The 72,089-nt window shown below is 34.5% G+C and overlaps 1 protein-coding gene, 1 long non-coding RNA gene and 2 pseudogenes across 2 annotated transcripts; 2 read left to right on the forward strand and 2 right to left on the reverse strand.

Moving 5' to 3' along the window:
- Positions 1 to 823: 823 nt before the first annotated feature.
- Positions 824 to 30,102, reverse strand: LOC125656879 (uncharacterized). The gene is made up of 14 exons (XM_056144014.1): positions 27,948 to 30,102; positions 27,424 to 27,603; positions 24,859 to 24,963; positions 24,704 to 24,770; positions 24,379 to 24,611; positions 17,712 to 17,732; positions 17,075 to 17,134; positions 13,263 to 13,283; positions 10,557 to 10,616; positions 9,471 to 9,515; positions 6,070 to 6,114; positions 3,273 to 3,362; positions 2,064 to 2,312; positions 824 to 1,498 (listed from the first exon to the last, which is right to left on the reverse strand). The coding sequence occupies exons 2-14, from the start codon at positions 27,599 to 27,601 to the stop codon at positions 885 to 887; spliced, it is 1,788 nt and encodes a 595-aa protein (XP_055999989.1). The 5' UTR covers positions 27,602 to 27,603; positions 27,948 to 30,102; the 3' UTR covers positions 824 to 884.
- A 1,986-nt stretch (positions 30,103 to 32,088) lies between these two features.
- Positions 32,089 to 38,383, reverse strand: LOC130048642 (uncharacterized; annotated as a pseudogene).
- Positions 38,384 to 39,275: 892 nt separating this feature from the next.
- On the forward strand, positions 39,276 to 48,056 carry LOC125667181 (uncharacterized). The gene is made up of 4 exons (XR_008796863.1): positions 39,276 to 39,364; positions 42,283 to 42,478; positions 45,115 to 45,222; positions 45,762 to 48,056. It is a non-coding gene; the product is annotated as an uncharacterized LOC125667181 (long non-coding RNA).
- A 3,624-nt stretch (positions 48,057 to 51,680) lies between these two features.
- Positions 51,681 to 53,899, forward strand: LOC130048643 (uncharacterized; annotated as a pseudogene).
- Positions 53,900 to 72,089: the final 18,190 nt, after the last annotated feature.

Raw genomic sequence — 72,089 nt, forward strand, 5'->3', positions numbered from 1 at the left:
TTAAGAATATAAATATGCTGATCTTTAAAAAAATATACAAGAGGTAAAAAATAAACAAACACCTTTTCCAGGTTTTCGAAATGCAAGATCGTAGTTTAATTATGTGGATCCCATAATTTTCTTGAGAAATATTTTGCAAATCAAAATCTTTACAATTTATCAATAAAATACTATAGGGTTATTGAACTTATATTGGTGAATATTGGCACGAGTTGGCCGTGAAAATAACCAACGAGTGCCAATATTCACCTATATAAGTTCAATAACCCTTTTATCATATAGCTAAAGTATTTAGTTGTTAAATCATATCCCTTTGCACTCAAACTCCTCCAAAATAGATGGAAATTCATCAATAATGGCATCTAAGGTGACGGTGTGCAATAACAGCATGCATTTCTTAACTGTTCAATATTCAACCCGTCATTAATGCATGAAGCAAACTGATTTTGTAAATGGGGACATCATAGTTTATGTACAGTAAAACATTTTGCTTAAGTAAATATCAAATACCGGTTCTGTCAGATTCGGAGGACCGTCTTCTGCCATTTTGGCTTGTTTACGTCGTTACGCTAACGTCAATATTGAACGCTCATACTCGGAATGTTCCGGGCGCATACAATTTAAGCAATGCAAAGTTAGCGTTCAATAAATTCTCAGGATATTGAACGCTAACATTCTCTAGATTTTATGCAGATTTTATAATAGACTATTTATTAGCTATATAATAATGTTTATTATTGAATGTCTATAACTTTTTTTCTGAAAAAAAATATGGATTTACTCAACATTCACCGATAGGTTCAAATAACGTCACCTCAGAATACATATTACGGATATTGAACGCGGATTTCTTTCAGCTTTGTAAATTATATCAATGTGTTTTATTAACATGAAGATGAATTTTCACTCAAGGATAAAAGTTTCATACCCTGGTAATCCCAGTCCCTGTCTGTGAGATCCTTTTTCTGATGAGGGTTGGTTGGTTTTTCGGTCAATTTCTTAGACATATCCGTCACTAGGATATAAAAACTCCTTGGACTTAAGAAAATGTGATGACAAGCGTAATAAGCATCTTGACCAGCAAAGTCCAACAAACTTATCGTCTTTATCGGTTTATCACTGACACTAGGTAGGATACTACCTATGTCCTGTCTCAGACTTTGTTGATTTTCATCCGTTTTATTCTTAACACTGTCTGTAATCTGATCTTTTATGGGATGCTTAACAGGATTTTTTCCAGTGTTGGAAGATTTTTGCTCAACTTTACTAAAAATATCATTCGGCTTTTCAGAGGAAGGACCAGGCAAATCATATTTCTTTTCGTGTTTTTGCGCCGAAGATTCTGTATAATTCATTGCTGGTGGGATAATTGTACCCGGGTTTTCTTCATCAGCTTTTGGAATTGAGTGTTCAGCGTTCAACGAAGTCTTTTCAACTTCACTCCCAGATTTTTCCAGAATTATTTGCAAACGTTGTTCATTTTTCTTATCCTTGTTCACTGAAATGGAATTTTGATCTTAAAATCCAAAAGAACAATTAATTGAATTTGGACATGCAGTTGTCAGCTGGAAAGCATGTTCACTACAAATCCTAATGGCTAGCGAGAAAGAAACATAAGTAAACAGGTCATGGGGTAACAGTATAAAATTCAATCTAGGATTATAACTTGCAGGATTCATAATTTTGTCTAAATGTATCAGAATATTTGTTGATGGTTTTTAATTAATATGTTTTGGGGCGATTACAGAAATCAGAATGCATGTCGAAATGATTGCTAAATGATATTATTTTGGTTGCATATAGTAATAAATCAAAACAATGCTACGAAAATGGTAAGCCATTTAAGATCCATCAACAATCACCCATCTCACATTTATGTGCGCCATTACATAACTTTACAATTTCTGAAATTATTTGATTATGTATATTCGTAATTGGATTACGAAGCAAAGGTAACGTGTTTAAAACATTAAGAAATATATCTTTGATAAGAAAAAACTCAATGTTAAGACAATCCCCATCAGTTTGAGCAAATGGTCCTATTTGAGACACATCCTCCTTACCTGTCAAACTAGTTCCGTCTTCATTCACAATAAAAATATTTGTATGAACTTCTAATCCTCTTGTGGATTCTGGTGGTTGAGATACATCTTCTCCCTTCAATTTCTTCACCAGAGTTGTCTTTCCTGCCTCGAAGCAACCTACCACCATTCCACGGCCGCAGTATACCTTTGTACTCCCTTTTTTGTAGTTTCTGATAAAGGATTGAATGTCTGCGTTTGGCATTCCAAGAACTTCTACAGGGACTTTCACTACACAATTTTCAAAAGTAAATTGTAATGCTTTCCACGTCATGTGTAAATAGATGCATTTATTTGTAGATTGAAAATCAAATTGACAAATGGATTGTTTAATGTATGCATAGTGCTATTCAAATCACTTTCTTAATCTTAGAACATCATCTGGAACCTTCACTTTCAAGTAATTAATACAAAAAAAATCCTTTTAAATATTATCACATTTATAGACACTTTTTCATTTATATACGTCAATAGAGTTCAAGCACTGATTAAAACATTGAAGTTGTTAAAGGGACTGATTCACGATTTTACCCAAAATTTTGTTTTCCACTTTTAATGACCAAATTCTACTGTCTAATGTGTTTGAAAGATTTCAAATGAAAATTAAGGTTATACATCATCACATAAACTCATTTTAGAGAGTTTATTATCTGTTTTGTAAACAAAGATTGCGGTATGCTATTGTTTAGGAAATTTTCAAAAAAAAAAAATGGATATCCATCTAAGATTATAATATCTTTCACATTTCAAGCATTTTGGGAGTAAAATGTGTCATCCAAAAATTAAAATTTGTGATTATGCAAAATTAAGATGAATTATATTACAAAATCAATATTTCACTTGTTTGTTTACATAAAAAGACTCGAGTCTTTATTTACATAACACAGATTTAAGGCTAAAATATTGCTTTCATTCTTGCATTCAGAAGCTCAAAATGTTGGCTTTCAACATTAAGTGAGCTATATTTTTAATGTTTAACATCAAAAATGAAAAATATGTTGATCAAAAATCGTGAACCAGTCCCTTTAATAGGCAAAACTGTGCTGAAGGTAGAAACTCGCACAATTTCGAATAGAATAGCTATTCAACAAAGACTTCTTTTTGACAACAACAGGGTGATTAGGCGACATATTGCTTGGGTACCTATTGTCATTTAATAAAGCATAGAATCATGTCTCATCGCATACTTACACCTCTGTGCTATTCCCTTGTGATACTTCTCATGTTCTGGGGACATATTTAATAGGAAATCAATTCCTTGCTTCTTGATGTCATTCTCTACTGTAAATCAAGACACTGATCGTTAGATGAGATGGTGATAACGAACATTGATCAATCCCATAACTTCTATAAGGAATGTAAAACTAAATGTTGCACAAACACGGACACTGCATACACCACAGGTGGAATCATATACCTATGTGGAATAAGTAAGCATAGCCTGTTAATCGGTCATACCCACCGTGAGCCCTATATCTTGAAAAGGTAAACAGAGTAATCCGTAGTCACAATCAGTGTTTAAAGAACGGTCTAACAATACATGTAAGTGTAATACACGTCAGACAACATGTTGTCCAATGCCAGGTTGTAATGGTATACTAGATCGTTAGAACGACCATAGAATTTGCAAAATGCTGACTTTAAACGAGACTTGAAATCCCTACAACCCCAACTTGTTTGTCGGTAGCCTTTCTCGATTTAAAACTTTATCACACGCAGAACAGGCATTTGCAAATTGAATCAGTTGAAAGACATCAACGACATATGCTAAACTTATTACACGAGATTTTTTTTCCACATCTGCCTCGTACTTATATATTTATTGTACGTAGATAATAACAGTAAACAAACAACTCAACTCTCTGAGAAACGGGCTGATTTCAGCTTCTTCATCGTCAACTTCCCTTATCTAATTAGCAATATTCCATTATTACCTGCTAATGGTGTTTACCTCTGTCAAATGATTCGATGTGCAAGAGCTTGTTCTATGTACAATCAGTTTTTAAATCAAGGCAAAATGATTAACCCTTAGATGAAAAGGTAAAGATAATGAACAGTGATTAATCTCGTACCGCATGTAAGAAATACAAAATTAAAAGGTCTATTGGATACACTCGAACTCGTAAGCATCCTTGATTGAGCCCTATATTTTTATTAGACAGACTGAGTAATATGCAGTCAAAATCAATGTGTAACGGACAACCTGACAATCCGTATGAGACACGTCAGACAGCATTCGAGTTAAGGCCACTTTGGATTTCCTAAAAATGAGCATTATAACGACCATAGAATTTGCAAAATGTTGACTTCAATCAAATTTGTTGAAGCCTCAGTAACAACAAGTAATTGATCAGTGTGTTGCGTCCTTTAAAATTGATCACACACTGATCATGTTCTCATGTATCGAATCAGTTGAGAGACATAAACACCATAAAAAGGTAATAATGGGATATTCCCACGTATATACGGAGAGTTGACAATAGAGAATCTTAAGTCATCCACTTTGTCATATCGTTGAGTTGTCAATTTACCATTTACATATATTCCCAATACAATATCCAAATATGAACCCCATGGGGAATAGGGGTAGAATAGGTCATCAACACACATTGCTTGTCGTAAGAGGCAACTAAATAGGTGGTTCCTCGAATGCGACGAAAAAGGCCGAGGCCCCGTGTCACTGCATGTGTGGCACAATAAAGACACCCTGCTCAAATGCAGTAAACGCTGAGCATAGGCATAAATTATGAAGCCCTTCACCGGCAGTGGTGAATTCTCCATGAGTGAAAAATCCTGGAGAAGGACGTCAAACAGTATTCAACTAATCTATTTCGAGTTAATTTGAAATGAAAAAGTCTATACAATTAAATGTTGAGTTTAAGGGTCACATCAATATTTTTCTTCTGATTTAGAAGCTAAATTGTGAACAAATTCTGTCTGATAACAGTAAAATATGTTCTAGCTCGGCTACTAAAGGATTATAATTCGTGATCACGAAAATTCGCCGTTGATCGGTTACACCCACCGTGTGCTCACGAAGTACTCTGTTGTCAAAATCAGACGGCCAAAAATTGGTATGAAACACATGAAACACCATTTGAGTTAAACTCTGTAACATTGATTTCTTTGCAGTAAATTAATCAGTTGAGAGACAGAAAGATGTAGCCGATAATAGAATATGATGCTACTGAAATATGAGAAGTCGAAAATGAGAAAGAAAAAATCATCTCATTTGTCATAAAGATGCGTTAATAGATTTCCGTTAACATATATGACAAATAAAGCTTTGGAAGTATGCAGACTAGTGCTACAGATTTTCAGTTTTAATACAGAGTATATTACTAGAATTTGACCGAAATGCTAAACACGATTTTTAAAAAAAATTGTTTTGTACAACAACCTGCAAAACGTAATAGATTACGCACAAGTTGCTGGTTGGATTCCTATACAGGTTTGGACAGTTTGGGTTATTTTTCCTCTTGATTATAAATGTCATTAAATTTGACTTTTTTCATTTTATGTTATTCATGACGTATATACAATATGCTAAAAGTCATTCAATTAACATTGACCCTATATGAACAGTGAATATAACGAACAGGGATAAATCTCATAACTCCTATAAGAAATACAAAATAGAGAGTTGGGCAAACACGGACCCCTGTATATACCAGAGATGGGATCAGGTGTCTTGATGGAGTACGCATCCCCTGTTGACCGGTCACACCCGTTGTGTGATCTCTATATTTTGATCATGTATATGGAGTTTTCAGTAGTCAAAGTCAGTGTGACAAGAACGGCCTAACAATCGGTATGAAACAAGTCAGATATTTGACCCAATGATAGGTTGTGTTGGCAAACTAGATTGTTACAAAGACCATAGAATTTGAAAAATGTATATGACTGACATAAATTAATGACATTATAGTAATACCTGATTATTAAGAAAACGAATGAGTATAAAGATTATCTTGACCATTAATGTTACCTTCATCAGGGACACTTTCCTTTCTATCGTCAGGTTTCTGTGACTCTGAAAATATGAAGAGGTGATAACGAACAGTGATCAATCTCATAACCCCTATAAGGAATTTGAATTAAGCGTTCGCCATTTTCTGACTATGAATATAGGAGATGTAGGACAATACACCCAAGAAGACTAAGCATCCCATGTCAATCGTTTACAGCGACCGTTAGCCCTGTTTTGATAAGGTAAACGGAGTAACCCGTAGTCAAAATCAGTGTATAAAGAACGGTCTAACCTTAGGTATGAAACACGTCAGACAGCATTTTCCCCAATGATAGGTGGCTTTGGTAAACCACTTTGGTATAACTACCATAGAATTTGCGAAATGACTAGTAACACCGAGTTGTAAGTCAGTGGCTTGTCACGATTTCAAAATTGATTATACATAGAACCAGCTCTTGTGTATTGATTCAGTTGAGAGACATAAACGTCATACACAGGTGATAATGGAATACTACTACATACATATGGGAAATTGACGATGGAGAAGCTGAAATAATCCCGTTTGTCAAAAAGAGAAATCTAGACAAAGTTGTGCTCGATATAAACGAAGGCTTTAAAACCAGTCATACGATGATTACCAATAGCGATTTAACAAAAACAGACAAACCCGAATCAAACGACGGCATAACTCTTAATGTTAACGAACTTTTCAGTAAAATAAAATGTCAAACCTTTAAGTTAAGATATAAATGAACATCTTAGGGCACTGCAAAATGCATAATTCAAACTTTGATGTTTTGCTAAATCATCGGGGGCCATCGGTGTTGCAAACCACGCCTATTATCTACGTTTACACTACGTCAAATGCCGTGGCTGTATGATAAAACAAATCCTCATTAATATTTTGTTCATTAGTTAACCAATCGGTGAGCTTCCATTTTTTTTTTCTCTTGGAAAGAAAATCATTCTGAGGTCATTGCGTCCTCGTACCGGAATAATCCTAGGATTGCTGATTGAGAACAAACCGGACACTTCTTGGGTGATGTAACTAATAGACGCATCTTTGTTGACTTCACCGGTGTAATAAATTTACCATGCGGTATGCGTAACCACGCCACTCTCCTTAGATAATTGTCTAATCAACTCTAGTTTTTCAGATTTCAACACATTCACTTTACCCCGAATTTCCTCATGAAATTTGAGAATACGGCTAAGTTTATTAACACAGAATTTACGAGCGTAGCTACTGTTGTTAATTTAATTTAATAAATACTTATAAACTGTACTTGTTTCTGTAAACAAGGATCGATAGCGTTTTCTGTCTGTCATTTCTTGTAAACAAACACTGCGCGTTTTAGTGGTGGAATATCAGAAATCTGTTATTGTAGCTGTGATTGGTAAAAAAAAATATTGCGTCATTTTATAAAGATTATTGAAAATCGATGGTTTTGCTGATCATGCATTCGCAGTTTGAGGTAGGGTAGGTACTACCGGACTCAGTAACCGTGGCTAACGACGATGCAGGGGCCATATGCCACAGCTAAAGTTGGGAGGTCCTTTCAATATAAGAAAACAATATGCATCTACAATATAGTTGTGTGCATGTATAGCATTCAAGTTGATTACTTCAACATAGTTACCATGGATGTACAAATGTGTTGTATGTATTTCATGCATTGATATATTTGACGGCTAATTTTCTGTTCATCAGGCAGTGCAATCTTTTTTGTATTCCTTTGTCATTCGTTTCTTTGATTTTGGATTTTACGCATCATAATTCTTCTCTGATGGTACAATTTGGTCGAATAAATATTCAATGCTACACGTAAAATATTACCCCCTCCCCAATAAAATTTACCACTAATGGGTCCAATAGCTGATAGAGGGGTATTACCAAAAAAATGTTTGTACGATTCAGAATCTAGAAGTAAACTGCAAATGATTGTTTTATTATGAAGCGGAATCTTTGTAACATGGGTATGAAAAACACCTACATGTAAGTGCAAATAAATAGTTTCTTAAAGAAATTCTAAATTTGAACTATCTATCTAAACATATCTGCTAAATTAAACATTTGATCCTCTGTATCCATTATGCAAACAAATTGTGTTAACATATAAGGGAAAATCATTAGAATGTATTTTTAAAAATTCAATCCTTTCTTTACTTGTCAAAAGACTGCACCATCGTTTTCCCCTAAAGCCTTTCACTCGCATATATAATCAGTAATTAAAAAAGCGTCGTGGAGCTAGTGTAGACACATTTATTTTTTAGGTCACGCCATCAAGTTATACGTACAATGTACATGGATTGTACGTGAACTGGACACGCTTATGACATGTCAAACTAGAACATTATATTGGGTATCGTAAAACTTTGCCAAGATATCAACCCTAGAAATAAAAGATGTGACCAGGTATTTCGAGATAAAAGGAGTTTTAAAAAAGGTGTTTACTGTATTATATAAGTTTGTGTCAAAGTTAATTGTTTTACTAGTATAATTATACCATATAATTTATTATGGGGAAATTGATTAATATACCAGCGTAATGGCCTGTACCTGCATTCACTGATTGGTACGTATAAGCAGAATACTACTAAATAGGTAAAGTATTGAAGAGGACAATTTAACGATTTAAAAAAGTAGACTTGTACAAATAACAACCCCCACTCATATTTTGATTGAATCAGTGGTAGGCTAGGTGAAGACATTTTTTTTAAAATTTAGATATAGATATAAAGTGATGGTAATTATGCTAACTTAGAGGCATTTTTATTTAGATTGATCACTGTTCGTCACCTTCACCATGCATTGATATTGCGTGCCATGAACAGAAATTCCCATGTGCAGCATCGCGGATAAGATATCATCTTAGTCAAGGCGAAGTATATCTATTGATTGGACAAACGTATTTTTAGTCGAGGGCTTGTATCGATCGATCGGACTAACGTGAACTCTGTATACATGTAGCTTGTTTTTGACTTTAATGCAAATTGTGAATTAATACTAGCTGCATTATTGCCCGACTGCACTAGCAATGAACTTCATATGATTAACGATACTTTTTCCCACTTATCTCGTTAATCTCCGGATTTGATAGAAACTCTAACTTTTACTAGCCTTCCCATTGTAATTTTCAAGCGCTTTTAAACAACAAAAATCCTTTGGAACACTTTTTCTGATGATTTTTAGTTTTTACCCTTCTCAAAATCTTTTCAGCCCATGCATTTGATGCTTGCACCGTTTCTCATGAGGTGTGTACACTATTATACTGAAATTCAGTCTATCAACTATAGACTCATGAGATTATAGTTGTACCTGGTTTTAAAAAAATGATTGAATATAAAGATTATCCTGACCATGAATATGAAGCCATAAAATAATGCATATCTATGAAAATAAAAATACACAATTTTACCTTCATCGGGGACACTATCTTCTTTATCTTCAGGTTTCTTTGACTCTTAAAACATAAAGTAATATCAATTGTTGTTTATAATGAATGATCCTACCTTGCACAAATATATTCCTGTACTAATTTCTCTAAAATTGGAATTATGTTGTATTTAGTGCCGTTGAATTTCCATTGTATAATTGTTTGTATTTTTGAGAAAACAATCTCAAAACGAATTTCAACATTATTGTGGTCATTTGATTCAGTAGCATGTGGAGCGTTTACCGAACAAATGATGATCACGTACAGTGATCAATCATCAATCTAAAAAATCCAAACATTGAGAAGTGGGCAAACACTGACCTCTAATTATATTAGATGTGGATTCAAGTGCATAAGGGGAGTAAAAATCACTTGCTGACCAGCGAAATCCGAATAATCCGTAGGTAAAATCAATATGTAAAAACTGTCTAACAAATAAATGATTGCTGTTTTACGCCGTTTTTTGGTAATATTTCAGCCATTTCACGAAGGGAGGCCTTACAATAGTTATGTTTGACTACCGTAGGTAAAATATGATTATCGTCCAACAATAATCATGCTTTACTTACCATTAGCACGAATGCTATAGACATGAAAAAAAGTCATTCTTTCCACGCTGATTTTGACAACGAATTACTTAATTTACCTAATAAAGACATAAAACTATCACGAGTATGTCTGTTCCAAATGAATAACTTTGTCCTCCTAGTCAGCTTATCCCACCTATGTCAGTAGAACGGCAGTGTTTCCCCTGTGCTCAATTTTATATGCTTGCACCTCCTGGGAGCCTTGTCGAACCTATAATATTTCCTGAGGTCCTCTCATCCTCTTGGTTTTTATTCTCTGCGAGATTTATCCCTGTTTGCTTTATTCACATGTTCATCATTTTAACGACCGTAAATTTATGAAAATTCTTATTTCAGTCGAGATTGTTGAAAACATCTACATTTTTATCAGTTGCCTGTTTTCGTTTAGAAATCAACAATCTACATAATAGGCTCCGTATCGAGTCAGTTACGTGTAGATATTGCTAGAAACTGTCGTAAATATTTCAGAATGACACCTTACCAGCAGGAGGGTTACTGTTTTCTTCATATCCATCTCTCTGTTCGCCGATTGATGTAAGTGCTAAAACAAACAAAGACAGCTCGCTTGTTCACTATTTCTATTCAAACACAATTAAAACAGAACGAATCTTATACCAATCTATATGACATAGAAAAACGACAAAAGAATAATATTGACAATGTGTGAAAACAGGAAATCATTCTTCTACACCTATGCGCCCTACATTTGTACATAGACTGACTATATCCCATGTCAAGCATTACTCGTGATATAAAAAACCCAATACATTGGCTGTGATTCATGTTAATTTGCAATAGAGCTCATTATGCTACACTTTCCTGCTATGCTTGAAATGTGTTAGATTTCCTATTTTGTCCATTGGTTATGCTTCTGTATTGTGTGTATCGTAGAAAAGGAGTGCAACATTCTGCACTGATCCCATTACAAACCAGTGCTGTTTGTTTTTATGTAAAGAGAACGACTCATACTACATTTTCACTCCAGATGACATACACGTTGCGCCATCCCATGATGTAACACGTATATCAGGTACATAGAAAACTACAGGTAAGATATAATCCCACGAATCTTCTGTTCTACACGAACCTTTGAAATAATATCTGAATAGGATACTACTTACGTTGGGATTCTTTGTTGTTTCCTGGAAATAATGAAAGACATATTAGATAGTAATCAGGTTTAGTGGTCTCATCCGAAGGCCCGCCTCTTACGACAAGCAAGGAATACTGACGACCCATTATAACCCAGAAATAGTGAAGTTCAGACTTACATAAAAGTACATTTTGAAAACATCTCTGTTTAAATCTGTAGATTTGTTTTAAATTAATCTCTTATTATTACCTCTCCTATGAATAAACAAGTGAACATAACGAAGTCATCAATCTTATAAACTCTTTAATAATTACATTAAGAGATAGCTAGATAATGATGCCTGGAAGCAGCAGAGATGGAATCAGATGCCTAGGAGGAGTAAGCATCCCCTGTTGACTGGTCATACCTGTCTGGAACGCTGTGTCTTACATGTAATCAGGTGAACGGAGTAATCCGTTGTCACCTTTTCTTATTTTCAGCAATGCAAACTCTGTCAAATTGAGTCGCTATCATAGCCCATATGTGGTAATGTATGACTGGTGAAACTCAGCTTTTTAGTAAAAAAAAAAAAAAAACACTCTTAGTTTTGAAAATCCACTTTTAGTTTTTAGTTTTGTCATCAAACAAAACCATAAAAACTTCTGATATGAGAATATATAAAGTTATTATATTGTGATAAACCTATATTTGCAATTGAAGATATCGTCTAAATGGCACATTGAACGTATTACCGTATTTAGGCGGTTTTAGGCGGAACACAAATTTAATGGATATCAGTTGATTTGTTGTATATTGCTCAACGTCCCGTTTGAGAATCTTTCATTCATATGTAGACCTCAAAATTGCTGATAAAGGGCTGCACATTTTTTTAGGCCTATGCTCTGCGCTTACTGCCTATGAGCAGGGAGGACTCTATTGTGCTACACCTGCTGTGACACGGGGCCTCGGTTTTTGCAGTCTCATTTCGCCTCATACGACAAGTAAGTGATACGGATGACCTATTCTAACCCGGATCCCCACTGGATTCATGATTATAGTGTTATACTACACACAGTTTCCCCATAAGTTACACGTAAATCGATAAATTAAATGTGAATACTTGATCTATTCAGTATAATTTTCGATGTCTTTAACTTTGCTCATTGTATGACATGAATGTTTACTATGTAATGTTAGTATGTTTACATCATGCATTTGTGTGTGTTTCATTTCTTACGTTAATGAAAGGATACACCTGAACAGATCATCATCAGTCACGTATTCATCATTTTTACGACCGTAAATTTATGAAAACTCTGATTTCAGTCAAGACTGTAGAAAACACTGTAATATCTACATTTTTGTCTGTAGTCTGTTTCCATTTAGAAATTATCAATCCACATAACACGCCCCGTATCGAGTCACTTACGTTTAGAAATTGCTAGAAATTGTCTAAAATATTTTAGAAATGACACCTTACCAGCAGTAGGGTTACCATTTTCTTCATATCCATCTCTCTGTTCGTCGATTGATATAAGTGCTAAAACAAACAAAGACAGTTTCCTTGTTTACTAATTCTATTCAAACACAATTAAAATAGAATAATTCTTATACCAACATATATGACATAGAGAAACGACAAAAACAATAATAATGACGTTGCGTGTAGATATTGAACAGGAAATTTATGCATCTACATTTGTTCATAGACTGACTATATCCAATGTCAAGCATTACTCATGATATATATAAACCAATACATTGGATGTAATTCATATTGATTTCCAATAGCGTCCATTATGCTACACTTTCCTTCTATGTTTAGAAATGTGTTGGATTTCCTATTTTGTCCACTGGTTATGATTCTGTATTGCGTGTATCGTAGTAGAGGAGTGCAGAATTCTTCACTGATCCCATTACAAACCAGTTATGTTTGTTTTTATGTAGAGAGAACGACTCATATTACGTTTTCACCACAGATGACATACACATTGCGTCATCCTATAATGCAACCCGTCTATCGGGTACATAGAAAACTACAGGTAAGATATAACCCTATGGATGTTCTGTTCTACACAAACTTTTGAAATAATATCTGAATAGGATACTACTTACGTTGGGATTCTACGTCGTTTCCTAGAAATAATGAAAAACATATTAGATAGTTATCAGGTTTAGTGGTCTCATCCGAAGGGCCGCCTCATTCGATCGCTTTTACGACAAGAAGGTAATACTCACGACCCATTATAACCAGGAAATTAGGAAAAAACGTCTTAGCAATTTCAGATTAACATATAATTACATTTTGAAAATATTGCCGTTTAAATCTCTTTTTAATATCTTATGTTACTTCTATAAATGAAGAAGTGAACATAACTTAGTGATAAATCTCATCAACTCTTTAATTAATGCATTAAGAGATAGCTAAATAATAATCCCCTGAAATAGCAGAGATGGAATCAGATAGATATATGGGAGGCATATTTCTGCCCTTGTATGCAAGGTGTTTTTCTAGAATTTACGGTAATTTTCAAACAATTTTAAGAGGCTTGGAAATATCTTATTGATTGTTTAAGGCTATAGACTAATTATAAATGTATGTAAGAAATGTTCTTAGATCAACTTACCCAGAAACCACATAAAAGACACGAACAGCATGTGTTTTAAGATAAGAAAATTGGTGTAAGTAATATACAGTCAACAACACATTTTTATGCCAAAACACACGCATATATATGTAGTGTATTTATTAATGTAAACTTTATTTAAAAATCAACCGAATTGTAAATATCAATGACTCCTTATCTTTTTTTACAAGTTTGTTTTAGTCATTGTTAGAATAATGATATTTGTACGAATTTCGTATCATGCAACAAAAATATGTATTGACGAACCGTTAATTACTGTCGGTTCTGCACTGATGTCGATATATCGCCACGCATACACATTGTTTGCAACTTATAGATGACGTAACATTGGTGAATGAAATGCACCTCAGATGTTCGCATTTAATAAAACATAGCGTTTGGTCAGAGAGGGAAGGACAATTAATGTCCGATTATAAAAATTCATTGTGTATGGGATATCTACATTAGGGTGTCTTATGGCGTTTTATAGTATTATAAGTATCGGTAACACGTGTAGCGCACTGTATGTCGTATAAATTACAGTAATCATATCAGAGATATGGTGAACCAAGTTTACATAGCTTTAGGCATTTCTACTGCAAACCTTTTCACTGATATTTAACATTTTAAAAACAAATATGTGTACCAAAGTAGTGGAATATCACCATTTGACATATGTAGATAATTTTTATTGTTTACAAATCAGAGTTATTTGCCTTTCTCCGATATGTACACGATTTAACACATGAAGATACTAGGATAGTTTAATATTGGCAATTTTACCGCAAGTGAGTCTCCATACTTTTGAAAGTCCTAAATATCAGAATGCGTGAGTTTTATTTTGTATGTACAAAGTAGAACATCAATATGTGTTTTTGTTTTTTAGTAATGTTAACAAACTATGAAAATTAATTGAAACATGTTTTTTTTTAAATGTTTTTCTCATTTTACGACATTCATGATGCCGGTACGATTTCAAACAAATGCAAGCTCGAAGATACGAGCACTGTACGATGTCGTATTTAGTCTATTCTAAAGGAAACCACAAATATACATGGGCGATTCGTTAGAAGTAAAAGGGCAGTTATAGATCAGACTGCATCCGAAATTCTCACAAGTGAGTGGCAGACAAAGAAATATACAGACAAGCAGGCTCGACCACTCACATAGTGACATAGCACATGTAGGTCTACAGTACTGTACAGTGTGTCAGACGAGAGGGGGAATGGAAAAATGTTAGCGATGTAGTACCGAATCAGAGGATGCTGATGTAGTATTGAATGAATTGGGAAGTTTTTCCATATGCAAGACATTTTTTTATGAAAATGAAATCTACAAACTAAGTAAATCTGTACCTAACTTGATATGCGATCTTCCCAAACCCGCCTAGTCGATCATTATGAGCGAATCTCGCTCCTAACGGTCAATGTATTATTATCGAAGCATCATTTTGACTAAAATTGTAATCTATATCATTGTTTTTAAAAATCGCAAAAGTATATCGCGAATTTAATTAATTAAAAAAATTCAAAGGGAAAATGGGGGGTCTCCCATCTAGAGAATTGTGGTGTGCCGTTCTTGTACACATTAGTTAATACAAAGGATAATTTTGTTGACTAAATATACATTATATAGATCTGTTTCTATTGAACTGATAGATCAATAACTTTTTCTAATTAGTTCTGGAAAATTAAATTGTTTTATCGAAAATTCATTTTAATCATTCCTTCAAAGTTTAATTGTCAAAAAAGTTTTAATATTGATAAAAATTGTTTCTTATAGGGTAATGAAAATGCACATAATAAAAAGAACCATGATTAAAATTTCAGCATATATTTTATAAACAGTAATTTATGCCGAATCAAAAATTCATATATAACATTTTGGATAAGAAATTCTTTTAAAGTAACAGTTTGTTGATCAAGGCATCGAAAATAATCCTTCTCGAGACAAAAATTGGAGTTAAATAGTTGAAGATGGTGCATTAACAGTCTGGTGGTACACCTAATAGTATCTTCTGTTCTGTTATTTAAAATAATTTACAGTGTTGATAGAAATTGATTTCAAATGCTTGCTTTTTAGCTGCATCCATTTGGTAACCACAGTGAGATGAAAGAGTCATAGTGTCATCATATGAGGAACCATACCAGGAAGTGCACATTTCTTCCTCATGGCCACATGGAAGTTGCCTGTTAAAACTGGTTTCTGGATAATATCTCAAGTAATTTGTATTCTACTACAACCAGATTTGGACAGATGGATACGCATAAAGAACGAAAATTATCTCTCAATTTTGGGGTAATATGGTAAAAGATGAAGGTCACAGTGCATGAAAATTAGAAAATGCTGATGCGGGGGCATATGTTTTCCACATTCTTTAATTATAAATATGTTAGTATTGTATATCTGTATAGATTTTTCATGTTTTCTGACTATTTATCATATAATGAAATAAATATATAGAATTTCTCAATATGAATTAGAGAATATACATTTTTTTAGAATGTATGCCAGTGTTAGAAGGGGGTTGGGGACACAAAATGGTTCAAATCTTTGTTTCAATGTACACTACCCCACATTTTTTAATATCTAAATTACGGGAAAATATGATTAAAATCTACATTAGTAATTTCAGAAAAAGTTTGATATACAGATAATCTCCCTAAGTTGAATTTTTTTTATGAAATAGGTCTTTAACTTTGTATGAAATTTTCTCCAATTATGTTAATTGATCTAGGATTTTTTGTAGAATTGGTGATATATTTTTTAATAAAAGTGATGGAAATAATAAATTATGCTTAATTTTCATAAAATAAAAGAAAGCCAAGATTATTCTGTCCTTACTATTTGTTTTATAATGTGTTTCTTTTGAAAATTGATGATTTTCAAGAAAAAAAAATAGTCTCAGCAAAGGGGCAACTTTGAGGAGCTGTAATTTGTTTTTAAGTCCGCACTAACATACTCTTTTTTATGTTTTAAATGTCTTTCTGATCAAGATGTATCAGTTAAGATGGTTTATCCAAAAAGATTGATACTTCTGAAAAAACTCAAACCAGGAGAGAACACCCTTAATGAAAACATAAACCTGAACAGATCTTCATCATTCACGTATTCATCAATTATACGACCGTAAATTTATGAAAACTCTAATTTCAGTCGAGACTGTTAAAAACTCTGGAACATCTACATTTTTGGCTGTAGTCTATTTCCGTTTAGAAATGATAAATCCACATACCACGTTTCGTATCGCGTGACTTAAGTGTCGAAATTGTCGAAAATATTGTAGAAATGACACCTTACCAGCAGGAGGGTTACTATTTTCTTCATATCCAGCTCTCCGTTCGTCGATTGATGTAAGTGCTAAAACAAACAAAGACAGCTCACTTATTCACTAATTCTATTCACACACAATTAAAACAGAACGAATCTTATATTAATATATATGACATAGAAAACGACAAAAAATGATATTGACGTTGTGTGTAAATAGTGAAAACAGGAAATCGTTCTTCTACATCTATGCGTCTACATTTGTACATAGACTGACTATATCCAATGTCAATCATTACTCGTGATATAAAAAACCAATACATTGGCTGTAGTTCATGTTGATTTGCAATAGAGATCATTATGCTACACTTTCCTGTTATGTTTGAAATGTGTTGGATTTCCTATTTTGTCCACTGGTTATGATTCTGTATTGCGTGTATCGTAGAAGAGGGGCACAACATTCTGCACTGATCTCATTACAAACCAGTGATGTTTGTTTTTATGCAGAGATAACGACTCATACTACGTTTTCACCACAGATCAAATACATTTTGCTCCATCCTATGATGCAACCCGTCTATTAGAAAACTACAGGTAAGATATAACTCTATTGATCTTTTGTTCCACACAAACCTTTCAAATAATATCTGAATAGGATACTACTTACGTTGGGATTCTTCGTCGTTTCCTAAAAAATAATGAAAAACATATTAGATAATTATCAGGTTTAGTGGTCTCATCCGAAGGACCGCCTCTTACGTCAAGCAAGGAATACTGACGACCTGTTGTAACCCGGAAATAGTGAAAAAAACGCCCAGCAAGTTCAAACTTACATAGTTATTTTGGATTTCAAACATTTCGGTTGAGCATCACTGAAGAGACATTATTTGTCGAAATGCGCATCTGGTGCATCAAAATTGGTACCGTATAAGTTTTACATAGAATTACATTTTTGAAAATATTACTGTTTAAATCTGTATATATTTTTAAATATCTTATATTACTTCTCCTATAAATGAACAAGTGAACATATCGCAGTGATAAATCTCACCATCTCTTTAATAAATACATCAAGAGATAGCTAAATAATAATCCCTTGAAATAGCAGAGATGGAATCAAATAGCAGGCATATTTCTGCCCTTGTATGCAAGGTATTTTTATATAATTTATATCTGCATGCAATATAACTATGTTGACATGCAAGAAAAATAATGTTCAAGAGGACTGTCTTTAAATGTTTTCTGTAACAAAATATTAAATCATTTTGAAATATTGTAATTTCAATCAAACATTTTTAAGTGGCTTTTAAAGATCTTATTGATTGTTTAAGGCTACAGATCAAATATATTTTAGAAATGTTCTTAAATCAACTTACCCAGAAACCACATAAAAGACGCAAACAACATATATTTTAAGATAAGAAAATTGATTTAAGCAATATACAGTCAACAACAAACTTTTGTGTAAAAACAAACACATATATATGTAGTGCATTTATTAATGAAAATCTATTTAAAAATCAATCGAACTGTAAATATCAATGACTTCTTATCTTTTTTAACAAGTTTGTTTTAGTCATTGTTAGAATAATGATATTTGTACGAATTTCGTATCATGTAATAAAAATGTGTATTCAAGAACCGTTCATTTCCTTTGGGTCTGCACCAATGTTGATGTATCGTCACGCATACACATTGTTTGCAATTTATAGATGACGCAGGATTGGTGAACGACATGCACCTCAGATTCTTTCGCATTTAATAAAAACATAGCGGTTGATCAAGACGGAAGGAGAATTGATGTCCGATCATAGAAATTCCTTGTGTATGCGATATTACCTACACTAGGGTGTTCTAGGGCGTTTTATAATAGTACAAGTATGCTTTACACATGAAGTACACTGTATGTCGTATGAGTTAATCATGCAAGGGATTTGGTGAACCAAGTTTACGTAGCTTTATACATTTATTCGGTAAACTTTTTGACTGATATTTAACATTTCAAGAACAAATATGTGAACAAAATATTGAAATATCACCATATCGCATATGTAGATATTGTTTACTTGTTTACATATTATAGTTATGTCCCTTTGTTCAATGTGTACACGATTTAACACATGACCATAATTGGCACGTGATTTTATGATATTCTTATTAGCTAGTCACATGTATACATGTTTCGTTTTCCTTTCAATCACTGTAAAATATGAGTATTTGATATATCGTTTTATGCAAAAAAAAAAAAAATTCCTGATTTATACAAGCAATGTACACAAATGGTAATTTAGTAAAAGAAAAAAATATAAGAAATGAACAGCACTTTTGAGCTGTTCATGGTCAATATGATTAACAGAATTTGCCTCAAATCCAAATCCGTTCAAATTGACCATGCACAGCTCAAAAGTGCAGTTCATTTCTTAGATGATATTCTTCTTGGCTAGTCACACATACATGCTACCTTTATTTTCCCTTCAATCCCTGTACAATATGAGTATTTGATAGGCGGTATTTGATTGGTGGTATTTGATTGGTGGTACATGTATTTGATTGGTGGTATTAGATAGGTGGTATTTGATAGGCGGTATTTGATTGGTGGTATTTGATTGGTGGTATTTGACACCGCCATCAGTTTTTTCCTACGTTTGTAGTGTAAAGTTCTTCCAATCTATTAAGTCATAACTAGTTTGTACATTTCTATGTTGTAAAATACTCTTTTATGATAATACAATTTCTGCTGTGTGTTCATATGTTTATACAATTTCGAATTATATTGTTGTATGTAGTTTTAGGTACATTTTAGTAGTTATGTGATCTTTTATACATGACTGGTTGTTGATCAAAGTCTACTTCATCTGTAAATTATATTTTCAACATCATTGTAATATTTTGTTGTGTTTAGCTGAGAAGGAGACATAAATTATGATATAACACACAATTTCCTCTCAAGTTACGTGTAAATCGATTAATTGACCGTGAATACTTCATCTAGTCCGTATGCTTTTCAATGTCTTTAACTTTGCTCATCAAGTGTTATAAAATTCTACTATGAAAAGTGATGACAACGAACAGTGATCAATTTCATGCAAGGCGAAGATAACGAACAGTGATCAATCTCATAACTCCTATAAGCAATACAAAATAGATAGTTGGGCAAACACGGACCCCTGGACACACCAGAGGCGGGATCAGGTGCCTAGGAGGAGTAAACATCCCCTGTTGACCGGTCACACCCGCTGTGAGCCCCATATCCTGATCAGGTAAACGGAGTTATCCGCAGTCAAAATCAGTGTGCCAAGAACGGCTTAACAATCGGTATGAAACACGTCAGACAGCATTTGACCCAATGCGAGGTTGTATTGACGAACTAGATCGTTATAACGACAATAGAATTTCCGAAATGCTGACTTCAATCGAGACTGTTGAAATCCCTGTACCATCAACTTGTTTGTCAGTAGCTGATCTCGATTTAAAAACTGACTATACCCAGAACAAGCTCTTGCATATCGAATCAGTTGAGATATATAAACACCATATGCAGGTGATAATGGAATATTGCTACATAAATGTGGGAAGTTGACGATGGAGAAGCTGAAAGCATTCCGTTTGTCATACAGTTGAGTTGTTAGTTTGCCGTTAATGTCTACTTTCAATAAAATATCTAAGTATGAAGCAGAAGTGGACGACTCTGTGGTGTCCTTTATTTCGAGCTCACAGGGATATATCAAATCGACATATGAATGAAAGCTATCATTGTTAATAGACAAAACGTCATCGATATATCTAAAAGTCGAATTGAAGGTCACAGCGAGAGATTTTTTCTTCTCACGTAGAAGTTTTTGAATAAATTCTGCTTCATATGAATATAAAAACTGGTCAGCTAACAAAGGAGCACAATTCGTGCCCATGGGAATTCCAACAGACTGTTGGAAGACCTGATCACCAAAGACCACGAAGATATTGTCAATGAGGAACTCTAGCATATTTTTTATTTCAACTTCAGAGTACTTGTGCGTGGAATCAGAGTGGTGTTTAACAAAGTAAGTTTTTGAAAACTGATCACTAGATATGAATATTTCCGTTTTTGTTGAAGAAGCAACTGTCTATGATGTCAAAAAGTCTAGTCTTTAATTTATCGTGAGGAATGGTCGTGTATAGTGTTGAAAAGTCATAGGTTTTAATGCTATTGATTTGGGAAAAATTCTGTGATTTCAAGTTTACTAAAAGTTCTTTAGAATTTTTTAGAATCCACATTTGTTTGTTTATAATTAAAAAGTTTGGATGCAATAGTAGAAGTATAGCTGTAGGAAATACAGGGTGTAAACATGAACTTGAAATAAGTTGGAATACACGACTGAACCCTTTTATGACGAAGAATGTTGCTTATGTTGACCGCATATATTCCTTTGTAAATTTGAGCTTAAGGAACTGACGGCATGATTTGGAAGGAATATCATTCATGGTCCGTGCTGCTTTATAGAGCCTGTGGTAGGCAACATCCATAATCATAGAGTTAAGTCTATATTCAAGTGTTGAAAAATCCAAGTATAGACTAGCCATAGCTTCTTCAAATAACGTATGTAAAACCCTCAATGGAATAGAGTAAAGTTTTATACGAATATGATGTGGACCCAATTGTCTGTTGACGTGAGGCAAAAGTGAATCAAATGTGACATCATTTATACTTGGTCTTTTATATGAACGATGTCCGTGACAGCTTTTTCGTCTTTGGGTATTGGGAAAGAGTCCCATCACATTAACGTTATTTCCTTGTGGACTAGTCAAATTTCCCACATCATATACATTATCATTGCATCCATATGGAAATGCAGTGCCTAGGGTCCTGATCCAGTGATCTTCTCGTTGTCTACGAAAAGGGGTGCTTAATGTAGGATTGTTTGTGTGATGGTAACTTTTTTTTCTAAAATCCTTACCCTCATGAACAAGATGGAGTGGTCCGGTGCATTAAAATGCTTGTAAAGAAGTTGGTTACCACCATTATTAATTTGAAAGCTGTGCCCCGATATTCTTTTATTAAGTGAACCCTTGGTTTCTCCCACATAAATTAAGCCACACAGGTTACACTCAATAGCGTAGACAACGTTAGAAGATTTACAAGTCAGATTATCAAACGTTTTGGTACAGAAACTACGTCCAGTTAAATTACTACTAAATGAATTTTTAGTGATCAGTATATCACAAGTTTTGCAATTTTTTGCATAACATTTTGAGATTGAACACATAAGGTCTGAAAAGGAATTATCAAATATATATCTCTTAAAGGAACATAACAGTCTTTAATTTGGGTATAAGAATTTTGGTTTCTGTACCAAAGCTGACAATCTGACGATTGTACATACGACAAATCTTTGATATCTCGAAGGATAATTCGAGGGACACCAACCGATCTGTAGGAGCCTGTTTCCCTTATAGACTCCACAGAGTGACACCTTTTTATACTGGACGACGTGTCAACCAGTATTGTTTCGTTATTGTGTATATTCATGAAGGAACATATATCGAGCGACAAGTATCCTCGGGGACAGACTGTCCACCAGCAGAGATACAAACTCGATGGTTAAATGCAAGGTGAAGATAACGAACAGTGATCATTAACTCCCATAAACAATACAAAATAGAGAGTTGGGCAAACATGGATCCCTGGATATACCAGTGGTGGGATCAAGTGTTAAGGGAAGTAAGCATCCCCTGTCGACCGGTCACACCCATCGTGAGCCCTATATCTTGATAAGGTAAACGGAGTTATCCGTAGCCAAAATCAGTGTACTAAAAACGGCCTAACCTTCGACACTATTTGATATCAGTATGTTTACATCATGACCGCCGCAGTGGTATATAAGTACATGTATAGATGTCGCCCCGCATGCGGGAAGTCGGGACTCGAATCCCGCTCGCCACAGACTTCGGTCGTTTAAACGGGTAGTGACAGTTCATCGCCAAAATGCTCGGCATCAAGTGTGAATGTCAAGGGTCCTCGGAGATATCTTTCAAGACGGATGGCCCAAGTCACAGTGGGTGTGGTACGCTAAAGAACCCTGATTGCTTAATGGCTGTGAGCGCTGAGCATAGGCCTAAATTTGAAGCCCTTTATCGGTCTTGGTGACGTCTTCATATCAGTGAAAATTTTCGAGAGGGAATTTAAACAAGATACAATTAATCAATTTACATCACGAATCTTTGTATGTTTCATTTCTTATGTTGATGAAAAAATAAACCTTAACAGATCATCATCAGTTGGACTGTTTTAAAACAAGTGACCAGGACCGCCACATTACCAGTGTACTAAAAGGAGGAAATAAAAATCAGGCATTTTTCATACCGATTATTTCGCCAATCTTGGCACACTGATTTTGACTACGGATTACTCCCGTTTACCTGATCAAAATATAGGGCTTACGTCAGGTGTGACCGGTCGAGAGGAGATGCTTACTCCTCTGGGCACCAGCTCCCACCTTAGGTATATCAAGGGATCAGTGTTTACCCAACTCTCTACTTTCTATTCCTTATAGAACTGATGAAATTGACCACTGTTCTTTATCTTTACCTTTTCACACCTTTCACACACAGACAAACATATACACACGCACGCACGTGTGCAAGTATACATGCGTACGTGTGTGTGCGTATGTGTACAGCTAATAAGAAGTTCCAGCACTTATGTTCATGCTAAATCTTAGGAGTAATGAGTATGTATATAATGACGCAAGAGTATGAAATAATTATAAAATCAATTTTTGAATGACTGATCTTAAGACCTGTATATCTATGAGTCACCTGACGTTTTGTGATTACAAATTAATTGAATGTCTTTGGAAGGTTTGATGATTATATTATCAAAACTATACCATAATTTCATTTATTATCTAACTATTGGTCATCAAATCATTGACTGAAGTTAAATTCCATTTTATTATGACTGTGATGACCTACACCTTGTTTTTAAGCGTTCTAACAACTTAACATTGCAGTTTTGCCATTAACTCATTTAGCTGTTTTAGTGAAATCCACTTTTAATTCGTTTCAGTTTTTAACATGATTATTTCCATACACTATGGCGATAGTCGTTACTTTTAGTAGTGATAGTAGTATTAGTATTATCATTGGTAGTAGTAGTAGTAGTAGTATTAATAATAATAATAGTAGTAATAGTAGTAGTAGTAGTAGTAGTAGTAGTAGTAGAAGTAGTAGTAGTAGTAGTAGTAGTAGTAGTAGTAGTAGAAGTAGTAGTAGTAGTAGTAGTTATTGTTGTTGTTGTTGTTATTAATAAATATAGCATTAGTAATTGAGTTATACAATTCGAAAGTTTGTGTTACCTTTCTCAGTTTGTTGATTTCTCCTTCTCCACCTTCTGTAGACAACGCACACTAAAATCAGCAGGGCTGTGATAACAAACACTTCGGCTAACACAGCTCCCACAACTGCCCCTACATCAGGTACATCTTCTCTGGATGTGGTTGTGTTGTAGAGAGTATTCACAGTTGTGTTAGAGAAGCCCGAGTAGGTGGATGCAGTGTCCATTATGTCGTTGGTAGTGAATGTTGTGGTCCTATCATCATAAACATGAAGATTAGAAAACAAGTTAACATGTACATGTATTACAAAATGAAAAGAATACATCGCTATCAGCTGCTGACTTACAGATTTGGGCATGATGGATCAGCAAGAAAACACTGGCTCTCTGTGTTGATATTCAGACAGGCGGGATCTACACACACAGAACATGTTAAACTCATATCGAAATATATTTTATTCAACCATCACTGTTAAGGTTATAATGATAAACAATTTCTTACATTTGTATATATCATTGGCAAGGTACGGCTTACTCGGACAACCATTGATGAAGTGTTGACATTTGCTGTAGTACAACTGGCCCCATTCTGTCTCCAAACAATAACCTTTACAAGAAAATAAAGATAACGAGCAGTGACCAATCTCATCAGTAATATAAAGAATACAAAATTGAGATGAGGGAAACCCCGGACCCCTGGACATGCCTAGCCTCAAGACCATAGCCTGAGAATAGACTTAAGTCTAAATTTCAAATCTAGGGAGAGGGCTAAAATACAATACGTACAAAAACACCAGAGATATGGGTGCGGACAGACAGACCAAGCAAAACCTGTGTACTCCTATATAAGAGGGTGTACAATGAAATAACTTTTGTGTAATCTATCCCAAAAAGGTCAATAAGGTATTAGCGGGCGACAATTTAGGACGGGTGATGATTTGGGGTGTACAATAGTACATCCCAAAATCGTCGCCCCTAATGATAGTGCAATCTTGTCCGAAATCGACACTGGGGCGACGATTTGGGATGCGGCCACGATTTGGGGCGTAACAGATTGTCCTGCTGCCCAATCCTATTTATTTTTTAATAAAATATTGTTTTAAAAAAATTCAAATGCAGGTAACTTTTGAAGTAATTTTTATAAACACATACAATTTTCAGTATATATTTGCAGTTGAATATTTTATAAACCCGAAGTTGTTTTAAACATCTGTGCAAGAATAATAAGTAATCAACATTTTGACTTAAGTATATTCTAATGTATGGTCTGTGGGCCAGAAGTGGGAGCAGGTGCTTAGGAGGAGTAAGCATCCTTTTTTGATGGGTCGCGCCCGCCAAGAGTCCCATATTTTTATCTGTATCTTAATATTTGGAAATTTTATTAATCATAGTTGAAGATAACGAACAAATAATCCCCAAAAACAATACAAAAACAAAAACAAGGCAAACACGGATCATGGACATAACAGAGTTCGGATCGGGTTTCTAAGAGGAGTAAGCGTCCCATGTTGACCGCCCCCCCCCCCCCCCCCCCCCCCCCCCCGCCGAGCCCTACATGTATATATTAAACTGGTAAAGGAAGAAAGTCGTAGCCAAAATTAGTGTGTAAAGAACGATATAACAATAGGATGCATTTTTCAGAGTGCAGCGCGAGTTATTTTCCCCTGAATATAGGGAGGTACAACATGTAGTGGTACTCAATTTATTGTGTCATAATAATGAATACGCAGAGGATTTGCTATTTCTCAATGTAATCAATTGTCAATAAAGTTTGTAAACATTAATTGTAATTGCTGACAAATAATAGGTCTGTACAAAAACCTCAGTCATTGATGACGTTTATGTGTCCCGTGTTTGATTTTTCGTAGTCCTCGGCCTCTTTAATTCAGTTTAGGGATGTTTATAGCATGTCAGCAATTCATCATTATTACGTTCTTTTAATATTTTCGACGACCAAAAACACAATGAATATGCTGGAAATTACATTTGCATCCAACACATGTATTAATTAACTTGTACTCATTTCATACCGCGGAAAAAATGTACACCAGGTGTCAATGAACGGAATGTGCATCTAATCCGTATCTCACATGTAATTTTTCTGTTGAAAGACATTGTATGTCTTTTAACATAAGTGTGCGATTCAATCTTTTGAAAATTAACGTTGTGTACTTTTTCTGTTATCATTATATGCTAAGTTGATTATTTTAACAAGCATTTCGAAATGTCTATTATTTATCTATTTAGTTTTACAGATTATTCATGAAATATATTGCAGTGATTGTTTCATAAATTGGACAGAATTAACCATCAAATACTGGATCGGTCTATATACCCCCTCCCATTCCTTTCAATGTGACGAAATCATAATGTATAATCTAAATAGTGTTCTTCGTAAAATCGAAGAAACACCTTTTTTTATTATTTAAGAGGTATGACACAACCTGTTAAAATTCAGCCAATAATAAAGATTTTTATACCGTAAGCTTTACAATGCAATTAGCATGAAACACATCAGACATCATTTGACCCAATAACATGTTGTATTTGCAAATGAAATCATTATAACCACTATATTAATCTAATTTATTGAATTAGAGTTACCTAGCAAATATCTAAAACCGTTGTTTTCATGTGACATTTGTATCATGATATCTATATTTTAATCTGTTATACCTTGAATGACTTTTTGCACATCCGTCGGTGATGTACCTCATTTCTCTGAATGTTGAATATTATTATACAACTTGGGGATGACCCACAGTTGTAAATGTTCATTAATCGCTGTTAGTGGAGTGTTATCAATGTAACTACTGACGACTTCACTATCTCATACATTGGTATTGATTTTAAATAAAACATGACTCAGAAGATAAAGAAAAGCAAACAACAAAGATAAATGAAATGCGTAAGAAAACTGAAGGAGGGGTCGCTGGACAAGTGTTATGGAAGGAATAAGGGTTCCTGAGTACTAAGGAAAAAATGAACTCATTCGAAAACGGATGGGGATGTTGCGGGAGGTACATAAAATTGACAACAGTTTAAAATGTAATATCTAATATCTCACCGTCTACTATAAACGGAATGCCTCCTTTATAACAGAATTCCACAAGTCCAGTCTTCTTGGAGTTAGGAAGACATTCATACTGGTCATTTCCAAACCCGTCTTTACTACAGTTTAGTCTCGCTGATGCCGCGAGGACTTCTGTAAGGTTTGTTGGGCACGATTCGACAATGCCACTCATAACTGAAACGAAAATTAAATATATTGGTTACATATATTCATATTCCTATTTCCGCAGGAACGATTTTTCATTTTATTAGCTTTTCTTGGAAACCATCAATATGTTTTCTCCTATTTGGTGTATACTATAGGAAATGGAGAGAGAGAGAGAGAGAGAGAGAGAGAGAGAGAGAGAGAGAGAGAGAGAGAGACGGACAGACAGAGAGGAGATTCGGAGACCCATAGGTCACTTACAGTTCTATGTTCAAAACGAAAGTGGATGTCTTATTTGAATAACTTTTTGTTGAATTCTACATTTGTAGAGGTTTATATTTTGAGATACCAAATTCAATATATATTTCCCTTACCTGTAAATGTTCATGAAATGACAGCATTTTAACAAATGAATGTAAATTGATCTTTGGGCGTCCTCGTTTTCAAACCGTACATGTCGATAACACGGGCAAAGTAAACATTATTAATGCGCTGCTTTATCAGATATTTCATTCAGGTAATAGTGCAGATTGCCAGGCCCTGGCTATGGGTGTTACTAAAATACAGAACGGAGAAAGAAACGGAAAATAGTGTACGCAATAATGTTTTGAGAAGGTCAACATTTTGGAAAATGAAAAAGCTTATTATGAACAAGGGAAGCAGATATTACAGAGAGAACGGGAAATAAATAATCCATAGAATCCATCGTTTCATATACTCCATACTAATGCATATCTATTTCAAAACCATTGACTTACCATGAAAAATATTAAGCAATCGCCTGTGGAAACCATCGTTTTTTTCCATTTTCCAGCTTTGCCATTTCCTGCCCCATACCCCCCCCCCCCGGGTGTAACAGTATGTTGTTTCACAAATAAAGAAAAAAAGAATAACATACGGGGAAAAAAGAACAATAATCTTTGCCCTTTCTAATTTTATATCCAATTAAATTATATCCCCCCTCAAAAAAAAAAAAAAAAAAAAAAAAAAAAAAAAAACACCAAAAAACCCAACATTGTAAAAGATACGATAATTTTATTTCAACAATTTTTCGCAAACAAAGACGTTTTAAATCGACCTTGCTTTTATTTCAACTCGATATTTTTAAGATAATATAATTTGAATTCAGTTCTACACCTATAAAATACACATTTACATGTATGTATCATATCAAATTTGAAAGCGAACGAATGCAGTGTGTATAAAAGGTTTACCTCATTTGGGATGGATTTCTGCGGAAGTCCGTACTTGCGGATTAGTGTTGAACTGGAAGAGATACTGAAAGAAATATTGAAACAGAACCAATGAAAACTGAGGTATACTATCTAAAGTAAAGAATTAATAGATTTACTTCATCATACATGTATATGAAACATCTAAAAGGCTAACAGAGAACTTAATGGGATTAAAAGGTCATCTCATTATTAATCTAACTAATAAAATACAAATATTTAGTTTAGAATAAAATGCCAGAAGTCCTCCCTATTTAGGAGTGGAGTGCTGCGGTCAATAACCAACACTTTATGAAAATGATAAATCAAACACAAGATGTTTAACTTGTTGACTTAATAAGCTCTTGAATTATTATAATTATTGTTTTAAACATAATACACTCCCTGTTGTAGGTACACACATACACGGTATTATGTGTAAAAACATGTACAAGAGATGTTTCCCACCAAGGTGTATGGCGTGTAAAACTTTTCTATATTCGATACTATTATGATGTATGTTCAATATATTGTGATGTATGTTCAAGATCTTGTAATGTATGTTCAATATCTTATGATGTATGTTCAATATCTTATGATGTATGTTCAATATCTTGTGAAGTATATTACATATCTTGTGATGTATGTTAAATATCTTGTGATGTATGTTCAATAATCTTGTGATGTATGTTTAATATCTTGTGATGTATATTCTATATCTTGTGATGTATGTTAAATATCTTGTGATGTATATTCTATAATCTTGTGATGCATGTTCGACAATCTTGTGATGTAGGTGCAATAACTGCATTGTGGGTAATATGACACAACAGCGTTTTGTTACAGTAAGGACAATTTTCATCGGTTGGAAATAGCGAAAGTATGCGGCGATGCAAGAATAACGTAATTCTTCTTTAAAGTTAATGATATTAAATTGAAACTGAATGAAGCAGGAAACCCTTCGCTAAAATTGTACATTTCATTATCCTAGAGTATGGTTATCAATTGTCATAGTGATTTTAAAAATGCCTTTATCATTTGACGGATTTATTTAATTATTCCGATATTATATAAAATGAAACAGATACATATGAAACTTTGACAACAGCTCAAAGTATGCATATGGAGAGAAACAGTAGGGCATAAACCAAACTTTTTAATTTAACACCACCCTCTCTCCGAGTTCTGACTCTAGGATCACAGGCCCCTGAAATATGAATACTACCCCCTCCCTTTTATAATCTTTTTTTTTTTTTTTTGCTGCGATGATTTCTCTGAAATGTGTATACCGGTAGAAGGCCAATTTGTATAGCTTACAAAAAAAGGGTGAAACGATTACATAAATCGAAAGAAGGATGAGATTAACATGGAATCAACACATTTTGGATAAATCATTACTGCAAAAATAACAGGGGGGGGGGGGGGGGGGGTAAACAGTATCCATACTTCAGGTGCTTTTGTCTTTGACAAGTCCTAAGAAGTCATACGGTGTTATGTTTAACATACTAGTGTATCATATTGCGTATCACCGGATACTTTCGTTGTTTCCAACCAATGAAAATCGTCCTTACTTTAATAGTACGCTGTTGCATCATATTACCCATAATGTAACTATTGCACATACATCACAAGATTATCGAACATACATCACAAGATTATCGAATATACATCACAATATATTGAACATACATCACAAGATATTGAATATTCATCACAAGATTATCGAATATACATCACAAGATATTGAACATACATCACAAGATACTGAACATACATCACAATATATTGAACATCACAATATATTGAACATACATCACAATATATTGAACATCCATAGAGGGGCTTTAAACCACATGTGTTCTTTCTATTCTCTACCCATAGTTGTCACTGCTAACCATAGGCGCTTGAGTCAAGGATACTGCACTATAACTTACATGTGTATATGTACACAATTGAGGAAATTCGAAACTCGAATGAATATTTCTCTCTGATCTATGTGTTGTCTTTAACATTTTTTTTCATGTTCACAAAGCTTAAATACACGTGTCATTATCACATAACACTAATTTATCCACGTTTTAAAAAATGTCTTATCCCACTGATTCAGAATATATAACAAGGCTTGCAACCCAATCTATCCATTTCCGTACCCCATGAGACACTGTGTAGAAACGGACTAGGGTAAAGTACGTTACCCTAGTCCAAAATGGCGACACGCAGCCAAATACGCTTCCACCACAGGGGCTCCTCGCGAAATGTTTGTCTTATTAAAATTTGACATCGTCTGTTCTATATTTACACAAGGGAGGAATCCAGAATCCTAAAAATCGCTACCTCAAAGGATTCGACCCACAAACCATGAGATATGGCCTAGTCTTAAACATGATTGATTTTTATATGAAATATTACCCAGGATCTGTGCTATTTGTTATCGTTTATCTTTTCTTTTTATATCCCATAGTATTAAAATACCATGTCTTCAAAATTAGGGTGTTTTATTCTCACTATCTTCAATGTAACGTCAAAGTTATGCAACTGCTTATCAGTATATATGTGATATACATATATACAGCGTCTCACATATATAAAGTAATTAAACAGCACATTATGTATATAATAATTGAAGATTATCTCTAATAACTTTTTAAAATAAATTAATATCTGCTACCGTTTCGAATTACGCTTTAAAATTACCCGACAAGTAGGGAAACAAATTAAAAGGATACCGCGCTATGAAGCGCTTCCTGCTTGCCCGAATTTTTTTCCACAGGTAACATGTGAACGCAGCTGATTGGGGAGTGGATAAAAAGATGTTTCAAGATTTGGCATTTTTTTCAATTGGACCTACCCATGAGGCTCTGAGGGAGCTATGACAAAAAAATTTACAATTTACATTCCACTTATCTTAAAGAAGCTTTACAACAAACATGGAAACAATTGGCCTTCCATTTTTCAAGAAATTAAAATGTCAAATTGGTAATGGACGACGCTTGACGGTGGAGGAAGAATGATAACCTAGGTCACCTAAATGATTCAGGTAACATAACAAATATCAAAGTGTGAGGAAGGGGCTCAATGGGTAAATTAAAGAATTAGTTCGAGCAATTTATAAAAATATTCATAACATGAAAAGTACCCCCTCCCAGCAATATAATATGTACCTGCTTTGTAAAGTTTCTCAGCACCCACTGTCAATTCTAAATGGTGATAATTACAAATCCAGTTTCTTACATTTTGGACAAAACCATTCCCCATTTTGTAGTTCAGGATCATCTTGATCAATATAAAGGCAGTTAAAATGATGTCATGTATCACATGACTCACAGCATACAACTTCAGATATACAATCTTTCTCAAAAATACCACATGGCCACTTCACAGTTTTACATTTTTTAGCAATAGATTTTCCCTTTGATGAACAAATCCTCTTCCGACGTTTCTGTCCAGATTTATTTGACCTTGATCGAGGTGTAACCATAGTTATGGTCTGTTCCGATTCCTGCAAATTTTCACTTGGTTGCACGTTAGACTTGGTTTTCTCATCACCCACTGATGATGTTGATTTAGATGAGCAAATCTTCTTCCTTCCCTTTTGACCTGGTTTGTCTGCACTTGCTGAAGTTAATGGTTGGGTAACCACAGCAACTCGTTCCTTCGATTGTGTACAAGTGATGCTATAGCTGGTACTTCCAGTTTCTGTATGGGTATCTGATGAAGTTGTACTTGGAGATGCCTCAAGGGCACTCGGATTCATCATTTCATCACAACTCAGAATAGTATCCTTAAGAATGTTTGACAATGCAGTTTTTGTTTTAAATTGAGAACTGTGAATGTCATATACCTTGCATAACAAAACTAATTCCCTTTTCTATAATTAACTGCAAAGAGTGAATGAACTACTACTTTCCAACAAACTTTAAAGGTAATGATGGGTAGAATTTTTTCCAGCAGATTTATCGGAAACGCACTTTTGAAAGGTCAATTTACCTGATTACTCTGATTTCCTTTTTTTTTTTTTGGCGGAACTTTTTTTTTTCGGTGTGCTTGTTCTGTTTCAGCTGTAAAACGTTGATTGCACTCCCGCATGAACTGATTAGAAGACATTCTCGGATATTTTGACAAAACCTCATTGAAAATAGATGATACTATGTTAAATATTTCATACACATCAGTAAACAAACTCCTCCATTTCTCCTGAATGTACTCTGACTCATTTATCTCAGCTGAGATAAAGCATATAAGTTAGTTGTGTACAGATTCAGGTTTTGAAGTGTCTCAAGATCTCTTTTTTTCTTATTCAGTTCAATGAAGAATTCAAAACAGTCAGCAGTCACATTAGTCAGTCATTATTAGTCAGTCCATGACGTACATTTTGTCTCCTCTGAATTTTCATCAGAGAAGAAATTTCTACTGTCTTTTCTATGATTTCCCCTTCTGTAACAACCAATTCCTCCAAGCATGGTATTTCATTATCAGTTAAGTTTACTTTTTTCTATTATTATGTTTGTACGAATTCCTTTGACAATTTCTTTCTTTCTGTGTTTCAATGATCCAATTCAGTATCCAGGTTTGTATCTGATTTTGGCTCTCCCCGCATCCGAGGACTTGTAATGTTTTCCCTCTAGGATCACATTTCTATTCCTTTGAATAATTTCCTGGGTTCTTTCTTGTAATATCCTCTTCCTCAGTTCTTCCGCAATGCTGTATGCAGCCCTGAAGTGTCTGCTAGAAATGTCAATTCTATCAAACAGCTTTTCTATAAGAATTTTATAAGAGTCTCTGCCGATGAACTGTGTCACCTCCTGTTGAAATTCTTTGTCTTCAAGCACAGTGTTCTTAAGGTAAGGTTTGTAACAACAGGGAAATAACTCTGGATATACCTCAGTGCAGTTCGCGCTTTATGACGTCATAATGAAAAAAGCATCACATCATAGTTGAATCGAGGGAAAATGTCATGATATTTACTTGTTATCTACTACCGCTGTCCAGTGTCAAGTGGCGTATGTGTAACCCTCTATGACAAAATAATAATAATGTTTCTCAAATGAACATTTATGAATTATTTTCTTTGATATTATGAAAGTCTACAATTTTTTATATATACATATGTAGTATGCGCTAAGGTTAATTTCCATTAAAATTATGTTGTGACCATGTAATCTCTGCGAATCTTGCTCAGTAGGGAAGGTAGGATTTATCTTGATGCTGTTATAATCGATCATTGTTTGTGAATAGTATCCTCAAAGACAAGGTTCGACATTCACAAAGCTAAGAATTTTTATGACATTCACAAGCATGTCTTAAAATAAACCCGACAATGCTCTCTAATTACATGCACTTCATATTTCAATGCTATGACATCTACATGCGTTGACAGAGCGATTTATCGCATGAACTTTGAAATGTAGAAAAGGCGACTGATCTGATCATGTAAAAATAAAAAGGGATCTTCTCTAGTACGTCTTAAAATAGTCTTAATTTTGTTTGAGGAACATTTGTATAAAGTCGACATAAAACAGATTTATTAGTGTCATTTTTACTAACTTTACGTTACCCTCCTCCCTCCTCTAGATCCACCACTGACTGGACTTTATACTTTATATTGTCCCGGTTACAGTTGTAAACAAACATCAAGCAATGGAACAAGGAGAGGAAAATCATTTCAAATATGTAGTATATAAGACAGGTTCGGGCTAATGTAACACGGAATTTATGACGAAGCAGGACCGTGGAAAACCCGCCGGAATATTGAAAATATTATATTGTATTGAATTTAGAGGGGAAAAAACCCTCAACATCTTTAAAATTTCTAATAAATGTTATACTACAATACTTGACAAATAAATATAAATATCATTTTGGGGCTGGAATTGTATCTTATTCATGAAAATGTCCAATGCACTCTTCAAAAGTTGGACAATTATAAAACAAAGTGACAAATCGCATAAATGAAATAGTCTTTTCAATCTGTTACCATGGAAGCAAAGCCCGGTGGGTAGTAATTCTATATGCTTTCTTAAACATTTATGGTCCAAATATTATTTTTAAAGTAATTTTTTTCTAACGAAGATCTTATAAAGCCGTTCAATATACATTTTTTGTTGCCATGGCAACTAATTTAAATTTTATTCAAGATATAAAAAGTGCTATTTTTTGGTGTTTTAAAATAACAATTTTCTACCAATTAGTATAATCTTATAGATTTTAAATTTTTAAAAAATGATACCAGCTTTTTACCCCATAAGTTTGCCTCGTGTAGTTTTTATACCACTAATATTCCCTTTTGTACAAAGATCCCGAAAATGTAAAATATCACAAAAATAAGCCCATCTGGTCAAAATACGACACGGGCGAGATTTTGTAAAAAGCCGATTTTTAAAAGATAAATTCCTACTGAACATATTGATATGCAACATGTCTTTGTTCGCTACATGTCAAAATGTCGCAAACCTTACCTTAAATTCTTTGAGGATCATATTCCACAAACCTTTACTAACATCAACAGTCGTTGCATTGTGTGCAAGTAGGTAATGAAGATCTTCATTTAGCGGCTTCTGATTCTGTGTTTGTGGATTTTTGTACATCCAAGATTCAATAAGAGATGCTAAACCTAAAACATTTCGCCCAATTGCAGATTTGCGTCACGTGTATCTGTTATAGGTTGCAAGATTTCATCATCAAATGGGTCCGAATCGGATGATTCACTCTCTCTTTGAACACATGCATTCACCTGGGTGTTTGAAATGTCAGGAATTTCAAGGCATTTTTGCTTACAGCACTCTGCACCAGGTAGGAATTGTTTACTCTCAGAGGAATGAAATGTAGTTATACAGTCTGCTTGCTTTCTCATTTGACATTTTCCATAATTGAACACACACAACCCGTCGACACACACTACTCTTCCAATGGGAATTCCCAATTGTCCATGAAAATTCGTGTTTCTGCATTCCACTTCTACATGCTGCAGTGCCATTCCCTGTGCCTTGTGGACGGTGAAAGCACATGCAAACTTTAGTGGAATTTGATGTCTACTAGCAACATCACGTCTTAAATTCCTACCATACACAACGAATAGATGCTTCTTTAAAGTAACTGTGTCTGCCATATATTCGAATAAAACAGTTACTGTTTTCTTTGTAAAACCTTTCACTATTCCTCGGCTGCCATTCACCGAATTATCTGTCAGATAAACCATCAGAACAACTTTGGCATTCAACTTGACATACAAGGTAGAAAAAAGCTTCACCTGATCGCAGTTGTTTTGTATCTCCATCATCTTCACTTCTAAAGATTTGTCACAATAAAATGTTATATTTGTTTTAATACATCTGCAAGAATATATTAAATATCATTATATATATATATATATATGTGTGTGTGTGTGTGTGTGTGTGTGTGTGTGTGTGTGATTCTGCCATATTGGGGACCTGCTACAGATACGAAAGTCTTAAAATGGGGGCCTCAACAAGTTTGGGGACTTGACTTAGGTCCCCAATCTCTTTTATCGTTCAAAACAAATAAATAACATGTCTACTTTCTAGAAAAATAAAAAAAAATAACGTGTCCCACTTTCGGGGTTTCATCAAACACATGATTACACAGATACTGTGTGGATTGAAGTTGCCATCTTCGTTTACGCACCTCTGACGATACACACATGTAATATGCGCATGCGCATGTGTAAAGAGAACGGAAGTATAAATTTTTTGAGGCGGGAGTCAACAAACATGACAAAAAGAAGACGCAGAAAGGCTGGGCAGGAAATTCTGGATTCTTTCAATAAGGATTCTTTCTATATCAAAGAAACGCTGGAAAAGGGTATGTTTTGTTACTTGTTTGATGAAATATGATGTGAAGAATCTTATATCTTATTTTAAAGTGCAAGTGTGAGGGGGGGGGGGGGGGGTCATTGACGATTGCTGCATATTAGAAATTCAATTGAAATGAAAAGACAGACATATTGGTTAATATTTTCCCTTCAAATAGTACACAATGTATACTACGCGGGTAGGTTAAGGATTCCCTTATAGAATATCACAGTGCACTTTATGCCTTTACTCCTCCGAACTACCAATATATGACGTCATAATGGAAAATGACGTCAAGTCACTGCAAACTTGAGCTGTTATGACGGGGAGAGTGTCAAAAACTGTAGACCTTATTTCAAACTGCCTATAAGATGTCAGAACGCTATTGCAAAATCCACGTGTCTGAATTGTATTTTAATATCTTATATGTGCGAATATTTAAAATAGTTTGTTTCATTACCCTTGATTGAAATTCAGCGTGTTTAAACTGCTTTCGAAAAATATACTTTTGAAATATACTCTGATTTATACAAGTGGTAAGAGGTAAATTTATGATATGTTTATAAAAGAGTCTAGCGCCGGCAATTTATAAGGATTCATTTGAGATCTTTTACGGAAATCGTAAGATGGGTTTGTTCTCTATCCGAATCTTGCTCGGGTAAATGTGTGATGGCTTTGCTTGAATACAGATTACCCTCAAATGTGTAGGTAAGTGTGTCGGTAAGTTGAACTCTTCATGAAATACGTGTATTTTGGACGCAAGTAATACTACCATTTTCCCCAAGCACATTTCGGTACACAAGGATACGATGAGTTCATTTATGAAACAAAAAGTTAAAAATAATTGTTAAATTTACTGCGCTATTTTAAAGCGATTTATGTGAAACACTTCAAACAATTATAAATGACCGTCAGGTGATCAACGAAGTCATGTGATATCATAATAGATATGCTAATATATAGCCGAGAGAACCTTCTATATAAATTATCTGTATTTAAGCATATGCATAAATTACAATTGAAAACCAAAAACGACCTCGCAATCCAATGTATGTTTTGAACGCATTTCAAACTCCGGGAAGTGCATTCATTTCACAATATTTTAGAATTCAAATAATAAACGATATGAATGTGCACACATATGTGTCATAGCAATATGAGATTTTGTAAGTATTATAATAAATCAATTTGGTCCCCGTTAATTGGAGATACGGGAAAATAGTACACGTAATGTAGGTTTTTGAAGCCAAACTTGAGATCGGAGTCTATCCCCCTTTTCTTCTTTAATTCATCTACCTATTACTATATATAGTCCTTCCTCTCACTTATTTTTACGCATGCTTAAAATAGAACATGTCATTTTGACTTGTGTCTAAAATTTGCAGACCTTATCAGGACCTTAGAAAGCAATTTCAGTGGGGTAGGGGGGGGGGCTTTTTCCTGGGGGAAGGGGGGCACTACCAAACAAAAGGACAAGATAGGATCAGACCCCTCTTTGCTCTTTGTTTGTGGTGTTCCTAAGAATGATGCAATAATTCATCATTAGAAACCTGTTGTCATCCCTGTTATGAAATGAATATTGATTTTAAGTTATGGGATATCATATACAAAGGTCACATAAGGTCACAAAATATTATGCCCATATCCGATATTTTTTTTATGGATTTTTTTTTTCATTTTTAGGCCGCAAATTTTCATTAATTTTCAGCACATTTTGTTTCAGAAAACACAGAGCTCTAAAATAAGAAAATCCAAAAGGGATTTACTTAATAAAACATCAACGTACTTCATTGTTACTCAATTATAACGCACTTGTTTTCTATTGCTTAAGACTAAAATAATTGTAATAAATGTTTTCAGGTTGTTTATACTAGGGATGCTAGTGCTGCAGCAATGCATTCAATGATTTAAAAAGTGATCAAATCACTGATATAAATTATAAATAATATAGCTACAACCATTTGTTTTTCTTTTTTTCTTTTATTCTACACAATTCCTAAGATTAATAAATGAATAATATCTCATTGTGGTCTCACTAGCCTAAAGCTGTGTGTTAATATTAATTGTCTGCCATTTCATAACATTGTATTCTTTGATTATTAACAAAACGCTAATATTTTAACAAACTCTCTCAAACCGGAAAAAAATTCCAAGTTCCGACATATAGAATTCTTTTTCTCATAATTATTCTTGGGATCACACGCTCAGGATGATTATGATAAGCTGCATGATGCATATTAGATGGTAACATACATTTGTTAATGTTAGATTATACTTATAATATTATATTTAAAATGCTCTAGATTAACTAAATAATGCTCTAGATTAACTATTTTCAAACTAATGTTAAAAGAATACTTCATAAGTCCTAAAATTTTTAATTTTCTCTGGATTTCTTTTTGTGTGGTGGTATCTAACGTAGGTCCAAGTTCCTGTGTAAACCACTGTAAACAGCTGATTGAGTTTACAAGGCATATTATGGGTGTTGAAAATGCGCATCGAGTGTTTGATTTCTTGTCATTCTGCAGTGCTGTAATCTTGTTTATACTCTCTTACATCCGTGCAATTTCTTGTCAATCGCCATAGATGTGTTAGACCATGATAAAAAAAATTATAGATTCTCATCCCCGCCCGCCTCAATTTCTCCCCTATTATTGTAAAATTTCTGATTTTGTTCGTCTTGATTCTGGTCGGGATCGGTATTCACCTCCCCATTCAACTTTCATTTTAATACCCGCGTATTCTCCTTGACAGCTGACAGGCTAGGTGAAGGTATGGGTAATTTCTTGTGAAAGATTGGTGAAGTTATGTAGTAAGAGATATTTACATTTAAATGGACTTTTATTCGGGCATAATAGATAAATCTGCACCCATTAATGAGGTCAGCAAAAAGCTGTACAATGGAGGAAATAAAAATTATAAAATAATCATTTAAGACAAAGCAGTATAAATCTTATATCATGTGAATGAAGGCATATTTTAAAATTCACAGATTAGGTCAGGTCTATGTTAGTGTCCATTTTCAGCAATAAGATGCAATTAATGCTGTGCCCATAATACGCCATATTGTATGTATAAATATATTATGAATAACAAATATTAGGATATTTTTCAATGAAAACAATTAATCAGGCATATATGAAATGCCTTGTCCTGGTACAATAAGATAAGATTTATTGAGACCAAATTTAGGCCCTTGAGGGCATGCAAGAAGATAGATGGAACATTCTATCATTAAAATGATATTGTCCTACGGACCCAGTTTAACAAAAGAATTCGTTTCCATGTAATGACAATGTAGCAAGATAAACACGGGCGTTACTCGAACTCAGTGAATTCACTATGAACAATCCCGAGAGTTCTTAATGTCAGCATGGTGTGTAAATTCGAAGGGAGAAAAACGTTGAGAAAATGAGCTCAATTTTCATCTTTATCTGGATTACTTTTTAGGGTAAAATTCATTATTCAGCTATCCCATATTTACACAGTGTTTTAGTTTGTGTTTTTATACTGTTAGATATTCGAATCCACTTCATGTGACTTTATCAATTACATTGTTTTCATTAAAACCCTTGTGATGTCACAATTGTTGATATGAAAAGGATATAAATATAATATGAGCTTTATTCACTGTAAAAAGCAGGAACATATAAGAATAGCAAGCGTAGCAAGGCGCAACGTGCCGCTTGCAAAGCGAGCTCAATATAGACAATCGTGTAAGAACAGGAAATTCAAACTGAAATCTATACATTAATTGTCAAGCAAATTTTTGTGTGAAACCTTCCCAGAATTCCTTTGCTACTGTACCAGCAAAGTAATTTACATTTCATAAAATACAATGTAATTGTTTAACTTAATCAAGTTCAAGTAAGCACAATTTAAGTCAAATTTAACTAAATTTTGGGGTAGTGTCTTATGTGTGTTTGTAATCACATTATATGATAATTGCTTGCCTTCATGAATGCAATTAAAAAAACCAAAATGTACAGGAAAACAAATATGGGAATTAGGGACCCGAACTCTTTAATGAAATTGTGCAATATAAATAATAACCAGCTAAAAATTCTTACCAAAAACCTTCTCTGTTAAATGTTAATTCATAGATGTATTTGAGATTCATTGTCATTGGGATTTTGAAAATTGTTTAGGTATTAAATTTTGATATGCCAGACACTCAGTCATATATTATAATATCTGGTTATATTTAGACTAAGTGATCAAATTCTGTATTAGTGGCAAACAGCAGATAATCAGTAAATTAACAAAATACTCTTTTGACTTTTTCTCAAAAGCAAAATACCCATTGATTTGAAAATCAGGGGGTAAATACTCTTTGTGGTAAAAAATTATCTGGAGCTCTGATTTTTATATATACATATGTAGTATGCGCTACGGTTAATTTGAACCATTAAAATTATGTTGTGACCATGTAATCTCTGCGAATCTTGCTCAGTAGGGAAAGCAGGATTTAATTTGATGCTGTTATAATCGATCATTGTTTGTGAATAGTATCCTCAAAGACAAATATTTATGGTCCAAATATGTTTAAAGTAATTTTTTTCTGACGTAGACCTTATAAAGCTGCTCAATATACATTTTTTGTTGCCATGACAATAACCAATTTAAATTTTATTCAGGATATAAAAAGTGCTATTTTTTGAGTTTTAAAATAACATTTTTCTACCAATTAGGATAATCTTATAGATAATACTCTTTTCAAAAATTCTACCAGCTTTTTACCCCATAAGTTTGCCTCGTGTAGTTTTTATACCACTAGTATTCCCTTTTGTACAAAGATCCCGAAAATGTAATACATCACAAAAATAAGCCCATCTGGTCAAAAAACGACACGGGCGATTTTTTTTAAAAAGTCAATTTTTAAAAGATAATTCCTACTGAACATACTAATATGCAACATGACTTTGTTCGCCACATATCAAAATGTCGTAAACCTTGCCTTAAGCAGGTCAAAAACTTGAACTTTTACATCCTAATTTATGTCTATTTGATATCAACTTCACAAGTTTCATGTCCAATGAACTAATCCTATCGGTCTTCTACTGAGGTGAAATTCATAAGGTAGTCAAGCAATATTATGTATACAAGTAGGGTTTCCTCATAGAATTAAAGTTCTTTTAGTGAAAAAAATTGCATACAAGTTATATGTAGGTAGCTGGTGTTTCGAATACGACACCTTGAACATCAGCTTTTGAACCATACGTACAATACAAAAGCTAATGATCTTTAGAATTATTGAAATTTATCTTTAAAAAAACAACAAGAAAAGTCTTATTTTTATTGTACAGTATTAAAAAAGATTTTCAAAATTTTATATGAAATCTTCATGATTACATAGCAGTGTCAGACTATGTCTAAAACTGTTGATCTCGTCACAAGTTTGCTACTTTCGGTTACTCAGGGCAAAGACAGGTTTGAAAACCATATTTTTATTTGTAGTATTTGTGCAAAATAATCTGCAAGATTTTTTCCAAGTTGCATCCTGTTTTCAAATCATTTCAAATACAAATGTATTTATAATTTACATGTAGTTCATACAACATGTACAAGTGAATTGTAGCTCCAGAAATCTTGCCTTTATGATATTATTTAACAGCATCAACATTTTCCAGTGACAAAATCATAGTCATGCAAGCTAGGCTGAATTTTATGGTGCAATTTTTTTTATTAAGGGTTGATGCTTCACAGGAAGACGGTTCGTTTGGACGCCTGTTAAACGATGACCATCTTCATCCAAATTGTAAGCCAAAAGTCATTGAGATAGATGAGAAGCCAGTTATTTGCTTTTACTCTCTAAAACCAATACCTCCAGATACAGAACTGTTGTATGATTATGGGCCTGGTAACATCAATCCTTGGAGAAGAAAGGTAATGAAGCCATATTTGCATACTTGTTTTTTTTGTGTGTGTATGTGTGATTTGAGGTGGATGAATATACACATGTAAATATTCAATCTCATCGTCGGTCCATTCATTCCTACTCGCTCGTTCTAACGAATAAATATTTTAAAATATCGTCCAATCAAAGTAATCGTTATAGCAATGGAACTCTTCTGTTTTTAAACGTAGCACTAACTTAACTTTGCTACCACAGCAAATCTATACCGAAATTGGGGTGAAAGCGTCTTTTTGATTGGACAAATCGCTTAGGGTTTTCTATGAGCGCCCAATCAAATTGCCTCATTAATTATTCATGAGAACGAGCGAGTAGGAATGAATGGACCCACGGGTGATGGAGAGAGGAACGAAGGGTAATCAACTGTGGGTTTCCGACAATGATTCAATCTAACTTCAGCTCATTTGCAATGCTATATTTCATGTTAGCTGAATCAAAAATAAGATATCGATTGCAAGACTCTTTTATCTGTAGACGTCCAAAAGAAGTGCAAAAAATACAAATCCATGGAAAGGTCTTATTTTTGTGCATTATATTCTTGTTTTGTTGAAACTTATCACCAGAATTTTTTATTGAACTTAACACTCAGAGAAAAGCAAATTTATAATTTATCTATCTTCAATATGCTAACTTAAGACTATGGTTACAACCTGAGTACAACAGTTTAGAAGCAATTTACTGAATTTCATCTTAGGGTTCATCTTTTTCTAACTTATATGAAACTTGAATGAATACATAAGCTCAGAAGTTGTGAAATGGTCAATGTACAGTGTTTATACATACAGCAAATTTGCTGGACCTATAACGAAAAGTGAATATATTTGTTTATGGTTACCCAAACAAACCCTAATTTAATAGCTTTCTTTAGAATATATGTTATGCTGGTATGAAATTTTCACTGTTTCACTACTGCTGCAAATCACTTCTTTTTCTTTAGAGCTTTATTTTTATGTAATGACTTGAGACTGTCTGCTTACATGTATTTTTAATGTTAAGGATTATTTTCAACAATATACAGATTTCTATAAAAATTTTGTCTTGCTAATAAATACCATATGACTTTCTTGCAAAATTAAGGTGTCAAAAAAAATTGGTGCTCTACAGTGTGTCAGAACTGTTGGTTAGATGGACAATCTATTGTTTACTACCTTGTGTTAAACAAAAATTGGGTTTCACATAGTTTTTCTACTTTAGACTAAAATAGATTGGGAATTTCCCGTACTAAGAAAGGAGAAAATGTATGTCAGGACCAGGTATCGAACTGAGACTCCTGCATCACTAGTGCAGGTGCTCTACCAACTGACCTATCCAGGCAAATATACATGGTCCAAACCATTACATTCCAAAGTGATGTAATTGGTTCATTCTTGTCATCCAATGAAATCCCTCATTTCTTGCTACATTAGGCTATGACTTTAGCATATGTAAACAAACTTGCTGAAATGGCAAATTTTGCTAACTCAAATGGGAAAAATACATGTAAATTAAGTTTTTAATTACTCTATCATGGACTAATATAGTGTTTAGAATGCTTGAATTAATCTTTATGAATTATGTAATAGAATGCAGATTGCAAATTATTCTATTTTATATCAAATGGTGGATCGGTCGAACTACATAAAAGTACCCTGAAATTAGTGTTCAGTGTAGAGAGGGTCATTAAACATGTTAAAGCAAAGTGATTTTCATTCCGTTTCGTTGTAAACCATGTTGACAAATTACGTTTATGAGAGCAATATGGTCAGTCCTTGGTATTTTGCTTTAGGGATGTTTTACTGTACATGTATTTATTCACCCTGTGGAAGTTTGATATGTATACTTTCTATACTTACAGTGTTTTAATGTAGAATTATGACCACAGCATTTCTTTTATCTTGGCAGTACTAACTGTAAAAATTAATATTATACCCCCCCCCGCAACAAGTTGTGGGGGGGGGGGGGTATACTGGAATCGGGTTGTCCGTCTGTCTGTAGACGCAATGGTTTCCGGGCTCTAAAGCATTATCCTTTCCACCTACCGTCACCATATCATATATATGGACTACCTATGGGATGAAGATGTTACCTATCGATCTTGGGGTCAAAAGGTCAAAGGTCAAGCGCACTGGACATCGAAGTAGCAATATGGTTTCCGGGATCTAAAGCGTTATCCTTTCCACCTACAGTCACCATATCATACATATGGACTACCCATGGGATGAAGATGTTCCCTATCGATTTTGGGGTCAAAAGGTCAAAGGTCAAGTGCACTGGACATCGAAGTAGCAATATGGTTCGGTTTGTCATGCCATTTGTTTTTTACACTCAGTAAAGTGGTAGTTTATACCTATTACCAACACCCTTTGGGAGATTGGGGTAAGCGGGGGGGGGGGGGGGGGTATTCTTAGTGAGCATTGTTCACAGAACCTCTTGTTTTTCATTACTAATGCCATCAAATCAGGGATCCAAGGCCTATGATAATTGTGCAAACTTAAAACAAAAAGGTGGAGGCTCATACCTCACATTACAAAGGTTTTGACCTATGAATATGTGTGCCTATCATAAAATGGCACTTTCTATTCTGGTTTAAATATTTGTGTTTTTAAAATTAAGTTGCATTTTTTTCCAGAGGAAGTAAAGGATATTGATGCCAGTTCTTGTGTGGATGATGAGGATCAGAGTGAGGAGGAAATAGATGACAGTCAAGACAACCAGAATTTCCAAACTGTGACTCCAGGTACTGTATACACACTGCATGAAACAATTTTGAGCATCAAGTTTCTTTACTTGGTATTGTAAGCATAAGCCCAACATGGACTACATACATGGAAATGTGTAGTTCTCAAGACTTGAAATGGAGTTTGTGACTGGCAATCAGGATGATTATACTCAAGAACAGAGCAAGGTTTAGTTCAGGACACAAGTTATTTGCATTGAGTGAACTTTGCCAGTATGAAAGACATTGTACTTCACACAAAAGTCTTCTGAATGGAGATTGGGGAGCTGAGATTAAATTCCTAGTAGAACAAAGTATATAACTTTGTGCATAGTTAACCACTCAAGTACACAGACCATTCAATTAATGAAAGTATTTATTACTAGTACAGATAAATATGTAAACAATCACTCTCCTAAATCGCATTCATATGATAAAAATCACTTCACTCTTCTCAAAATATTTAGCCAGTCATGATGTACCACTTTCTGAGCAATTTGCAATATCTATACACATACCATACTACCAACCAAAATTATAGTCAGAAAACTTGATTTTAGGGAAGAGGGAGACGGTATCTGATAGCGGATGCTCCAGAGAAATGGATGAGTCTTCATTTAAGTGACAGAAGTTACAGAAAAAGCCATGAACTTCATCTGAAATGAACTCCATTCACAAACATTTTTCACACTTTATTACCATGTTGAAGGTACCTGGGAAAAATGATGTAACAAATGTTTTGAAAAAAGATAAAAACCTTTCAAAAAGAACTTGGAGAAATGTAAGAGACTAAGTCTACAATCTAATTAAAAAACAGAGAAAATGTTGATTTCGATACTACTTTGATTGTTCACTAGAATTGATGGTATCTGTATGAAAAATGATATTTTTGTTTACAGTTCTTACAATTTACATAAATTGTACATAAAAGAATTTGTTGAATCATTATCAAAATAGATTTTGACAAATTTCAGCTTTTTAGCTCATATGAGCCTAAGGCTCAAGTGAGCCTTTCTGATCAAAATTTGTCTGTTGTCTGTCGTTGTTGTGACCGGAAGGTCGGATGTTCGAATCCCTGCTGCGACTTGACCTGAGTCAATAAGAAATAGGTAGCAACTGTTCCATGGCCAAGCGCTCAACACATTGAAATAATAGTTTCAGGTCTTTCATATGAGACCTTAAAAACTGAGGTTCCGTGTCATGGCAGGTGTTGGCATGATAAAGATCCCTCACTGCTCGATGGCCCTAAGTTCCGAGTAAAGGTCTAAATTTGAAGCCCTTTGCTGGTATATGGTGAGGTCTCTATATGACTGAAAATCTCAAACGGGATGTAAAACAATATACAATCAATCTATCAATCAGTCATTATCAACTTTTTACAATATCATCTTCTTCTCCAGAACCACTGGGGCAGTTTCAACCAGACTTGGCACAAATTAGGAATTCAAGTTTGTGCAAATGAAGGACCACACCGTCTTTCAAGGGAAAATAATTAAGAAAAAGTAAAATTGGGTGTTGTCATTCAAAAATCTTCTTCTCAAGAACCTTTGGGTCAGTAAAGATGGAAGTTAAATGAAAGCTTTCTGACAAAGTGTAAATTCAATTTATTCAAATCATGATCCCGGGGTATTGGTGGAGCCATTATGGGCAATCAAAGTTTTACATAGGAAAAATCTTTAAAATCTTCTTCTTAAGAACAGCAGAGTCATAATCAGTCACATTTATATGGAAGCATCGTCAGGTAGTGTAGATTCAAGTTTGTTCAAATCATGACCCCTGGGAGTAGGGTGGGGCCATTATGAACTATCAATACCTAGGAATACATAGGAAAAATCCTTAAAATTTATTTCTCAAGAACAGCATAGCAATGATAATTCATTTTATATGGAGGTATCCTCAGGTAGTGTAGAATCAAGTGTGGTCCAATTGTGGCCCTGAGGTAGGGTGGGACAACTATGGGCGGTCAATTTTTTTTTTACACAGGAATACATAGCAAAATTCTTTAAAATTATTTTCCCCATGAATAAAAAAGTAATGATTAGTCATATTTATATAGAAACATCCTATGGTAAGCATAGATTCAAGTTTGCTCTAGTCATGAATCCCCCCCACTACCTCCTGGGCTACAATGAGTAATCAAATAAAGTTTTTCATAGGAATATGTAGGGAAAAAAATATTTTGATTAAAAACAAGAATGGTCATAATTACTCAGGTGAGCATTGTGACCCATGGGCACATTGTTTAATCAAAATGCAGAGAATATGTTAATTTGCATATTACATGTACATGTAATATTGATCAATTGGTCATGTGATATAATTTTATATCTGAAATGAAATGATGACAATTGTATGAATGATGATGAGTTTAAAGACAGATTCTTTAACACATGTATTTTAAAGAAAAAAATTGTCTGGAGGTATTTTGGAAATTTACTTTTTATAGTATTGTAATAAATGTTTGTTTTCATGCTATGTTGAAGGTCGAGTATCTACGAACACAACTGACTTGAATGAACATCAGAAGTATTAGATAATGTATTTACAACTGAAACTGTAATAGAATTTTATCAATTAATTTGATAATAAATTTTGATTTTTTACCTAAATTTAAACATTTTGTTTCTTAGTAGATCAGACAACATTTAAATCATAAGATTTAAGCATGATACCCATAGGCCATTTTACTTAAACTGCTTGTATTGACTGAATGGTTCAGTACTTTTTTGTCAGTCAATAACTTAATACCTCAGTATGTGAGCAGGTCCGGGAGAATGGTGTCTGGTGTGAATAAGGGACATGCAGTCAATTTGTAGCTCATGGATCTAAAAGAGGAATAAATATGATATACGCTCTGTATTTGAGTCATAGTTAGCACTGTCCCAGGGTGAAGTTTTTGCAGCAGATCTATCACTATGTAAATACATACTTTGCATAGAAGGAACTCGCATGATTGAACAGTGCTTCACAAGCCTTGCATGACGTGTGTAGCAAACATTGAAGGTGTTGTAGGAAGTTTTACTATGATTTGATTTTACATGAAAAAATTCCAAAGTATCACATACTTTTCTTAAAGTAAAAAAGGTGCAATTAAGTTTGATTAAGTCTCCAATTTTAATTAATAACCATATCCTTGTATGAGATCCTCATTTTACTGTACTTTTATCAAGTGCATGTACTGTAATATGTCCTAAATTGAATATAAGTTTATTATTTTCAAGTACCCAAATTTTTCAGTGTAAATAAGGTCCGCAGTTTCTGTTTAAACCATATTATTTAATGTAAGTCCCCTTACATGTACCATGTGTATAAGGTCCTCAGTTTCTATATAAACCCTTCTCTTGTTTAAGTCCCCAAACTTTTTCCATGTGTATAAGGTCCTCAGTTTCTAAATATACCCTTATCTTGTGTAAGTCCTCAATTTCTATTTATACCCTTATCTTGTGTAAGTTCTCAAAATTTTACCGTGTGTATAAGGTCCTCAGTTTCTCTACCCTTGTGTAGGTCCCCAAACTTTTACTTTGTGTATGAAGTCCTCAGTTTCTGTAGGCACCTTTACCATGTTTAAGTCCCCAAACTTTTACCATGTGTATAAGGTCCTCAGTTTCTACATATACCATTATCTTGTGTAAGTCCTCAATTTCTATTTTTATCTTTATCTTGTGTAAGTCCCCAAACTTTTACCGTGTGTATAAGGTCCTTAGTTTCTATACCCTTATTTTGTGTCAGTCCCCAAACTTTTATTTGTGTATAAAGTTCTCAGTTTCTGTAGGTACCCTTACCCTATGTAAGTCCCCAAACTTTTACCGTGCGTATAAGGTCCCCCGTTTATATCCCCCTTCTCTTGTATAAGTCCCCAAATTTTTACCTTGTGTATAAAGTCCTCAGTTTCTGTAGGTACCCTTATCATGTGTAAGTCCCCAAACTTTTACCTTGTGTATAAAGTCCTCAGTTTCTGTAGGTACCCTTACCATGTGTAAGTCCCCAAACTTTTACCTTGTGTTAAAGGTCCTCAGTTTTCTATATATACCCTTGTCTTGTGTAAGTCTTTAAACATTCATTGGTTATATATCGTCTTCAGTTTCTATATCTTTATCTTGTGTAATTCCCCTTAAACTTTAACCGCGTGTACAAGGTCCAAGTTTCTGAACCTCTTATTTTGTGTAAGTGTACAATGTGTATAAGGTCCTCAGGTTAATGTACGTTTTTTCTTATTCAAGTACACAACATTAATTACGATACCGGGTGCTACAAACATGGCCGTAGAAACCCAAGGGGCCGTGCCCCCATAATCTTGCCGATATATACTATACTAGAGAAAAACTTAGCTCCTTGATGCTTGTGCCCCCACAACAATAGTGTCAGATTACCTTTTTTTCTTTTCTTTTTTCTCGTCAAGAAATTTTTGCTTGGTAGTTTCTGAAAATATTTGGTTGCCCCCCCCCCCCCCTCAACCCACCTGCTTCCTACGGGGCTGTCAAATATGTTTTGATAATATATGAAGGTTTTGTTTAATATTCACATGAAATATTTGACTTGAATGCTTATTTATTTTTCAACGATCATGCGAATGCCCTATGATAGATATACACTATTAAGCTACCTGCCTTGTAATACTATTTTAACATTTTTGACCCTTCAAAAATTATGGTACTCATAATGGCTGAGTGAAATCAAGGGAATTTTTTAGCTCACCTCAACGAAGTGGGGAAAAAGATTTTTAAACAGTTTATTTCTAAGTAACTCTCTGCCCTAGATGCATGGATGATACCTCTCGGGTTTAACTGTACCAGTCAAGTGTCAAAATATTTTCTAAATGTATGAGCAGATTAAAGTTCCAGGATTGTGTCTTATTCCCAATATATAATTGTATAGGCCCTACCTGAATCAAACTCAGTTGCATGGATGATGTTTCATGGGATAAAAATACCAGACCATGCTTCTGATTCTGTATGATACCCATAATTTTGTGATAGTGAAATTCTTAAATTTTTGAAGCAGGTCTTATACCGGAAAAATAGAGCCATACTTAACTATTTTGCATGGATAAGTCTGATTGGAAAAAAACCCCGTAACAATATCACAATCTTATAATTATTTAAAGGGAATACGTCAGAGAACAGTGCGTGTATGAATTATTACTATTATAGTATCGCACAATTTGGTACATAATAGAAATTTGGTTTTACTTTTATGTAACCCTTTTTTTAACTGACTACAAAACTAGGAATGCACAGAGTATTCATTTAAAATAAAAATCAGGGTTCATTATTCTTCAAACATTCAGTTTTAACTGTCAACTGTCATTTTTTGTGTCAAAATGAAATCATCGCTGATTCTCAGGAGCTTCCCCAGGAACTTTGACATATAACAGTGCCACTTCTAACCCCCCCCCCTCCCACCGTTCCAACGCAAATTCCTGCTGGATCCACATTTATAGTCAAATTTTCTGCATACAATCTGACCATTGGCTTGTTAATTTTTCATCATAGTACAGTTTAAACATATATTTGTAGCATAAATTTACGATTTCGTTTTGTGGACATAAAAAAGCTTTGCCCTGAATGAAATCAATCTACAATACACATAGAGAAGTAAAAGACCTATTTCGCCATGCACAGACCATGTACCTGTGTACGATGAAGTACAACTAAAAGTGTAGCTGCACTGTATCCAAAGTTATGAATAAGCAAAATGACCAACTTTTTTTGTTTTTTGTTTGGTTGCTTCTTTTTTTTTTTTTTTTTACTCTCAATCTGTTTTCGAATCTCAACGTCAAAACCAAATGGAAGCTTCTCGGAGTTTTAAACAGATTCGGCTTTGGTTACCATATACGCATCCAAGTCATGATCAGGATTCTCGCCATTTTTGTTTTTGATGTTAAATTCATCGGACCCCTAGCAAAATCTTTTGTCATACCTATAAAAATTATTTCTCAAATAAATCTGAACTAAAATAGTCTAACATTTCTGATGAAATCGTAATTGTTGAACAGCTCATTGAGCTATTGTACCTCAGTCGATGAGATATTGGAGATCTGTGACTTTTTTTCCGACACACTGTAGGTGGGATAAGTTATTATCTAATCAACGATCGCAAACATGGAAACCATCACAAGATATGATAAAATAAAAACTAAAAAGGTATGACAACACATTGTTTGACTATGTTCTCGGAGAAAACGTGTTTTGTCCTTCGAACCAAACTGTTTGCCTTAACAACCCCAAGCAAACAGTTTGGTTTATGGGTCCGACAAACCACATGTTGCCCTAGAACCCAGTCAATAAAATTAATGACATGTATGATTCATAGGTCCATGCTACCCCAAAATTGTAATTCATGAATAGGTCCCCATTTCTCTCTGTGTATGAACGACTGAGGTTAGGTCCTCAATTCTGTTTGCTTATGAGGAATTGGGTCCCCTAATTTTACACAGAAGTCCTCAGATTGGCACTTCCGGGTCCCCATTTTCTAAATTCATGGAAATATCAGTCCAGCTCAAAGACTCACTCTGTTTACTTAAATCAGGATACCTACAGAGTAAAATGAGTTGAACAATGTCAAATATGTCATGAAATCTCTCAGTCCCCATTTTAAGATGTTATGACAGAGTCCCCAGATCGGAGTCGATACACGTGTGTGTGTGTGTGTGTGTGTGTGTGTGTGTGTGTGTGAGGGTGTGTGTGAGGGTGTGTGTGTGTGTGGAAGGTGGAGATAACGAAAAGTGATCAATCTCATAACTCCTATAAGCAATACAAAATAAATAGTTTGGCAAACACGGACCTCAGGACACACCAGAGGTTGGATCAGGTGCCTAGGAGGAGTAGGCATCCCCTGTCGACCGGTTACACCCGCCGTGAGCCCTATATCATGTTCAGGTAAACGGAGTCATCCACAGTCAAAATCAGTGTGCCACGAACGGCCTAACAATCGGTATGAAACACGTCAGACATTTGACCTAAATGATAGGTTTATTGACGAACTAGATTGTTATAATGACCATAGAATTTGCAAAATGCTGACGTGAATCGAGACTGTTGAAACCCCTGTATCATCAACTTGTTCGTCAGTAGATTACCTCGATTATAAACTGACTATACGCAGAATAAGCTCATGCACGTCGAATCAGTTGAGATATATAAACACCATATGCAGGTGATAACGGAATATTGCTATATAGATATGGAAAGTTGACGATGGAGAAGCTGAAATCACCCCGTTTGTCATACAGTTGAGTTGTCACTTTGTATTAACGAACTAGATCGTTATAACAACCATAGAATTTGCGAAATGTTGACTTCGATCGAGACTTTTGAAACCCCTGCACCATCAACTTGTTTGTCAGTAGCTTATTTCGATTTAAAAACTGACTATACGCAGAACTGTATACTGTTGCAAGAGAAGAGAAGATTGAGGGAAATGAATAGTCTGGGGGTTTGGTTCGTGATGAGACAAATATACAGTAGGGTCTGGTCCTAAGCATGAAGGGAGGATATCCTAACCTCATAGGGTGGGTAGACACAGAGGAGGAAAATAGGCATGCTAAAATTTTAAAGACAATTGGAATGCAGGAAAAACTAGCAACCCATGTTTTGCAAATCGTTTTCCTTGGGTACAAAGGATCCGATTTAATGTATGCCATTTCCCCACTACAGGCGTCAATGCCTCTGAGCTACATACAATTTTTTTGTTCTGTTGTGAAGAAGCTATATGATTGGGGATTCCATGTGAACTTTATCATTCAGGATGGAGAGCAAGAACATCGGAAGTTTGTCAAATAAAACTTTAGTGGAGAACCCCTGGAAAAGAAATATGTCAGTCCAAATTTAGTTGATCCCAGCGTAGAGGTGACCCATGTCCAGGACTTTTCACACAATATGAAGATTAGAAACAGTATTCTCACCAGTGGATACAAGCAAAACCGTAAACGACTCATACAGAAATATAGTCATGACATAGTATGGGACCACAGGAGGGCAGCTGTTTGGTGGGATAGTGATGCAAATACTCGCCCAATTTGTCATAAAATTACTGATGCTCATCTTAAACCCAACAGTGGAGAAAAAATGCGCAATCATTTAGCCGAAGACATATTAAATGAATGTTTTCTTCATTTAATGGAATGTTATCAAGCTAATCAAAATGATGGGGCATATCTTAATTCAACAGATCAGTTCCATAAGCAGACATAAAAATAATTAAAGTATTCAGGGATAACTGTCCTATGAAATCATTGTCGGACCAACAACTGGACATTCTCAAGTCGGCTTTCGATTGGTCTCAGGAATGGAAGCAATAAATATCTACATTGAAATCAACAGGAGTGAATACGTCGGAAGTGATTTCTTATAAATGTTTAGAGGACACTGAGAGTATGCTCTTTACTTTGAAAGAAATTTGTAGGATTCATCTGAAGAAATATCCACATGAATATGTTGTACCCTCTCGGATTAATTCAGACATTGTTGAAAATCACTTCTGTCAGCAACGAGGAATGTACAACGGGTGCACTTCACACCCAACCTATAGTAATTATTGTAGCACTGTCAATTCTGTTATCCTGGGACAATTTCTGAAATCAAGAGGTCGTAAATCCAATGCTGGACTACATGAAGCATCCTGGTATAACATTAATGCCAATGTCAGTATGAACCAAATTCCAGCCAAGAAGTTTAAAGTTCTAACGGAAATGCGCTGATTTGTAAGTAAAATTTTATTTCCCTTTGAAATGGCTTAGTACCTTTACTACTAATCACTGCCCGATTGAGAACATTATTATTTGACAAGATTTACCATAAGCACCATTGAACTATGTCAGTTTTCAAACTGACAGCGTGTTTCAGAATACCATAGCATGCATGTCAAGGGGGCACTTGAATGGACACCAGTAATCAGACTACTACATGTACATGAGTCATATTTTGTGATCTGTTTTGATACTCTTACAAGGGAGATATTATTTGCGTGTTGCCATTCAGCTGATATTTGTGTGTTTTAGATTACTTAACTTACTTAAGGTGATTATTGATTATTAACAGTTGGAATTGGAGTAAAGAATTGGCCAAATTGGTATATGTACGTTACAATACAAGTCTGTGTTTTCTCCTTTAAAATCATTATAGATCTTTTACCCCAGTCACCCTGTATACATATATAAATAAAGTTCTGCAAATGAAAACAAATTCTTAAAGTAAAAATAATGACTAAAGTAACATTGATTGATTGTTTCATTTACAAATCTTGTCCATCTTCCTAGTTCATCTGAAATAAATATCTTAAAATAAAAGTAAATTGAACAAACAATTGAAACAAATAATGTTTAGTAAAATCGGGTGAATTAGTTTCTATGGTAGTAGAAAACTGCATAACAAATAAACTTGGGTAGCATCTATACTTAAGCACTATATGGCTACCATAACCATGGTTGTATTAACTTGTGATGGTACAAGTATGTAGCACTACATGTACATTCAATATTGAATAACACAATAATATTTGTAGTTCTCCGGTGATTGACCAATCTTTCTTCCCATATAGATATATGTACAACTCAATATACAAATGCTTCCCATTGAAACTACACTACAGTAAATAAAATTTTTAAAAGATAGAATGGAACAGAACAACTTCCATCAACGCATCATGTTCAATGTAAAACTTATACGGTACCAATTTCGATGCACCAGATGCGCATTTCGACAAATAATGTCTCTTCAGTGATGCTCAACCGAAATGTTTGAAATCCGAAATAACTATGAAGTTTTAGATCTAAATATAGCCCAAAACAGCGTGCCAAACAAGTGGAGCCAAATTCGTCCAAGGATAAGAGCTATGCACCATTCAATGACAACAGGTTTTCTGAATTGCACTTTTCAACATCATAATTCAATGAGAACAACTTGAAAGAGTGTACACCATCTGTCTACTGTTGCTGAAGCAATTTCATGAATTTTGACGTATTTTCATAAGGCATTCCCCTACTGAATTCGTGTATGACACCTATTTGATGTTCTGAAAGTAATTTGTAATCCTATTAAAAGAAATATACAAAAGTATTGTTTTTGTAACTTTATCTTTTGTAATTATTCTATAATTAAGGTAACTATTGATAGCTAGCCCCCAAAAAACCGCTCATTGAATTTTTTTCAATTTTATTTATTATAACAGTTTGACTTTATCCTATAACATATCAAAATATCAACAAAAGTAATCAGGTTAATTTTCGAGGAAAGCGAGATTGAAATCCCCTCTTTTGCAACCCCAAAAGGCAACAAATGCCAAAATTGAGCAAATTAACACAGAAGCCAATAAAAATTTTATTGACACCAGAAATATCGTTTGTCATATATAGTTATGTAAATTAAACACAAACAGATAAAAAATCAACATTGATTATAAATTTAAAATGCATCTAAGAAAAATATTGGGATGATTCGACTTGGCAATTGGCCAAATTTACCCTAAATATGGCGTGTCTCAAATACTATCAGGCATACATTTTCTGACAACAACAAAATTCTGCTCATAGAATTTCTGATTTTATTTCATTTTTACAATAAGTCAAGTAGTATCTAAAATATTGAATAGAAAAATATACCAAATGATGTTTAATCTGAAACTATGTCAGATGCTGTAACCCTACCCCCTCCCTTCTAGAGATACAGTCAGCAGATATAAACTATTGGCCTTAAATGATTAAGCATTCCCAAATTACCACATTGCGCATTCAAACTCACAATACTAGAAGTTTCTATGAGTCATTTAAGAATGGTATATAGTGTGTGCTATTGCAGTTGACCTTTTTGCGCTCACAATGATTACCTAAATATTTAGTTATTTTTCATACAATTTCTTGTAATAACTGGACCAAATCTATTACCTATACATATTTTTGGATAGAAATTTATATCACTATACAGTTTAATACCCCAAATATGTTTAAATAACCATTTCATATTTTTAATTGTAGTTTCACAAAGAACCAAAAACTCACAATTGGATAACTGAGAATCCATGTACATGTATATTGCATTAACTAACTGTAGTTTTCTCCAGGTGAAGGTCTATGTTCACTGTATGTATAAGGGGGGGGGGGGGTGAATTAGTTCCATTATGAAACTTTTCTAAAAATTTGATATACATTAATGCATCAATGATGTATGTTTCAACTAAATTTTGAATTACAAGGACAATTCAAACACATTGATTGAAGTTATAAAATTGATATTCTATCATGTGCACATTTTTTACTAATATATCTAAGAAAGAATAATCAACATTAAAATTTCCTTTACATCTATGCAATATTATTGTCTTTCAAAAGGCATGTACATGTAATACACGAGTACATGTACTTCTTTTCCCCCAAATTCACAATTTAGTTTAAAGTATGTTATACAACATCCACTGCTCTGAGCTCATATAAGTGAATTAATGTTTTTCATCCAAGTCCCAAATTTTGCAGTAGTTCTTTAATCTTTGGAACTTGATCAAACATTTTTAAATTTGTGGAGTTGTGGGGGTCCAGGGGATATGTGAGCATCACTGTAAATTGAGTACCTGTTCAAAATATAGATAAATATAATTAAATATAGCAAAAAAGATGAATATCTGATATTCTCAGAATTGTCTTTACAAATGTTTATCAAAGGAAAATATAGTACCTCTCTTGCTGTTATACTTGTTGACTCGAAATCCAATTCAACCTGCACTGGTCCTATATAACCTCCCTTGGTCCTCAGGCTGATGCCTAGAAAAAAGATCATCATAATTGATATTTGCACAGTTAGGTCTATATTATACCATTGAGTAATTAGACTGCGTCAGACAATGTGAATTTTAAAATTGTGTCTCAACACATATTCAGTGAAAATTTAAATACTGATGTTTCAAAATTATAAATTGCAATATGAGATGACATGTATATATGTTCTCATAAACTGCCATAGACTTATCATATCTGTTTTATTTACAAAATGTGGATCAAGAGAAGGGCATACGTGTAGTATACATATCTTACTTATACATACAATGCACACATTTGCCTATGAGAGGGCATATGCAGACTTGTGATTAATTTACATTCTTTTTAAAAAGGTTTTGCCAACCTACATGTTTGTGTGAAACACGAAACCTCAGGTTTGATATATTTTTTAGGTCACTAAAATTTCAAAGTAATAGTATATGTATACTATAGTCTAGGGAATTATAATTCAACACATGCCCCCCTCCATTTTCTATCCGGTTCCCTCATACCCCTAGATAGTAGGTCTATACAGATATTTGTTTTTCATTACTTTTATACATGTAGTTCAAGGTATGTTATTTTCATAACGATATTTTCTTAATAAAAGAGTTGTGAGAACCATATTTACAAATGTGGTATACATGTGGTATACATTTACATGACACCCGTTCGTTTACAAACACATGCACAGATGGGAGTTATATTTTAAGCACACATGGAATATATATACATACAAAATAATACATCTACTGTATGTCGTGTGCTTAAACTTACATGTGTTGTTATGAATCGCGTTGTGAAATAGCAGAGGAAATGTGAGTTGAACTTTTGAATACAAATTTACGGCATTTTTTTCACTCACCAAACGAAACTATGATTTCGTTGTCCAAATTGAATGCATACACCAACTTCCTCTTCTTGCAAGAAACTTTGTTTAGCCTCTCAATGACTGTATAAACAGTATTTAATCTCGCAGCATGCTGCACCGCGTACTCGGACATTACGATGTATCAACCAACAACTTTGTCTACGTAGCGCATCTATGTACATGTATTGGTGGTTGGTTTAACATTTCAATTAGCATAAAGTTTCTCACATATAAAACATTTGATCTACCATTATTACAGATATTGACGTATACTTATGTGGTATGTGTATTATTTCTTTAGGCGAGTCAGTCACAGAAACAAAACACTTTCGGAACCCCTTTTTGTTTTTCGACTATTATATGACGGAGTAAGGAATTCCGGAAAACGAATTCACGTGAAAATAAACAATTTTTACTGATTACGTGGTTGCTATCCGTCGCTACCTTAAACTTGTTTCAAAAGATGAAGAAAAATTTATACTAAGATACCATATATATATATATATATATATATATATATATATATAAATCACAGAATTTTTCCCAAATCAATAGCATTAAAACCTATGACTTTTCAACACTATACACGACCATTCCTCACGATAAATTAAAAACTAGACTTTTTGACATCATAGACACTTGCTTCTTCAACAAAAACGGAAAACGGAAATATTCATATCTAGTGATCAGTCATTCAAAAACTTACTTTGTTAAACACCACTCTGATTCCACGCACAAGTACTCTGAAGTTGAAATAAAAAATATGCTAGAGTTCCTCATTGACAATATCTTCGTGGTCTTTGGTGATCAGGTCTTCCAACAGTCTGTTGGAATTCCCATGGACACGAATTGTGCTCCTTTGTTAGCTGACCTGTTTTTATGTTCATATGAAGCAGAATTTATTCAAAAACTTCTACGTGAGAAGAAAAAATCTCTCGCTGTGACCTTCAATTCGACTTTTAGATATATCGATGACGTTTTGTCTATCAAAAATTATAGCTTTCATTCATATGTCGATTTGATATATCCCTGTGAGCTCGAAATAAAGGACACCACAGAGTCGTCCACTTCTGCTTCATACTTAGATATTTTATTGAAAGTAGACATTAACGGTAAACTGACAACTCAACTGTATGACAAACGGGATGATTTCAGCTTCTCCATCGTCAACTTCCCATATTTGTGTAGCAATATTCCATTATCACCTGCAAATGGTGTTTATATATCTCAACTGATTCTATATGCAAGAGCTTGTTCTGGGTATAGTCAGTTTTCAAATCGAGGTCAGCTACTGACAAACAAGTTGATGGTACAGGGATTTCAACAGTCTCGATTGAAGTCAGCATTTCGCAAATTTTATGGTCGTTATAACGATCTAGTTCGTCAATACAACCTCAAATTGGGTCAAATGCTGTTTGACGTGTTTCATACCAATTGTTAAGCCGTTCTTGGCACACTGATTTTGACTGCGGATAACTCCGTTTACCTGATCATGATATAGGGCTCACGGCAGGTGTAACCGGTCAACAGGGGATGCTTACTCCTCCTAGGCACCTGATCCCACCTCTGGTGTGTCCAGGGGTCCGTGTTTGCCCAACTATTTAGTTTGTATTGCTTGTAGGAGTTAAGAGATTGATCACTGTTCGTTATCTTCACCTTGCATATATAAGTATTAACATGTTACAATCTGTATGAAATATATGTGCGAGTGGATCCACATATGGAGTGAAATAACATTCATGGGCTATCTCAGTCAATGTCTTTTAAGTATTCAGGAAGCTTTTGTTGACATTGTATTTTATTCCATGGTACTTATAATCTGACAGCCCCCCCCCCCCCCCCCCCCCCCAATAATACACATATTGCAATATCCCGATCTTACAGAGTACTTCTATTCGTCTGAATAATCGTCTGAAATTGCTTGCTCTAAACCCTTAGGTTTTTTTTCTCTGGATTCACCTATAACATTTACAAATACATGGCAAGTAACATGTGCATATGCGATATACCTTCTGACTGTCTAAAGACCTGGGTCAGGACAAAGTGATATGGAACTAGGCCCCGGGATCACGGACGTCTTGAGTCAAACTGAATGGCGGTATTTTACTCAAATCTGAGAATTTTTCTAAAACCTCTAAGGTGAACTCAATAAAGTGTGCCACGAAACTTGAGTCTTGCTCAAGTTGTGAAAATGCTTGAGTTTTTCTAAAGAAACCTGAATTTGCTAAATAACTGTCTCAGAAGTAAACTCAAATAAAAAATGGCTGTCAGATGAATATTCTTAATGAACTTAATGATAATTCCCAGAAGAATGATTAAAGATAGGACCAATCCTCTTCAAGTTTTATTGTCTGACGAGATATTCCAACGGTATCGCTTTAGATCCACCACCACTTTATTCCTATGTGGGTTGATATCCGAGGATTTTTGCAACCATACACAGAGAACTTGTCCCTTACCACCACTTCTCCAAGTTCTAGCGGCTTTGCGCTTTTATGCGACTGGTTCCTTTTATGTACTTATAGGGGATTCACTTTCAATCTCACAATCGGATGTCGGACGGGCAGTAAGAGCTGTTACCTCCCTTATTTGTTAATGATTCGTCAATAAATCAAAGGTAACTAATAATACTAACTTATCAACAAATAAAACACTGTACAGTTAAACACAGAAAAACATACAGCAAGTTTAAGATACATTAATATCAGTGCATCAGTATACTGTTCTTGCACAGCAAAATACAATACAATGCCAAGTCAAAGTATCACTTACAATATATGTGTGTTATAACAATAACTGTTTTGATAAACAAGATACCATTCACAAGTAACAATTAAGTAACAATTCACGAGATTTCTGTTACTATAATACTGAACGTTCTCTTTGTTCTTTTACATTCAAAATCTGCATCACATTTCAAAAACAATTAGTGAACACACATTTTATATCTACAACACATTTAAAAGGCAAATGGTGAACAATCACATACACATTTTAAATCTATGCTACATTTCAAAATATTTGGTCTCTTCTTTACCATCATCATCTTCTGAATCTTCAAACTCAGACTCCTTTTCAACTCTATCCATTAAACTTGTTGGTTTTACCCTTTTGGGTGCTTCTGTCAAGTTGTGTTTGATGAGATTAGGTGAACTCTCGAACTGGTTATGATTATGAGACGATGAACCATTGGATGGGGACTTGTCAAATAATGACAAATGGCTATGCGAACTGAGGGATGGACTAAGCAAGGGTGTATATGATGGCCTCAGTACAGACAATGATGACAATTATGTTGGGGAAACTAGTGGGCCCTTTCTCTTTTAATCGTTTCCTGTACTCCAACAGACTAACCTTTTTTGTTGGATTAGGGGCTGGTTCTGCCTCAAACTCCACCGTGTTGGTTCCCTGTGTGGGTTCACGGTCTGCTGGAGGAGCAAACGTCTATGAAGGAGTAGTGATTGTGATGGTGTCTGAGTGTGAATTATGATCATTATGAACTCCTGACCCCATCTCCTCATGTGAGGATGTCAAGGGCAGTCCCTCAGATTGCCTGACCACAGGAAAACTGCCAATTTGTTTGGACGACACTGCATTATCCACCAAAGCTTGACCAATATCCGACACATTTACAAGTTCTACTTCCACTGTGATTTTAAATATATCTAACATAGAGCTGTCTAGCATATCATTCTCCAAGACTGAATTCTCCAAAGTGATTACAGCCTAGGAGGAGACACTTCCTTCACTCTGACCAATTCTGATCACTACTACCATCCACTATCTACACCAGCTATCCTCTCTCCTAGTGTGGACACTGACAAAGTGACTGTTCTGCTACATGTATCCAGACCTTGCAACTCTACTAAAATAACCAAGCCTTAGATTGCGATGTTATGGAAGATGAACGACACATTTCTTGCACATTAGACGTACTATATGAATCCACCATAACACTGTTGCTATCAGCGTACTCCCTTGAGGACGTACCACTACCACAGGAATCTTAATGCGGCGTACTGTTAAACACTTCTCGGTTCTTGGTTTTTCCTTTGATTCTCGTTATTTTCAACTTCAACTTGGTCCACTTCCGTATTCACAGAAACACTTTGATCCTCCTCAACTTCCTCTAATACTGCTTCAGACTGGCTCACTTGCTGTTATCCGCTTGAAACTCTATCATCATTTACAACATTTAGTCCAACTGGTCTCTGAATTACTTGTAGAGTCTAGTTTATCTACTTCCTTCTGTACACCACAGTTTACATTTAGATCCTCCCCCGATCTGTCGGTTACTTCACACATGTGGTTCCTGTCACTCTGGTCACTACTAGAAGTCCTGTCCTGCTGATACTATTTTTGTAATGAAACATCTTTGTCCTCATATGTGTCAAGGTTTCCAGTTATTTGATTAATGTAAGATATCTGAGAAGGTACCTCAGCATCACTGCCATTATCATCAGTATCACACTCCGAATGAAGACGGCCATGCTTCGAGTAGTTATCCACCGTTGAGTCCAAGCCATAGTCACTTTGGATTTGAGTATGGCTTCAGCCATGGACTGTTGATTGTATCAGATGTCCATGATCAAAAGTGTCAGATTCATCGAAGGAAATGGTGGCATACTTGTTTCCTTTTACGTTGCATGGATAATGTGCACCTTCGTTATCATCTGAATCATATACTAGTTGCTGTTGTGGTGGTTGCTGAGGTTGTTGTGATTGTTGTTGTGTTTTCTGAGGTAGTTGATGTGCTTATTGTATTTGGTGATGTTGTTATTTTGTCTGTTGTATTTGCCGAGGCTGTTGAGTTTGTTGTGCAAGTTGCTGAAATTGCAACCGTTGAGATATTTGCTTTGGGGTTGATTGATGTGATGCTGGTTGCTGCGGTAGTGGTTGTTGAGATTGTGGCTGTTGTAGTTGTAAATCCAGTTTACTATTTTGAGGATATGCACCAAGTGCTTCCTGGCCAGTCGATTGTAATGAACCGCTATATGACCAAGGAAATTCGTCAGACACAGATTGAACTGGGTTCAACCCCTGAACAGTCAACGGTGGTGAATCGAGGTTTGGGATGAAACACCCAGGAAATGTGGATAGGGTTCAATCTGAAAAGCAGACACGGGCGGTACAAGAACTCCCGATACCACTGGGTAGCCATATGGTTGGGGAAAGTATCGATATGGTCCCCAAGGTGACATACAATATGGCATAATTTAAGGTGAGTAGGGTGGGAACTGTTCCCATTGTGGAGGCATTTCATAATATGACACACCCATCTGTGTAGGATAGTTATACATGGCACACATCTTATTTTCTCTATTCCTTATCCCCTCTCTATTATTAAATACTAAACACCAAAGGAATTGATCAGAAAAAAAAACCCCATTAATAGTAAATATCCATATTGGCAAGTCAAGAAAGAAAAATGGGAACAATGAATCAAAATTGCAAAGTAAACTTCCTAAAACGCAAAATGAAATATGTCATGAGAAATATATAAGTATCTTTATTCTATTGAATAAGTTTGAAAAAAAACAACAAATAATCAACATTGAAAGAAGGAAAGAAAATTGCAATCAACGTTCAACTGGTACAACCTAAACAAACAGATTTTCCCAAAACGTAAATAGATATACACGTCACAGAAAACTGTGCTGTGCCAATTTGGCGCCAAAAATCTAGCCTGAAAAAATGACGCCCGAGAAGACGACAAAAATATTTCATAAACTGTCAAAAATAGAAAATACGTTTCAAAAATGAACAATACGACAATTTATCGATTTAACGTTTTTAGAAACGCTCAAAACCGATAAAAATAACAAGATTCAAATAACAGCAATGATATTCAATGAACACCGAAGTAAATTATCACCACGTGCTATTTGTCAACACGTATATAAGGGTGAAAACTCTAACACAAAAACCGGCAAAGTCATTTATGTCATTTACAGAATTTAAAGCAATGTCTACAGGAAAAGTAAACTTCATCGAGTTTTCAGGTCTTGTTACAGCAATAAAGAAATATATACCATAGAACAATAAGATTATTGTAAAAGATTACAATATCAGATATCCCTCTACTATTGAACTAATATTCACGTCTAAGAAAAGTTGCCAAGCTATGTATAATGTACTTATCTCAAAGGAAAAAAAATATCCAACTTCTGAAAATAAGTGGATTGAAAATGACATCAACTTTAGAAGAAACGATTGGGATACTATATATATGCCTCCTTTTAAAACAACTGCAGAAACAAAATTGCAGTGGTTTCAATTCCAAATGCCTCACAAATTATCTGCTACAAACTACAATCTGAATATATGTGGTATCAATGACTATACACTATGCTTTTACTGCAATCAATTGCCAGAAACATTAGCTCATTTGTTTTCAGAATGTTTTTTTTTTAATAAAAAATCTTTGGTTTGTGGTAGAATATTGGTTAAAATCTACATTAGATATCGATATAAACACAAGCAGAAATTCAGTTTTGTTTGGTAAATTGAATAATGTTAGATTACACCGTCTGGAAAATCTTATCATTCTAATAATTAAGGTCTTCCGTAACAACGGAAGATCTTCTACTGACTGTGCTGGTTAAGATTATTCTTATTATTCTTCTTTTTTCTTCTTTTTCCTAGACGCTAACTTTGAAGCTTCACATCTCGCTCATTTCTGCATGGATTTTGCTCAAATTTTCAGGGTTTATAAACTTTACAGAACAACTTTAAAATCATGTACTACATTTCAGAAATTCCCTTTTGTTCACGAGTTATTTTCCTTTGATGAAATTTTAGAGGCTTTGGTTTCCAGACAAAGGCTCCGAGACTGTATAAGCTTGAGCAGAAAATGCATTGAAAATGAAAAGTTGGAGCATTGTAGTTGTGCACATCGTTTTTTGATTACAGCGTTCGAAATGGTGGTTGACAGGGTTCAAAAATTAGGACGCCTAAAGGAGTAAAAAATTGCACATATTTTCCTTTGTATCTTTTAAACTAAAAATATTTTGTTAAGACGTGTAGAACAAATGTTGTGCAAAATGTTAAGAACCTTCTTTTGGTATTCCTAAAAAGGGGCTGGCCCCTAAAATTGGGGATCTGGGGATCTTCAAAGTTTTCGCTTTATAACTCAAAAACGGTAAATATTTCGATATGGCTTTCGCTGGAAAAGTTGTTGTTTAACATCTTATTGATCTTATAAACATAATATTTTGCTCGAGTATTGTGTTAAATATGAGTAAAAAGCTTGACCCGCAAACAGGTAACCGTATCATTAGGTAGGTGAAGGGGGAAAATATGCGTATAACTTAAATAAACTTGCTTTAATTGATAAATCTGACTTCATTAAATGCTAATATTCTTTTAAAATAAGGTGTTAACGTGATCTATGGTTCCTTTAAAAATCATATATCGACAACTTTCTTTTTTTATTATTTAGTAGCTTTAATATAAACAATCGTTCCAAAGAAAAAAAGAGGAAAAGGTTATCTCTTCTACGTTTGTTATCAAAACAACGATATATTTAATTGAAGAAACAAACCTTCAAGCATAGAATAACTCAGTCATTAACTACACACATCTTACATACACCGCGGGTTTGTTTTTGTTTACAATTACGTAACCGCCTCGAGGAACCATCGCATGTGAACCAGGGCATGTACACAAAGTAAACATTGTCGTCCTAAATATAACACAGAATGTTATGTTTTTTATCATATTGAATTTTTCGAATAATTCAGTCTTTCCGGGAATGTATATACTTGTTTATACGTCCCTGGTCTTATGTTTGATTTGTTTTAAATTCAAAACTCTAGAGCATTGAGTTAGGCATCAATTTTAAATCTGCAATTTAATATACAGTTCGTTTCTCAATCATGTCTAATTGAATGTGTTTTTAATATCGGAGATTCATCGCTGCTGGACTAGCGATCTGTGATTTCACACTACTTTAACTGAACACACACGCTTTATTCAAATTCTTCGTTGTGAAAAAGAAAATGGATACATTTTACAAACATAACGAATTATTTCTGAACATGTTTTGAAATCAATAGTTTATAATCATGATTAAACCAAATCTAAACATGCGTATAGAATATTCAGAAACCCATGGCCGACCAGTCTCATTTCAAATGATTTGTTGTTTTATTGTTTAAAAAAATGACTTTGATTAAACATTGATTCAGAACTCCTGGTCCAAATTATGTAACTTCGGCACGTGCCCCTGGCGTGAAATTCATACGTGACTTCTGTGCGCACTGTGTACGTAATATACCTACATGTATTTACGCAGATAGATATTAAAGTTTAATAAAATATTCAAGATGTGAGAGCAATTTATTTGATTTGTATGTATAAATAATTCAAACTCGATGAATTATTCTCTTCAGTCTGAATATTATGCTATCATAATTTTGTTGTACGTATGATAAAATATTGGTAACAGCTATGAACCTTTATTGTATGTCCTGAGCCATAAATTTCATAAATTTAAATAGTAATTTTTTCTTCATTATTGGGACTGAAAAGTTAAATGCTGAAAGAATTTAATCCCACACACACGCGCGCCTCAAAAGACTGATTCGTGGAATGAGATCATACACGCATGTACTTGAGTAGTATACATTTATTAAACACTTAACGATAAAAATTTATAGTACATCTTTATAGCTTCATTTCAATGATATATATTAAATTCTCAAACTATTTCATAATTACATACGAGAAGTCAGAATCGCCAGCGTAGCCAAACTACTTATATCGTTAGAGTACTTATCTTCCTGTCACAATTGATTATTTTCTTTCTAAAAACTTAACTTGTATTCGTCTTTTGTAAAATCACTGGTTAAGTATTTCAAATATTTTTTCGCGGGGTGATGTTACGTATAACATATCAAGAGGGAAAGAAGGCGAAAGTTAGATCCCACACACACATACCCATGTACGGTTCCTGTATCAAATGTCATTTAATTTTAAAAATACACCATAAGCTCATTCTTCACATAAAGATTATTAATGACCATAACATGAATATTCTTGATGTAAGGTCATTTGCACCATTTCTAAAGGTCTAAAAATTAAAAATTGATTAGAGTCTTAATATATCTTACTAGTGGCAATTTTTTTTAATTAATACTGATAAAAAAATGTCCATATGATCAAAGAATATGCCCTGGCCTTGACCCATGGTCACATTGTCAAGTTCACTTTTTAGAAAATACAAACCCTGTCCTGGCCATATCAAGTAATGAAGAAACATTTAGATTTCATACTTACAACAGATTTTCATGTTAACTGAGGCTGCATTAGGACCTGACCCAAGGATATATGGTCAAGTTCAAGGTTTTTATGTCACACAGCTCCGACGGAAGACCTCTCGTTGCTTTGCAACGAGCTTTGCTCTAGTTACATACTATATTTATACAAATAAGTTTACCCCTTCAAAGAGGTTGAGCTTTGGGACCCTAAAAGAGAATGTAATTAGTCGATAATATGCTGAAAAATTTATTGTAATGAAAAATTGTAAGGACAAAAAATTTAAAAAAAAGTTTGAAAAATGCCTTACAAAAATTGAACACTCACCATAAGCTATGTAAAGCCCTGTTTTAATCTATGTGTTGATTTCTCTACGTGTTGCATCTCTTTAAATGACTTTCTTCCTTCTTTTCAAACTCTTATCTCTAATCTGTCATCTTTTCCTCTATAAAAAACGCCCAAAACTTACACACACACACACACACACACACACACACACACATACGCGTAAGCACCTTCAAGTTGGGTCCTCTAACTCAGCACGGGCAAATGGGAACCCCCTTTTCTAGCTGATATTTTGTAATGGTTTTTTGGCTACATATTGATTTTAATATTACCAAAGACATGTGCTATTTCAAATTTTGATTTGACAAGTATTTCACAATATGACCTAGCACCTTCAAGTGAGGACTTCCGGTACAGATACACCCTGCCAACTTGGGACAACGATACACACACAATCAACTGAGGACACCATATACATACTGACAACTGAAACCGTTACAGAATAGCAATAGCTAATTCATGTGTATCAAAACATTCTTGCAGTTTTTACATAAAAGTGAGAATATTTTCCCATTACATTTTCGAGCTCACTACGAAAATCTTAAACCGAACGTACTTATATTCATCATAAAGAGCAAAATGAAAATAACTATTGACTTTATTGCCCGGTCTCTCCCCGAGGAAATTTAAAAGTTTGAGAAATTTATATGCGGAAACTTAAGCATAGGTTTTTAGCAATGCTGTAGTTTTTTCCTTTTAGAGAAAAATCATGAAGTTGTCAGGACAACGAATAGACAATGAAAGGATTTTCGCAACACAGAATAGTTGCATTAAACTTGAAAATTCAAGTAGATGTCGACATTCCCTTCACGCTGCATCTCCACGACCAGTCTTGCACATGCATAAATTATACGAATAGCACATGCGAAATACGTTGGAGGTTTCCGCTGATGTTGCATATCCAGTTTTAGTTTGTCGAAAGCATAATGTATATATTTTTCTAAAATTTAATGTTCATTCCTTTTGAATATTGGAACGATTTTTAAAATCACAATATACATTTGTGAAATTTCAAATGTCGAATGTCATTTAATGAGTATTTCCTGAAATATTGTTAATATACTTCAGAAATGTTTTTAGCTCATCCTGATATCTGTCGGCATTCTCCTGACATAGACATCAGAAGGATTTTAACAATGATCCGATATAGATATGACATTAACAGACAACTTTAGTAGAGAGAGTGTCAAATAAGTATATATTCACTTTGAAACATCCAAACATTTGATTGATGACACCGTGTAAGAGGATTTGATCACCTTAGTCTATTGAGGTCAAATCGATACACACACACCATCAAATGAAGACTATTACTTTTTAGGTTTGTTACTGACATTTTTTCATAGAGAATAACATACTTAATAAGAGTTTTGTTTTGTTGATGACCAAAACCTTTTCATATTATTATATATAAGAAAGTTGCTGAATTTCGCCACTCGCCAACAGTTACTACAAAAATTTAGACGTCAATCACGTGACGCATTTTAATTAATGACAGAACGTCATTCTAGTCCGAGGCAAAACAATTTAATATATACATACACTCAACTGAGACCAATTCATACACACCGTCAAATGAAGACTGTAATATACACACAGTCAACTGTGGTCAAATTGATACACACACCTGCAAATGAGGACTTTGATATACATGTACACACAGTCAACTGAGGTCAAATTGATACACACACCTGCAAATGAGGACTTTGATATACACACAGTCAACTGAGGTCAAATTGATACACACACACCTGGAAATGAGGACTTTCATATACACACAATCAACTACAGGGGCTAAGCCCGTTTTGGGCCCGAACTCTGTGATACCATAAATATAGAAAGGGGTCTAACTCTGACACAGATAAAAAAAACTAACCACTCGCTTCAAATGCCTATAAAATCTTAAACTAGGTAAGCTATGCGTAATTTGTCGTTTTCCTTGCATAGATTAATGTTTTAACTACTTGCATGCCAAATTTCAAGTCACTGGTTCTTCAAATAACAAACATATACGTCATCGTTTTCTGGATTTCACTTGTTTATTTTTACTAGGACATTTACCGGTCCAGGTCACGGAGAGTCGTTTCTCGCCTATGACAGCAGCGAAATTCAGACTAGTATGGAAGATTTCGGACCTGTCAATTAAAATTTCACATCAATTATACGCTACTTACTTCCTCATATTTTAATAATGTTCTTCGTGTAGACGTTACACGACTTATTTTTCCTCAGCAGTATCAACTGTTTAAGATTTTATAGGCATTTGAAGCGAGTGGTTAGTTTTTTTTTCTGTGTCAGAGTTAGACCCCTTTCTATATTTATGGTATCACAGAGTTCGGGCCCAAAACGGGCTTAGCCCCTGTGCAATCAACTGAGGTCAAATTGATACACACACCTGCAAATGAGGACTTTGATATACACACAGTCAACTGAGGTCAAATTGATACACACACCGTCAAATGAGGACTTTCATATACGCACAATCAACTGGGGTCAAATTGATACACACACCGTCAAATGAGGACTTTGATATACACACAGTCAACTGAGGTCAAATTGATACACACACCTGCAAATGAGGACTTTGATATACACACAGTCAACTGAGGTCAAATTGATACACACACCTGCAAATGAGGACTTTCATATACGCACAATCAACTGATGTCAAATTGATACACACACCGTCAAATGAGGACTTTGATATACACACAGTCAACTGATGTCAAATTGATACACACACCTGCAAATGAGGACTTTGATATACACACAGTCAACTGAGGTCAAATTGATACACACATCTGCAAATGAGGACTTTCATATACACACAGTCAACTGATGTCAAATTGATATACACACCATCAGATGAGGACTTTGATATACACACAGTCAATTGATGTCAAAATGATACACACACCATCAAATGAAGACTTTGAAAATCAGTTTATGAGGGGTTATGGTAATCAAAATGTTCGTGGACTGATGCTATAAAATCATCATCGGCAAAGCTACAAGAATGAAATTTGGCATACTTATAGATATACACAAGTTTCACTTATATATACGATATTCATTCATTAATTAAAAGTATTATTGATGATAAAACACCGGGCAATACGTCGACACTGCACAACCCTAAAATTATATAAGATACTAGTACTCTGCTTTTTATAAGGATCAAGGAATGATATTTATATCTATTGATAAAGGTTCGTGAATCTTTAGAAATATAATGTAGTACAATTATACATACTGCTGCAAATTTTAACGTTATTTCAACCGTTTCTAAGGATTTTTGGTCGATTGCGTGAATGAAGTTCTAAACATTGTATACAAAAAATGACGATGGCGGACAGTGTATTTTTCCGCAGCGTAAGTAACATTTGTCTTAAATTTGGAAATTGACCAACAGAAACTGTTTATCAGTTTTGCGAATCTGGTGTATCATATCAAGTGTTCCAAACTCTAATTATTAGAAGGCTTAAACACTTTAAGGAAACAAGAGGCCATTGGGTCACATCACTCACCTGAGTCACCTTGGCTCATATTTAAAGATTTTTCCTATATATTCACATGCAAAACTTTGATCCCTATTGTGGCCCCATCCAACCCCATGGAGCCATGATTTTAACAAACGTGAATCTGCACTATGTCAGGAAGCTTTCATGTAAATCTCAGCTATTCTGGCTCAGTGGTTCTTGAGAAGATTTTAAAAGATCCTTCATATATATTTGTATGTAAATCTTTGATCCCCTATTGTAGTCTCATCCTGCCCTCGGCGGCCATGATTTTAATGAACTGAAATCCGTGTTATGTCAGAAAGCTTTTGTGTAAATTTCAACTTTCCCGGGCCGGTAGTTTTTGAGAAGAAGATTTATAAATATTTTCCCTATGTAAAACTTTGACCCCCACTTGTGGCCCCACCCTGCCTCCCGGGGCCATGATTTGAACAAACCTGAATCTGCACTATGTCAGGAAGCTTTCATGTAAATATCAGCTTTTCTGGCTCAGTGGTTCTTGAGATGAAGATTTTTAAAGATTTTCCCTATATATTTGTATGTAAAACTTTGATCCCCTATTGTGGCCCCATCCAACCCCCCGGGGGCCATGATTTTAACAAACTTGAATCTGCACTATGTCAGGAAGCTTTCATGTAAATCTCAGCTTTTCTGGCTCATTGGTTCTTCAGAAAATTGATTGATTGATTGATGTTTTCCGCCACACTCAACAATTTTTCAGTTATTGGTGGAGCCCAGTTTTTTGTTTTTTGTTTGGTGGAAGAGAGAACCCGGATACAATTAATATACCTGGGAAGAGATCACCGACCTTGCGAAAGTAATATGGGAAACGTTCTCACTTACCGGCGCGAGCGGGATTCGAACCCGCGCCGACCAGAGGTGAGAGGCCGTGTGATTTTGAGCGCAATGCTCTAACAACTCGGCCACGTAGGCCCTCTTTCTTGAGAAGATTTTAAAAGATTTTTCCTATATATTTGTACGTAAAACTTTGATCCCCTATTGTGGCCCCATTTCAACCCCCGGCGGCCATGATTTCAACAAACTTGAATCTGCACTATGTCAGGAAGCTTTCATATAAATTTCAGCTTTTCTGGTCCAGTGGTCCTTGAGAAGATTTTGAAATGACCCCAACCTATTTTTGCATTTTTGTGAT

This window comes from Ostrea edulis, chromosome 7 (assembly GCF_947568905.1).
Source record: "Ostrea edulis chromosome 7, xbOstEdul1.1, whole genome shotgun sequence".
NCBI lineage: Eukaryota > Metazoa > Mollusca > Bivalvia > Ostreida > Ostreidae > Ostrea > Ostrea edulis.

What these genes read in the sequence shown, in the direction of transcription:
- LOC125656879 (XM_056144014.1), bottom strand. Translation starts at nt 27,601, where the DNA reads ATGAGTGGCATTGTCGAATCGTGCCCAACAAACCTTACAGAAGTCCTC. An exon ending in CATTCCGTTTATAGTAGACG is followed by an intron (nt 24,964 to 27,423) that starts GTGAGATATTAG and finishes TTTCTTGTAAAG; the next exon opens with GTTATTGTTTGGAGACAGAA. An exon ending in AAACAGTAACCCTCCTGCTG is followed by an intron (nt 9,516 to 10,556) that starts GTAAGGTGTCAT and finishes TTATGTTTTAAG; the next exon opens with AGTCAAAGAAACCTGAAGAT.